The following is a 72,089-nucleotide window of genomic DNA, read 5'->3' as shown; positions in this document are numbered from 1 at the left end:
TTTTGTCCGGCGAACCACAAAAGGCCTACTATGACCTCAGGGAGCAGGATGTCCGGGACTATGTCAAATTAAAAATGGAGATCCTGCCTCGTTTGGGCGTTACACCGGTGGTTCGTGCCCGGAGGGTCCACACGTGGAGCTACACCATGGACAAACCTGCCCGATCTCAGATGTTTGACCTCCTCCATCTTGTACGGAAGTGGCTGGAACCTGAGTCTTCTACACCGGACCAGATCGTGGAGAAAGTAGTAGTGGATCACTACTTCAGAGCCCTCCCAGCGGAGCTACAACGGTGGGTCAGACATGGTGACCCCAAAACTGCGGATCAGCTCGTAAACCTGGTGGAAAGGTTCCTGGCGACTGAAGACTTCCTCCATGATTTCCCTACCGCACCAACACCTCCCCGGAGTACCTGACCCGTGTCATCTGTGGGTAAGAGAGTTCTGGCTGTTGGGGGTGTGTGGAAGGGTGCAAGAGGGAATAAGGCTCTAGAGGTTGGGCGTGGGCATAAGGCTGAGTCTCCCGGGCAGTCCGGACCCGGAGAGGTCTTCTCACCTTGAAGACCCGGGGCGCCCCAGTGCTGGAGGTGCCGTGAGTGGGGACACATTGCTGCCTATTGCCCTCTGACTTCAGAGCCCATGGAGTGTGCCGGGAGCCGGAGACAGTCGCTGTATGCGGTACCAGTGTGTGCGGCCTCCCCAGGACTAGAGACTGAGCCGCAGATGTGTACCCTGGTGATAAATGACTGCTCTGTCAGGGCTCTGTTGGACTCCGGTAGTCTGGTCACCTTAGTGCATGCCAGCTTCGTGGCTGGGAATTATGTGCCGGACAAAAGAGTAAATGTGCTGTGCATCCATGGGGATGCAAAATCATACCCGGTGGCTTGCATTAAGCTGGAGACTCCAACTGGAACTGTATCCTATGAAGTCGGGGTCGTAAAAAGACTTATGCATGATATGATATTGGGCCGGGACTTCCCCTTGTTTTGGAAGTTGTGGGAGAAGAGAAACATTCCTGCAGAATCTGTGCCTTCTCCTTTAAATAATCATTGCTATGAGGGGCCCGTTGAATCCAATGGTTTAAAGGAAGAGACCATTGAAAACAATGGTGCCGATAAGGTGCAAAAAGAAAGATGTCATGGTAACTGAAATGTCTGATGAAAATGTGGGGTTATGTGACGGGGAAATTCTCACGGACCAGGGTACCCCCTTTATGTCGAAGGTCATGAAAGAGTTGTGCAAGATGTTCAAAATCACCCAGATACATACCTCGGTGTACCACCCACAGACAGATGGGTTGGTCGAGAGGTTTAACAAGACGCTGAAACAGATGTTAAAAAAGTGGTAGAAAAGGATGGTCGTGACTGGGACTGCCTCCTACCATACCTTATGTTCTCTGTTAGGGTTCTCACCATTTGAGTTACTATATGGCCATCACCCAAGGGGTTTACTTGATGTAGCTAAAGAAACCTGGGAGGCTGAGGCTACTCCCTATAAAAGCGTCATTAAACATGTGGCTGATATGCAAGACAGGATAGCGACAGTGATGCCCATCGTTAAAGAACAACTGCAAAGAGCTCAGGAGGCTCAAAGCAGAATTTATAACAGGTCTGCCAAGGTAAGGGACTTCAATCCTGGGGACAGGGTCCTGATACTAGTTCCCACTGTAGAAAGTAAGTTTCTGGCAAAGTGGCAGGGTCCTTACGAGGTTGTGGAAAAAGTGGGCGAGGTGAACTATAAGGTGCACCAACCAGGAAGGAGAAGACCATACCAGATTTACCACGTAAATCTGATCAAGCCATGGAAAGACCGGGAGTCATTGGTGGCCGCACAGACCATGAGTAAGGAGGTGTCACCACCAATTCCTCAGTACCCCAGAAACAAGAAGTAAAGGAGTTTCTACAGAAAAATAGAGAGAGGTTTTCTGACCTACCAGGCCGTACCCACCTGATAAAAGATCACATGAGAACTGAGCCCCACAGTAAGGTGAATCTAAAGCCCTACAGGATACCAGAAGCACGCAGAAAAGCGGTATCCTCTGAGATCAGGCACATGCTTGAGTTAGGGGTCATTGAGGAATCTACCAGTGAGTGGTCAAGCCCTATTGTCTTAATCCCGAAGCCTAATGGGACTTGGAGATTTTGTAATGATTTCCGGAAGCTAAATGAGGTGTCAAAATTCGATGCGTACCCTATGCCCAGAGTAGATGAACTAATTGAGAGGCTCGGGAAAGCAAGGTACATCACGACCCTTTACCTTACAAAAGGGTATTGGCAGATACCATTATCAGATGATGCAAAAGAAAAGACTGCATTCTCCACTCCAGAGGGGCTGTTCCAGTACACAGTGATGCCGTTCGGGTTACATGGAGCCCCTGCTACATTTCAGAGGTTGATGGACCTGAACCTGAAGCCACATCGTGACTATGCTGCCGCTTACGCTGATGATGTGGTCATTTTTTCATCTGATTGCAGAAGTTACCTCTGGAAGGTACAGGTCGTTATAGACTCCATTAGTGATGCTGGCGTAACCATAAACCCTGAGAAGTGTGCAGTGGGTCTAGAGGAAGCAAAATATCTGGGCTACATTATTGGTAAAGGGCTGGTTAAACCCCAGATCAATAAAGTAGAGGCAATACAAGACTGGCCTAGGCCCTTAACAAAGAAACGAGTCAGGGCCTTCCTTGGCATAAAAGGGTACTACCGCCGGTTTGTACCCAATTTTACCTCGATGGCAGCACCATTGACTGACTTAACGAAAGGCCCTAAGTCAGTAATGGTGAAGTGGACCCCAGAGGCAGAAAAGGCCTTTCAAAACCTAACGTCCACTCTCTGTCAACAGCCAGTGCTCATTTCTCCAGATTTCAGAAAATAGTTTCTGGTTCAGATTTATGCATCTGAGACAGGCTTGGGAGCGGTCCTGTCATAGGTGATAAATGGGGAGGAGCACCCAGTGATGTACCTAAGTAGGAAGTTGACCCCGACAGAAAAAAAATTATGCCATAGTGGAACGAGAGTGTCTAGCCATTAAATGGGATCTGGAGTAACTTAAATATTACCTACTGGGTAGGAAATTTCAGTTGGTAACAGATCACGCTCCTTTAACTTGGATAAAACAAAACAGGGAGAAAAACAGTGACCAGGTGGTTTCTCTCCCTGCAAAATTTTAATTTCAAGGTTGAACATAGGCCAGAGAAATTACAGGGGAACGCAGATGCTTTGTCCAGGATACACTGCTTGTTGGCTAAGAGTATCCAGACCTCCGGTCTGGAGAAGAGGGGGGGGGGATATGTGGTAAGGTGAACAGAAAAGTGTATGGTAAAGTCCTGGAAGGGGTGTATATCCCACCCTTCTTCCTCAACTGGGTGAGGTAAATAAAATCCAGAAGGTTAAAATGGTCTCAGCAATGTGTAGGTTGCTGAGACAGTTTTGCTAAGTTTATGGGCTGGATTTTATTGGACTGGGAGAAGGTTGGATTGGTAGAGGGACCTCCACAGTCCACCCCATTTCAGGACAGGTTTTCCCCTAGCCTGAGGGATCCCCAGCTGAAGCCAGCTGGGATAGTCAAGGGGAAATAAAGCACAGTCCAGGCTGTCAGTCTGGGGAGAGTAATGCCTGGAGAAAGTCTGGGAAGCTGGCTGCCCCGCTGGCTAGAGAAGCTATGTTCAATAGGTGAGTTAGGAACTTCACTGTATTAGCCAGAGCCCAGACGGGCAGGTGTTTATTTTGTTTTGGTTTATGTTTTGTGGTGCTGGTCCTTCACCTTACCCAGTGAATTATAACTGGGGTTGCCTGTATTGCCCGAGTGTGATAAATAAAGCAACATTTGGACTTTAACCCTGTGGTCTGCAAGAGAATCTGTCATCGCCGCCCTACCTGAGAGTGTAACCCCTTACACTAGATTTCCGGCGCCTCTACACTCAAATATATCTGCGGCCTGATAATTGAGCAGTATATTTAGGGCCAGCTATGCAGAGAAAATACAAGGTGGAGAAGGACCTGGGTGATATCATCATCATGTGACCAGTGCAGGAAGAGACAGCTCAGCAGTGCAGAAGGACCTGTGTGTTGTCATGATGTGAGGGGGCTGAGCTCTATGCTGTGTGTGGAGGAGAAGTTAGTGGTTTCTATTCCATTATAAGTTGTCAACTACTAGGAGTTGTAAGTTCCATCCTATATTATATCTGCAACGGACCTACTATCAGGGCGTCTGGGGTATCCCTTGCCCCTTAGAAGGTTTTTACGAAATATGTCCCTCTTATAGAGCAAGTAAACGTGACGCCAGTTGCAGTTAAGCAACGAGGACATGGAGTCCCCTTTCTAGATGGTAATGTTGGTACCCAGGGTAGGATTGCCAGAGTGGTCTATAGTGGCTTACAGTCTCTGTAGATGTTGTATACACATTTCACGGTGTTCCTACCTGGATCCCAGATGTGATGTGGTCCGAAGCAGTGCAAAAAGGGTAGTTGAACTTGGATGATGAATAAGTAGAATAAATGGAGTCCAGACTTTGTAGTAACGTTGAACACAGCTTTACTTGGCATAAACTTCATCAAGGGAACAACCTTTCAACTTGATCTTGGTCATCAGCAGGTATTGGCTTATCTGTGGCAGGCAAACAGTTCTCTGCAACAATCTCAGCCTGCTATGCGGTAGCTCTCTGTCATGGTCTTACCTGCTTGCTGCTCTCCTTCGTTTGACATGTGCTGGCGGCCATCTTGGGTCCTGGGTTTCTTGTAGCCTTCCACCCTGCGGCTCCTCCTTCCCCTGGGAGGAGCTGGATGCCTAGCTCATATATATAGGAGGTCTGTGGCTTCAGTTCCTTGCTTGGTCCTCTTGTGTTCACATGCTTCTAAGACTGCTGCTGCTTCTGGTTCCTGATCCTGGCTTCGTCTGACTACCCTTCTGGTTCCTGACCTCTGGCTTCGCAAAGACTCTGCTCGGTTTCACCATCCGTTTGGACTTTTGCTTTACAGCTTTATTTTCAATAAAGCCTTCTATTTTCACTTATCTCTTGTTGTACGTCTGGTTCATGGTTCCGTGACATTAGGACCAAGCCATGAATTCTGACGGTACAGGGCCATCCTCGCTACCCACGCTGGTTGCCAGACTTGATCAGCAGGATCACCTGTTGGGTCGGTTCGCTGTGGCGTTGCAAACCCTGCTTGAACGCACGGCTCATTTCGCTCCCGTTGCCGATGGGTCGGTTGTCGCTCCTGGGCTCGCTCCTACTGCCGCTCCGGTTGTTGCGCCAGAGTCTACCCCGACACCTGTTGTTGCGCCTGCGGTGTTTCGGGGTATGACCGGTTCTGCCCCTCTTCCACAGCGCTTTGGGGGAGAGCCAACTCAGTGCCGAGGTTTCCTTAACCAGGTGGGCATTTATTTCGAGTTGCTGCCACATGCCTTTCCTACTGAGAGATCAAAGGTGGGCTTCTTGATCTCGCTGCTCTCGGACAAGGCCTTGGCCTGGGCCAGCCCTTTATGGGAGAACAACAATCCGGTGGTTGCCGAGTTTTCCGGTTTTGTTGCTTCTCTTCGGAAGGTATTCGATGTGCCGGCTCGTGCTGCCTCTGCTGCGAAGCTCCTTATGTCCATCAGACAGGGTTCACGATCCGTAGCTGAATACGCCATTGAGTTTCGTACCCTGGCAGCAGAGGTGGGCTGGAATAATGAGGCTCTGGTCGCTGCTTTCTCTCATGGTCTCTCGGATGCCTTGAAGGATGAGGTTGCAGCTAAGGACCTACCAGTTGAGCTCGAGTCTCTTATTTCTTTCCTGATTTTGATTGACACCAGACTCAGGGAGAGACCTTCCTTTAAGGAGAACCGGCGGAGGTCTTCTAACAGATTGGTGCCTACGTTTGCTGTCCCACCCGTGCCTCCCTCTCCTCCCACGCCTCCTGGGGATGACTTGTCTGGGGGTGAACCCATGCAGCTGGGGTTTGCTCGCCTGTCCGAGGGGGAGAGGGCACTCCGGAGACGCGAGGGCCGATGCATGTACTGTGGTCTCGGTGGGCATTTTCGGTTGGCATGTCCGAACCGTCCGGGAAACGCTCGTACCCTGAGATCCTGTCGGGGGCAGATCTTGGGTGGAGTCTCCTCGTCCCCGGTTTCCCGTGTTGACAAACCACTGATCACTGTTGTCCTCTCCTGGGTCGGGGGCTCGGTGACGACCCAGGCGTTGGTGGACTCTGGTGCTGGTGGTTTGTTCATTGATAGTGTGTTCGCTGCCGCCAATTCCATTCCTCTGCAGGCTCGAGGTTCCCCACTGGCTCTTGAGGCGATAGACGGCAGACCCCTTCTGCCGCCACACGTGACTCATGAGACCCTTCCAGTGGGGATAGCCATTGGTGCCATTCACAGAGAGTCGGTCTGCCTCCAGGTTATTTCGTCTCCACACTACTCGGTGGTCTTGGGGTACCCCTGGCTCCAGAAGCATAATCCGACTTTCGATTGGAGATCGGTCGAGATCCTCTCGTGGTCACCGCAGTGTGGGGCTAGTTGCATCCATGGGTCTGTCAAGTTGCTGTGTACTTCCTCGGACTCTCTGTTGCCTCCTGAATACGAGGAGTACCGGGATGTATTCGATAAGGTGCGCGCGGTTGCCCTACCTCCGCACCGTCCATACGATTGTGCCATAGAGTTACAATCTGGTGCCGTTCCTCCTCGTGGCAAAGTCTATCCACTGTCCGTAGCGGAGAATGAGGCCATGGAGGAGTACGTGAGGGAGGCGCTTTCACGCGGACACATTCGCAAATCTTCGTCCCCGGCAGGGGCTGGATTTTTCTTTGTGAAAAAGAAGGGCGGTGAGTTGAGGCCTTGCATCGATTACAGGGGTCTCAATCGCATCACGATCAAGAACGCTTACCCGATACCCTTGATTTCCGAGCTGTTCGATCGCCTTAAAGGGGCCACGGTCTTTACCAAACTCGACCTGAGGGCGGCATATAACCTGGTAAGGATCAAGGCGGGCGATGAGTGGAAGACCGCGTTTAACACCAGGACCGGTCATTACGAATCCTTGGTTATGCCCTTTGGGTTGTGCAATGCGCCCGCAGTCTTTCAGGAATTCATCAACGATGTTTTCCGTGACCTGTTGCAGCAGTGTGTGGTAGTCTATTTGGATGACATCTTGGTATATTCTGAATCCATGGAGGCCCACATTCTGGATGTCAGACGAGTGTTGCAACGGTTACGAGAGAACAAGCTGTTCGGTAAGCTTGAGAAATGCGAATTTCACCGATCCCAGGTAACCTTCTTAGGTTACATCATTTCCGCTGAGGGGTTCTTCATGGATCCTGAGAAGGTTTCGGCTGTCTTACAGTGGCCCCAGCCCAGTGGTCTTCGTTCCCTGCAGCGCTTTTTGGGCTTCGCCAATTATTATCGGAAGTTCATCAGGGACTTTTCCATGCTGGCCAAGCCTCTCACGGATCTGACCAGGAAGGGCAGTAATTCCCAGGTCTGGCCGCTCGAGGCCATCCGAGCTTTTGAGGCCCTAAAGTCCGCCTTTGTGTCGGCTCCGATTCTGTCGCATCCCAACCCTGGGTTGCCCTTTGTCCTCGAGGTGGACGCGTCTGAGACGGGAGTAGGCGCCCTTCTGTCTCAGCGTAGAACACCAGAGGGTCCTCTGCTTCCTTGTGGGTTTTACTCCCGGAAACTGTCTTCCGCGGAGTGCAACTATCAGATTGGTGACAGGGAGTTATTGGCCATCGTGCAGGCCCTTAAAGAATGGAGGCACTTGCTCGAGGGTTCGGTGGTTCCGGTTCTCATCCTGACGGACCACAAGAATCTGACCTACCTTTCTGAGGCCAAGAGATTGACACCACGTCAGGCCAGATGGGCTCTGTTCTTGTCACGTTTTAATTACGTGGTCTCCTACCTACCCGGTTCCAAGAACATCAGGGCGGATGCCTTATCACGGCAGTACTCCGAGCTGTCCAGGGAGGAGTCGATTCCGACTTCGGTCATACCTCCGAATCAGATCCTGGCCGCCATTCGCATCAGCCTGACCTCTCCCCTGGGTGAGCAGATTTTGGCGGCTCAATCTGGTGCTCCCTCTGGGAGACCCAACGGCAGATGTTTTGTGCCTGAGGAGTTGCGCACTCGGTTGTTGCGAACCTACCATAACTCCAAGACCGCGGGGCATCCTGGAAAGAATCAGCTGTCCTGGGCTGTTTCACGTCTGTTCTGGTGGCCTTCCCTACGTTCCGACATCGCCGCATATGTAGCGGCATGCTCCGTTTGTGCCCAGAGTAAGTCCCCTCGGCACCTTCCGTTGGGCCTTCTGCAACCCATAGCCACCGGGGAGCGCCCATGGTCACACCTGGGGATGGATTTCATTGTGGACCTCCCTGCATCCCGAGGCCATACGGTCATTCTCATGATTGTGGATCGGTTTTCCAAAATGTGCCACTGTGTTCCTCTCAAGAAGTTACCCTCTGCACAAGAGTTGGCCACGATTTTTGCCAGGGAGGTCTTCCGGTTGCACGGTTTGCCTAAGGAGATTGTGTCGGATCGGGGGAGTCAGTTTGTGTCCAGGTTCTGGCGCGCCTTTTGCTCCCAGTTGGGGATTCATCTCTCCTTCTCCTCGGCCTACCACCCTCAGTCCAATGGGGCCGCAGAACGATCCAATCAGGCCTTGGAGCAATTCCTTCGTTGCTATGTCTCCGATCACCAAGACAATTGGGTTGACCTCCTGCCTTGGGCTGAGTTTGCCAGGAACACGGCGGTGAACTCTTCCTCTGGGACGTCTCCCTTCATGGCCAATTATGGGTTCCAACCTGCCGTGTTACCGGAGGTATTCTCTCCCCAGGATATTCCGGCTGTGGAGGATCACCTTTCTGTCCTACGTGCTTCTTGGGTACAGATCCAGAAGTCCCTTGAGGTCTCTGCGCAGCGCCAGAGATTCCAGGCTGATCGCAGACGAGCGCCTGCTCCTTCCTACCAGGTCGGAGACCGTGTATGGTTGTCCACCCGCAACCTCAACCTTCGAGTGCCCACTCCCAAGCTGGCGCCTCGCTTTGTTGGTCCCTTCCGAGTGCTTCGCAGGGTAAACCCGGTAGCCTATGCCCTTGCGCTTCCTCCTGGCATGCGGATCTCCAACGTGTTTCATGTCTCCCTGTTGAAGCCACTGGTGTGTAATCGTTTCACTTCCTCGGTTCCTCGGCCTCGTCCGGTCCAAGTGGGCAATCGTGAGGAATATGAGGTGAGCAATATCCTGGACTCACGCCTGGTCCGCGGTCGGTTGCAGTTTTTGGTCCATTGGCGTGGTTATGGTCCAGAGGAGCGTTCCTGGGTTCCCTCCGCAGATGTCCATGCTCCTGCCTTGCTCCGAGCCTTCCACGCACGCTTCCCTCAGAAACCGTTTTGTGCTCCGCGGAGGAGGGGCCCTTGAGGGGGAGGTACTGTCATGGTCTTACCTGCTTGCTGCTCTCCTTCGTTTGACATGTGCTGGCGGCCATCTTGGGTCCTGGGTTTCTTGTAGCCTTCCACCCTGCGGCTCCTCCTTCCCCTGGGAGGAGCTGGATGCCTAGCTCATATATATAGGAGGTCTGTGGCTTCAGTTCCTTGCTTGGTCCTCTTGTGTTCACATGCTTCTAAGACTGCTGCTGCTTCTGGTTCCTGATCCTGGCTTCGTCTGACTACCCTTCTGGTTCCTGACCTCTGGCTTCGCAAAGACTCTGCTCGGTTTCACCATCCGTTTGGACTTTTGCTTTACAGCTTTATTTTCAATAAAGCCTTCTATTTTCACTTATCTCTTGTTGTACGTCTGGTTCATGGTTCCGTGACACTCTCTCAGCTCTGCTATGCTTGGCTTGTTTAAATAGGAACTTTTCTTCTTCTGTTGGAACTTAGGTTAGCTGTAGTCTGTCTCTTACTTTAATCCTAGGAATCTCTCTTCCTAGCATCAAGCTCTGTTAGCTTGGGAGGCATTGCAAGCCCAGGAGGGGACAAGCAACCAACTCCCTAAGGAGGGTGGACTAGACAGACTTTCTGCAGGCTCGTCCAGGAGGGACGAGAGCCTGCTGCTTCCCCATACAGGGACTAAGCTAAACTGCTTCACACTAGCTAAACTCCTCCCTCTCTAGAGAGAGCTGGGAGGAACTAAAATGTTCCTCTCCAGGGAAACTATCTCTGCCTTAGATGCCGCCATCTGCTGGTGAAACCAGGCACATTACATGTAAACATAACATTTGCAAGGAAATGCATATACACATTGCAGGATATGGTAATAAATATATGAAATGACACACAATACAGATAGTGGGGGTGCAAAAGGAGGTGGTAATGGCACTCTGGGCAAGCCAGCCTCGGCTTGTGCTTAGGGTATACATAAATATAAATACCAACAATATATGCTCTCAGGGTACTGAATAAATATAAAGTGCTGCATTACAAAGACTGTCATTTGTTACCATCCAATATAGCAACGGCAATGGCTACCAAAAGGTCTCTCTGCCCTTGCGAGTAAGGTGTCTGTTAACAGTTTCCCTCTCAGGTATAACCAGAGAACCAAACATTGTGCACAAAGCGCTCACTACTGACTTTTTCTGTGTATTCTAGCCATGAACACCAAAGAAAGCGTGGGGGTGTCTTTACTCTGTAGTCCCACCACTATGCAATGAATCGCCCGCAAACAGAAGGGTGGCTTTATCCTGTACTCCCTTCTAACAACAAGGTCTAATTATGCTTTACGCTTCGTCACCTTGATGAATGAAACAGGTAGCAAAATATTTTTCCTAAGCAGGTGCACTAGGTCTTAGGACATTAAGGATTAGTCATACTAGAAACATTCCAATAATTCAGGAGGAGTAACATTTTCTCCTACAACTCCGGACATAGTAGCAGTAGGTCACCCTTAACGGTATTAGATCTGCTTGGCACGTAACCACTTGTCTAGAATCATTGGTTTTACATGTACTCAGCATTAGCACATAACCACTTGGTTTAGAACCATTAGTTTTGATTGTACTCAGAGGGGATCCATAATAAGGCGATGTTAGAGCTGCTTAGAACGTACCAGACGCCCTCAGGGGCAGTCCATAAAGACTAAGCAATACATAAAGTGCATACTATCTAAAATAAAGTGCAATCATAATCCATACAATAGTGCATATAGAATCACATTGTTGTACCTGTAAGAAAATACACAATGGGCAATATACTTGAACATTGCTGAAAATATAAAACGTCAGTGCAAATTTTAATAAGGCACATTTTAATGCAATTAAATCAAGAACATTACATTAGAGTCTCTATCTTGAATGCTTGAAGGTAAAGTGCACGGAACTGTCACTTTAAGTGCAACAAAAGTCTTTTGTAATCCATGGGAACAGTAATGTCACTTTTTGTAATCCAAATGAGGTAGCAAAGGTAATTGTAAACCACATAAAGCACAAAGTCATTTGTAATCCACATGGGTAAGAAAGTCATTTGTAATCCACAAGGGTATAAATGTAGCAGCACAGGTCATGAGAACCGTTAGCAAAGAGGCTCCCAAATAACCTGAAGAGGGGGAAAAAAGAAAGGAAATAGGTACTATCCAGTGCAACTTGGATTTTGGTAGTTAGGGGGAGTCCTGACTCACATGATCATCCGGGTGAAGACATAAAGGGACAACCTGCGAAATAAAAACATGTTAAAATAATGCTAACAGTTCCTCACCCTTCAGGAGTAGTCCCCGCTGTGGCTCCCAGAGTCAATGTTCTTTGGAAATGTAGAGATAGTCCAGCTGTTTTGGATGGTTCCGAGCTCCATTGGGACCATCACCGGATTCCTGCAGAGGGGAGTCCTGGTCCATTGGAAGATCTTCAGATGATCTGGCTGGGTTAGGCACGCCTTGGTCGGGGCTTCGACTCAGCTCCGCGAGGATCTCCTCAGGTATTGGAGGTGGGGTCTGAGGCCAATAAGCGCTCTGGCGTGCAACATGTTCCTTCCAGGCCTCCCAGACGAGGCCGTCATTCTCCTCCATCCTCAAGGGAGCCATAGGTAAACTTCCAGCTCCCATTTGGGTATCGCGATCTGTGTCCGGACGCTGCAGATTCTGTCCTTCAGCGACATCTTCTGGCACTGGGGTCTTCAGCTGAGTCAGCCTGCTAGCAGAGCCCCATGGAACAAGCTGCATGGTGTCCGAGAGGCGTATCGGTGCACCACCCTTACCAGGCGAGGGCACATCACAGGACGAGGGTCCATATAGCAGAAGACACCTTGTATCCCGTTCCTCCTGATCAACGGAGGGGGAGCTCCAGATGCCTCCGCCGTACCAGCCGGCACAGGGTTGGCCTGTGGCTCCTTCCTCCGGTATCGCTTGCGCTGCAGCTTAGGTGCCAGCGTAGCATTCTCTGTATCTCTAGCAAGCACTGGAGACGATGGAGGGGCTCTTGTTTCAGGGAGCTTGTTCACCCCGCTTGGATAAGGCGTTGCCATGTTGCCTTCGGTGGTGCAGACAGGACATGAAGAAGGGCTACTTGGGATTTTTTGCGCTTCTCAGCATGAAGAAGATGCTGCGTCATAGCAAGTAAAATGGTGGATTAATTCTTTGGGCGCGCAGCGTTTTGCGCCGGTCACTTTGCAGCAAAGTCAACAAAGTCACTTTCAAAATCCAATAGGTTAATAAAGTTTGTAGGCACACAGTTTTGTTGTTTGAATCCTGTTCTTTAGTATAATGGTATAAGGCACACAGTATGGTATTGCCCTTATCCTTAATGGCCCACAGTTTTGGACAAGAATAGGCATTTATATTGCTGGCGCCCGTTCCGCAAATTGCAGAAGGCAACACGGGCGCCTTCCGTTTTTTGCGGATCTGCGGTTTGCGGACCGCAAAAAAACGGCACGGTCATGTGCATGAGGCCTTAAAGGGGTTGTCCGAGTTATTTTTTTGTTCTTTCTATGTTCCTAACTAGGCAAATGTAACAGCTTTCAAATTAACTCACTTTATCTCCAATGGCTGGTTTCTCAGATTTCACTGAGGGTCACATGACCTGTGATGTCAGCTTCTCTCCCTGCGCTGATAAAGGTCGTTTACAAGCCTGTAAACGAGACGTCACTGTGCTGGCCACGCCCCCTTCACTGCCAGCTGTGTGCTCTATCCTAGGAATCCTAACCCCTTCAGGTGCACAGACTCAGGGCTGAAGTGTTTACTGTGTAGCTGCAGGCAGTGAGGAGACAAATGCTGGGCACAGGAGCAGAAAGAGAAGTTTTGCAAAGCATTACAGGTAGGGGGAAGATCCTGTGTGTATCAGCAGTGTCATTATATAAGTGGAACTTGTAGTTCTACACTTACAAGTTGCTGTTTTCTCCCAGCACTCAGGGCAGCTCTTGTATCCACTCCCTTAGCAGTGTCATTATACAGCTGGGACTTGTAGTCCTACACATACAACAAGCTGCAGAGTCTCCCAGCAGGCAGACATGTCACTCAGGGCAGCTCTTGTATCCACTCCCTTAGCAGTGTCATTATACAGCTGGGACTTGTAGTTCTACACATACAACATGCTGCTGAGTCTCCCAGCAGGCAGACATGTCGCTCAGGGCAGCACTTGTATTCACTCCCTTAGCAGTGTCATTATACAGCTGGGACTTGTAGTCCTACACATACAACAAGCTGCAGAGTCTCCCAGCAGGCAGACATATCACTTAGGGCAGCTCTTGTATTCACTCCCTTAGCAGTGTCATTATACAGCTGGGACTTGTAGTCCTACACATACAACATTCTGCTGATTCTCCCAGCAGGCAGACATGTCACTCAGGGAAGCTCTTGTATTCACTCCCTTTGCAGAGCAGGGGGAGGGGCAGAGATTGTTTTTATTGCATGTAAACAAAGGGCCAGAAAAGAACCAGGGAAATGAGGAAATATATATATATTTTTTGCATAAAACTTGCTTAGCTCAGTTATATATCAGATTTTCAGTGCTATATTATTTTTTTTCATAACTCGGACAACCCCTTTAAGCTGTCAACCCAGAAACTGCAGAGCTGCCTCCTATTGAAAACGATACTGAAATTCCGCCGTCAAATTCTTCTGTAAGAGTAGCCCGTAAGCATGCCCCTGGCCTCACACACATTAGTGTGGCTATGGTAATATTCCAGCAATATATGGTGTGGTAAAGTTACTCTATCTGTGCAGTGAGCTTACTTCTGTTATGATATCTGTGTTGTAGACTTGGTTCTGGTATCATATCTGTGTAGTATTATTTGTACTGGTATTGTATATACATAGTAATCTTGGTTCTGATATCGTATCTGTGTAGTAATCTTGATTCTGGTATCATATCTATGTAGGAATCTTGATTCTGGTATTGTATCCGTGTAGTAATCTTGGTTCTGGTATCATATCTGTGTAGTAACATAGTTCTGGTATTGTATCTGTGTAGTAATCTTGGTTTTGGCACCATATCTATACAGTCAGCTTAGTTCTGGTATCATATTTTAGTAGTAATTTTAGTTCAGGTATCTATGTAGTAATCTTGGTTCCGTTATTTTGTCGTTGTAGTATTCTTGGTTCTGGTATTGTATCTTGTAGTATTCTTGGTTCTGGTATCGTGCCTGAGTCATAAGTTTGGTTCTGTTGTCATATCTATGCATTGTTAGACGGTGGCTCACATTCTACATACAGCCCAGGACCCATGGTAGCCTTAATCTGCCCCTTTGTGTGCATGTAACCAAAGTTTTCTGCGGGAATCTGCACGATAGAAAAGTATAGTGTACGACACTTTTGTATCTTTTTGTTTCCCCAAAATATATGTTAAAACGTGGGAAAAATATGTGATATGAAAACAGCCTAATAGAATAAAAGTGTTTTTCATGCCCATAGCCACAAATCACAGCACAGCTTTAATTTCTTATAGAACTCCTGAAAAATAAAAGCTGTCCTGTGATTGTTTGCTATGGGGATTAAAGGCAGTTTTTCGTTTTGTTTTCATCAATCTACCCATTGTGTCAATGCAGCTTATAAAATTGACCAAAAGTGACAAATGTCAATTGGGCAGATTTGCTAATGAAAATGTGCCAGTTTTTGGCGCAATTTGCACCAAAAAACTGCAGTGAATGCTTTGCCTCACATTTACTAACCATCTTACACACTTTTCTATGCTTTTTCCACCTTCTCCGACAAAGGGCCATGAAAGGTCACTAGAAAGGAACGTGGCTTTGCTAGAAAGGGAAGGTGGCCTAAATGTGCCGCCCCATGCCAAAATTTTGGTGTTTTTGGAGTAATGCTACACCAACTTAAATGTGGTGTAAACTTAGACTAGACAGTTTTTGGAGCTCAGACAGAATTTTTGGCACATGGACAACATTCTAGCATAAATATAGTACAGGATTTATGACACTCCAAATTCACAAAGGTCCATGCACCAGAATAGCTTAAATTTGTTCTTACCTGTAATTTTGCTTTCCTCGAGTCCATAGGCAGCACAGAATGGGATATTCTGTCCCCAGTCTCCATATTAGGACCAGCCCAACTAGATAAACTACAAGAATTAGCATATTTATTTAGCATAATTAATTCACCTTTATAAAATCTCCTCCTCCCTGACAACACGCGTATAAGAAATAGAGACGAATTGCTGCAAAACACACATTTATTGGGAGGGATATAGTTGCGCTGCCTATGGACTCGAGGAAAGCAAAATTACTGGTTAGAACTAATTTCAGCTTTCCTTATCATCCTACGGCAGCACAGAATGGGATTTAAATAGCTTAAATTAAATAAGGATAAAGGGGGGGGGGGGGGTAGTTACGATTGCAAAACAGCACTCAGGACTCCTGCGCCAAAAGCCGCCTCCCTTGAAGCCTCGATGTCCAACCGATAATGGTTTATAAAGATAAAAGGTGTTGACCATGAAGCTGCTGTGCAAATATCCTGCAAAGACACTTGTGCCCTTTCAGCCCAAGAGGTGGAATCTGCACGAGTGGAATGGGCCCATACCGTAAAAGGAGGTGATAATCCATCAGCTAAATAGGCATAAGTAATAGTGTCTTACCCACTTGGATAAGTAACAAAGGGGGGGGATTGGGTATGAGGACACTCCCAATCTCCCTCCGAAAAGACCCTGGAAAAGCGCCAATCAATAGGGTGGGAAGGCCACTGGGACAAATAGAAAAAAAAAAAAAGGTGGGGGGGCGTTGGGCTGAGGAACAAAATAATTGCAAGACAATGTGTGGATAATATAAGGCAATATAAAAGCAATGGTATGGATAAAAGTCAATGGGTATATAAGAAAATGGAAAAATAGAAAATAAAAAAATATATATAGTATCACTTTAAAAATGGTGTAACTTTCAAAATCGCCACTGTTCGTGGCAAATAAATGATATGTACATTTATTCGCCACGAACTGTGGCGATTTTTAAAGTTACACCATTTTTCAAGTGATACTATATATATAAATATATATATATTTTTTTCTATTTTTCCATTTTCTTCTATACCCATTGATTTTTATCCATACTATTGCTTTTATATTGCCTTATATTATCCACACATTGTCTTGCAATTATTCTGTTCCTCAGCCCAAAGCCCCCCCCCCAACCCCCTTCTTTTATTTTATTTTTCTATTTGTCCCAGCGGCCTTCCCACCCTATTGATTGGCGCTTTTCCAGGGTCTTTTCGGAGGGAGATTGGGAGTGTCCTCATTTCCCCTTTGTTACTTATCCTCATTTACCTGCAGACTCTTCTCGGTAGAAATGACTCCTTTTTAACATTCTTCATGGAGGGAACCTTAGGGTGAAAAGTAGGTATTGTACGCAAGACGATACTATCAGGCAAAACTCTCAAATAAGGATATCTTGAGGATAACGCTTGTACTTCTCCTAGTCTCCTTGCTGACGTGATTGTCACTAAGAAGAGAACTTTCCAAGATAACCACTTGAAGTCCACCTCCTCTAGAGGCTCAAAAGGAAAATGAACCAAACTCTTCAAGACTAACCCTAAGTCCCAAGCAGGTAAAGGCTGCTTAATTTCAGGTTTTATTCTCTTGATGGCTTTAAAATACCTCGTTAACAAGGGGTGATTAAAAAATTTACCATCCGTCTAAAAAAATTTATAGATAAAAAAATAAAAAACACAGCAACTACTCACCTTATCCCGTTCCTGAAGCTCACATACCTCTCTACCCTGCAGGCACAGATCGCTCTGCAGCACTATGTGGGGGGGGGGGCTTATGCAGATTTCTGGGCTGCAGGCTCCGCCCACACAGGCTGGCAGCGCGATCCGTGCCTGTAGGCTGAATGGTGAAGCGGAGAGAAGTCTTCCTGCTTCACCATTCAGAGCGCCGCCCGCCTGAAGGAGGGGAGGAGAGCTGAGTGGTGAGTGACTGTATTGATGTAAGCGCTCATTGCTTCTGGCACCCCCCTGAGAGCCGGCACCGGGGGCGACCCGCGTCTCCCCACGCCCCATCTCCTTAGTACGCCACTGATGCTCCCTTCCTCTGCTGCTGTGTAAACCGGCTTTGGTAAAACTAGAAAGTGAGGGGGCGGGGGCATTCAGCCCTGCCGGGCCCCCCAACCTCACGGGCCCCATAGCGATTGCGTTGTCTGCTGCCATTGGCGGTACACCACTGGAAACAGGGCTAGGGCCTAGGCTTGAACTGGCCCACAAGGGAACAGGTGAATTCCCCGGTGGGTTCCTGAGAAAGGTGGGCCCTTAGTCCCCCATCCCCTGCACAAGTGGCGCATGGCACAGTAGACTAACAGCACTACAAACAAATACCAGCCTATACTTGTATAAAAACTGGGTATTATATTTAACAAATTACCTAGTTTATCATTATACACACATCGGGTGGTGGAGAAGACTTTTAGGTGCAGAGGCAAGCCAGCCAGTATCCTCTTTCCTCAGGAACCTGTCCTCTCAAATGCACTACAGGGACCCCCATAATACATCATCTTGAGTGGTCTTGCTACTGCTGCCGCTTTGTGAGCATATTTTTACATGTAGGTTTACAGTGGGCCCCAGAAATGAATTTTACTGGTGGGCCCTAGGCACCTCAATCCAACACTGCTAGGGCCTAGTAACTGAATCTTTACTCATATTGAAGGAAAACCTAGCTATGAACTGTTACATATGGTGAGAAACATTTCTCTTTGCTGGATCTGTGGAATGTCCACTCCAGACTCTCCAGAGGCTCTTCACATCACATTTAGGTTGCATCAGATGACTGCATTGCCTGGAGTCACTTTTAACACTTTCTTTAAAAAGTTTCAGTGTGTTATAAGAAAAAATATCTTCTAAGCCGGCTAAGAACATTATCAAAGAGGTCAGAGAGAGGCTTATGCAACATGTGATAAGCTTATAAAACATGAATAGTCCAGAGCTGGAGTAGTGGGGCTGAACAATAGAGTCTTTGAAGCTAAGAAACCTTTTAAGAAAGCTCCAGTTCCAACCAGTATACAGATGTAATGGGAGTAAAACTGTAGGTGCGCACATAGCACACGTCAAGAGCCGCATTCAGACAACTATTCCTCCGTTGTTAGGAATGAAGTCCGGTCCTGAAAACATAAAGTAGGGAAACGGTTTTGATTCTGTTCTTAGAAATAAGTATACAGCTCCTGTATGCAGACATATATGGTTGGGTTCATAAAGGGTTTTTTCTTTGTCTATAGCAGCCAATCTGTGGATCGCCTGTCTTTAGAAAATGAGCCCCTTTATGTTCAGATATTGTTATATTTATATACACTTTAAGGGTTTGTCCCATATTACCGTTTCCATGTAACTCCTATTTCAACAGCTTGATCCTTTTGTTCTGGGGGATATAAGTCGCCAGACTTGCCACCAAAGGAGTCTGGCAATGACTTTCTGGTCGAGTCGAGCAGGCATGTGTATTAGGGATCAGTAGTGATAGATGTCGGCCAAAGAAGTATTCTGCTAACAGATAGAGATGGCCTTGCGGTTCGCCCGGCGGTCGTTTCGAGGCGAACTTTGCTCGTTCACGATTCGCCGAACATGCGAACATATGGCGACATTCGCACGCGCCATATTTTTTTGCATAGCGCCGAACTTTAACACATGAAACATCCATCAGGTGGGACAGGACAGCCAATTGAGACGTTTCAGCACATGGACACACCCCCAACCCTATCACAGAACCCAATCTGGCAGCCATTTTATATTATATGTTTTGCCAGTGTAGGGAGAGGTTGCATTTTGGAGCAGGGACAGTTAGGGACACCAAACGCTAGCTAATAGGGCCACAAAAGTCCTTTTAAGGACTGGTATAGGTGTGCTATCGATAGGTGTGACATACTGAGGGGTGTGATATACTTATAATATACTTTCTAACAGAAATTATATTATAGTGTATTTGTATTGTGCAGCAGTTGTCTGCGGTTCTGCTGCGATACCGCAGCTAGATAGACATGGAAATCACTGCAGCTCTCACCTCTCACCCACTGATAGAGCACGGATGTACAGACCTGGACTCAGTCTGGAGCAAAATATGAAAAAGAACAAAGATTCCAGCTCTTCACAATAAAAGGCTTCTTTATTCCACTTCTTTAAAAACAGACATCAAAAGCAGAACAGTATGCTGTTCTGCTTTTGATGTCTGTTTTTAAAGACGTGGAATAAAGAAGCCTTTTATTGTGAAGAGCTGGAATCTTTGTTCTTTTTCGCAGCTAGATAGAGGAACAAACGATATTGGAGTAACTAATTGCAACGGGTGTAATATACCTGTTGTCCCAAAAAAACTGCTGGAGGGCTGCTATATACCTTCTTCCATAAAATCCTGATTGAGGGGTGCTATATACCTGTTTCTGCCAAATACTGATTAAGGGGTGCTACATACCAGTTTCCGCCAAATACTGATTGAGGGGTGCCATATACCTTCTTCAACAAAATACTGATTAAGGGGGTGCTATTGCTGTATACCTTCTTCCACCAAATACTGATTGAGGGCTGCGATACACCTGGTTCCACCAAAAAATTATTGAGGGGTGCCATATACCTGTTTCCGCCAAATATTGATTGAGGGGTGCTATATACCTGTTTCCGCCAAATACTGATTGAGGGGTGCCATATACCTGTTTCCACCAAATACTGATTGAGGGGTGCTATATACCTGTTTCCGCCAAATATTGATTGAGGGGTGCCATATACCTTCTTCCACTAAATACTGATTGAGGGGTGCTATTGCTATATACCTTCTTTCACCAAATACTGATTGAGGGCTGCGATACACCTGCTTCCACAAAATATTGATTGAGGGGTGCCATAGACCTGTTTCCGCCAAATATTGATTGAGGGGTGCTATATACCTGTTTCTGCCAAATACTGAATGAGGGGTGCCATATCCCTTCTTCCACAAAATACTGATTGAGAGGGGCTATTGCTATATACCTTATTCCACCAAATACTGATTGAGGGCTGTGATATACCTTCTTCCACAAATACTGCTCTTCTCTACGGACTTAGGCAGAGGGTCATTTAGAAAATGACAGGCAGAGGAAGAGGCAGACCGTTCCGCAGGGATGGTAGGGGTCGGGCAGGTGCACCAGGCCGGAGCCTAAGTGGGAAGTTGGAGAAGGCGCGTGCAATAACTTCAAAGGGTGCACCAGAGTTGGTTGAGTGTCTCACTCAGCCTTCCACTTCTGCACCATCCTCACTCTCTGCTGTGCGCACCCCCAAAGACACCACCACCACCATAGCCCCTCCACTCGAGTCAGAGGAATTATTTTCCCATCCATTCCCAGACCTTACCGATGCACAGCCATTCTTGGCATCGGATGAGGAAGAGGCGGTAACTACGGCCGCCACCTAACGGTCTGACGACAGTACCCAGATCAGCCCAAGGAGGGTGGTCCCCGCTGTTGCTGCCTACTCCGAGATCTCTGTCAGTAGTGGTGAAGGTGACGATGATGACGTGTCGATGGATGTCACGTGGGTGCCCACAAGAGAGGAAGAGGAGGGGAGTTCAGAGAGAGAGAGACGGAGCAGCAGATAGGGAGGAGAAGGAGGAGAGGCAGGCAGAACTCACAGTGCACAGGAGGCAAAAAGCAGACTGCAAATGTATCTGGAACGAGCCGTCCACCATGCACGGTCACATCTTGCGCTCCCAGGACACCGGCACATGATTCCGCAGTGTGGGCTTTTTTTAACGTGTCAGCTGCTGATAATAGTGTTGCCATCTGCAGGCTGTGCTGTCAACGCATAAGTCGCGGTAAGCCCAACACTCACCTAAGGACAACCGCCTTAAGAAGGCACCTGGCCTCCCATCAACGAGCCCAGTGGGAGCAACGGCGTCAGAACCCACAAAGCCACACAACCGGTGCTCCACGTCCTGCCTCTTCTCCTTCTCCTCTCTCCTCCCATTTGTCCTCCACTCCACGGTGCCATCGTCACATTCATCTGGCACAAGGCAGGCTTCCGTGGCCCAAATGTTTGAGCGTAAAAAAGCGTAAAAAACGCTGGATAATCCTCTTGCCCAACGGCTGACCGATGGCTTGTCGGAACTGCTAGCCCGCCAATTACTGCCATATAAATTTGTGGACTCGGAGGCCTTTAGAAAATTTGTGGCCATTGGCACACCGCAATAGAAGGTCCCCGGAAGAAAATATTTTTCCCAGAATGGCATCCCTGAACTATATGGCCACGTTCAGCTGCAAGTTAATATATCTCTGGCACACAGTGTCAGTGCCAAGATACATCTGACCACAGACACGTGGTCTAGCAAACACGGGCAGGGAAGGTACATAACTTTTACTGCCCACTGGGTGAACCTTCTGACGGCCATCAAGCATGTAACCTGTGGCACTCGTGTGGATTTTACTGTTACCGCCACGGATTGCATTAAGGCCTGCCTCTTCTTCTCCACCTCCTCCTACATCCTCCGTCTCCTCCTCGGCTGACTCCTCCTTTTCCACTGCTACCGCCTCTTATGCTGCACTCCCCAAGCTCCCCAGAACCTATTCGACGTCCCAGGTGAGACGTTGCCATGCTGTGCTGCAGCTGTTGTGCCTGGAAGCCAAGAGCCACATCAGTCCTGCACTGCTTTCAGCTCTGCGGTCACAGGCCGATCAGTGGCTAACCCCGTTAAATTTGACAGTTGGTAAAGTGGTGTGCGAAAACGGTGACAATCTGCTGAGCGCTCTGAAACAGGGCAAAATGACACACGTGCCGTGCATGGCACACGTCCTGAACTTAGTCATGCAGCGATTTGTTGCCAAATACCCCGGGATTCAGGACGTCTTGCGGCAGGCCAGGAAAATCTCTGGCCATTTTAGAAGATCTGCCATGGCTCGCCTTGCTGACGTTCAGCGGCGACACCACTTGCCCATTAGACGTCTGATTTGTGACTACCCGACGCACTGGAACTCCACTTTGTATATGCTTGATAGGCTGCTCCAGCAGAAACGTGCCATTAACGACTACCTGTACGAACTCTGCGGCAGGACAGGTTCTGGGGAGATAGTTTTTTTCATCGCGCTAGTGGCTGCTCATGCGCGACGCATGCAGACTTCTGCGGCCATTAGTTGAGATCACCAAACTGGTCAGTTGCAGCCAGGGCGCCATCAGTGACATCGTACCTTACGCCTTCTTTCTGGAGCGTGCATTGCGTCATGTCTTTGATCAAGCCGTCGAGGAGCAGGAGCTGGAAGATGAGGAAGTCGCAATGCTAAATGAATTTCCAGGGGAGCCTACTCCATCTGAGACAAGTCAGCAGGAGTCTGAAGAGGAGGAGGATGGTGGCTGTGGGGAGGAGGAGGAGTAACAAGAAGAGCAGGCTTTAAACTTTTCGGGGATCCATGGTGTTGTCCGTGGCTGGGGAGAGGAGACCGTTGGACTAGATTCTCCTGGGCGATGAGCAGGAGCCGGGGCGCTCCACCGCTTCCAATTTTGTGCAAATGGGGGTCTTCATGCTCCAGTGTTTGAAGAGAAACCCTGTATAAAAAGCATAAAGGTCAAGGACCTGTACTGGGTGGCAATGTACTTAGACCCCCGGGACAATCACAAAATGGTGGACATGTTACCAGCATCACAGAGGGCTGTCAGAATGCAGCTTTTCCAGGCCTTGCTGCAAGAGATGCTGCATTCTGCTGTTGCGGGTGCTGGCAGAGGAATTTCCACCCACAGCGAAACAGGTGCGGGTACCAATCCTACCGCGCCTGCAAGAATAGGGCGGTTTGAAGATGTGTTAGTCACTTTGGATATGAGATGATTCCCATCGACAGCCGTCCTCCGGATCCAGCCTCAGGGAACGCCTAGACCGACAGGTGTCCGACATCGGGTTAACGGCCGTTGTGGACGCTCTCAGAAGCGAGGAACCCCTTGACTACTGGGTGTGCAGGCTTGACCTGTGACCAGAGCTGGCACAATTTGCCATGGAACTCTTGGCTTGCCCCTCGTCGAGTGTCCTGTTCGAAAGGACGTTCAGCACAGCAGGGGGGATCGTGACTGATAAGCGCACTCGCCTAGCTCATGACAGTGTCGGCGACCTCACATTTTTAAAATGAATGAGGCATGGATCTCGGAGAAATTCAACACCTGTGATGACCACATGTAATTGAATTTCCTCATGCCAGCCCACACATATCCGCCACAGCACAGAACAATTTCCAGGCCTTGCTGCAAGAGATGCTGTATTCTGCTGTTGCGGGCACTGGCAGAGTAATTTCAATCCACCGCGAAACAGGTGCGGGTACCAATCCTACCGAGACTGCAAAAAAAAGGGCGGTTTGAAGATGTGTTGGTCACTTCGGGTATGAGATCATTCTTGCAGCCAACCCATCGACAGCTGCCCTCCGGATCCACCCTCAGGGAACGCCTAGACCAGGCATGCTCAACCTGCGGCCCTCCAGCTGTTGTAAAACTACAACTCCTACGATGCCCTGCTGTAGGCTGATAGCTGTAGGCTGTTCGGGCATGCTGGGAGTTGTAGTTTTGCAACAGCTGGAGGGCCGCAGGATGAGCATGCCTGGCCTAGACCGACAGGTGTCTGACTACATCTGGTTAACGGCCGAAGTGGACGCTCTGAGAAGCGAGGAAACCCTTGACTACTGGGTGTGCAGGCTTGACCTGTGGCCAGAGCTGGCACAATTTGCCATGGAACTCTTGGCTTGCCCCTCGTTGAGTGTCCTGTCCGAAAGGACGTTCAGCGCAGCAGGGGAGATCATGACCGATAAGCGCACTCGCCTTGCTCACGACAGTGTGGACTACCTCACATTTTTAAAAATGAATGAAGCATGGATCTCGGAGGTATTCAACACCTGTGATGACCACGTGTAATTGAATTTCCTCATGCCAGCCCACACATATCTGCCACCACCCAGAACAAAGAATGATCCTTGCCTTATGTATATACAGCGGCATAAAAGGCCTTTTATGTCAGGTGAATGCCTAATTTTTGGGGCCTGAACTGGCCGACAGTTACATATTTATCCTGTGACCGCCTAAGAGTACTTTCACACTTGCGGCAGAGGAATCTGGCAGGCAGTTCCGTCCCCAGAACTGCCTGCCGGATCCATCAAAACGTATGCCAACTGATGGCATTTTAAGACTGATCAGGATCCTGATCCGTCTTACAAATGCATTGAAATGCTGGATCCGTCGTTCTGGTGTCATCCGGAAAAACAGATCCGGCATTTATTATTTTTACATTTTTTTCCTCCGAATGGATCCAGTATTCCAGTATTTTGAATGCAGGATCCGGCACTAATACATTCCTATGTAAAAAAAAAAAATGACAGATCCGGCATTCCGGCAAGTGTTCATTTTTTTGGGCTGGAGATAAAACCTGAAGACATCCTGATGCATCCTGAACGGAATGCTCTCCATTCAGAATGCATGGGGATAAAACTGATCAATTATTTTCCGGTATAGAGCCCCTAGGACAGAACAGTACCTCCAGCCACAGAATCCAAAGTTCTTTGCTGTCAGGTGAATGCCTATTGCCTAATTTTTGGGGCCTATACTGGCTGACAGTTAAATTTTTTATCTCTAGCCACATAATCACACCCCTGTCTCACTCCTCTGCCTCTTATTATGGTGGCGTATGAACCACATTCATGAAAAGGACCTTCTAATGTCACAGGGTCATGTCACTGTGCCCCCTTATACCCTGCATTGTTCCCTCTTACCATACCCTGTTCAGTGCCCCTAGTCATTCCCTGTACTGTGCCCTCTTATACCCTTTTATCTGGTCACAGTATAGCGGTGTTATCCGGTCACTGTACAGAGGTGTTATCTGGTTAATGTATGGCGGTGGTATCCAATAACTGGATGGCCATAACTGTATCCCTTTCCCTGCCCACGCCATCCTTTTTTTAGACCTGGCATGAGCGGGAAAAATATGCAGATTGCGGTGCTAAGGACCTTTGCGCCACAATCTGTATCAGAAATACACCTAACATAGATGTATTTCTATATAATAAATGACCACCTAATTGTATTATTATTCAGGGGTACTGCTAATATCTTTATATTATATAGATTCTAGTGTATTATACTGTGCCCTGTATTTTCCAGTAGAAAATGATCCTTGGGAAACAAAGTCCTCATCCCTGACCACCAGGACCAGGTAGCGCTCTGTCAGTACATGGCGGCCTCCCCTCTCCGCCACGCTTCTCCGCTGTGTACTGGTGCTTATTCTGACACTAGGGCTGGGTTCACATCCTATTTTTGCCATCCATTTAATGCATACCAAAAATGTATTTGTTAACAGATGCCTCAGATTGATGCCGTACAGTGGCATCCGTTCACCATACAGTTCCATGGTAGAAAAAAAAATTACGTTAACGTATGCATTTTTTTAAATGGACTCTGCAGGATACAAAAACGTGGAGTTCTGCACATTTGGATACATCAAACCGATAGGAAATAAAAAATTTCTACGCTTCAGCAGGGCACATTTATGAGTTTCCCTTAAAGACGCATAAATATGGCCCCTAATTAAAATACATATTTTTTGTGGGAATTTTTGCCAATGATCCCCCTCTGGTATATCACTGTCCATGTTGTGGGACTATTTGTGTACTCATAGTTTGTATTTGGTGGCTGCAAATATGACCTGAAGGTTTTTCAGGTTCGCCTGCTATTAAAGTCAATGGGCGCGATGCAAACGCGCGGTTCGCGAACATCACTTCTAACAGATATCTTATGTCTATGTCCAGCTAGGGGTTATTCAGACAGAGTATTTTGGCAGCACATTACCGCTGAAGCCAGTCCTTGGCTGCAGTGGCGCAGGTGACTATGTCCATAGCCGACCGGAAGAAAACAAGCAGGGGACCAGAAGACAGATGAGTGTGAGCCAGTGCGCAGAACTAGAACAGGTAAATATGAATCTTTCAATAGGTTATGCAGGCTACAGGTCATATGAAAAAAAAAAAAAAAAAACTTCACCGCTCTATAGGGGCTAGAGAACCTACCAGTGTACCTCAGAAAACCCCGTATGTAGCTCAGAAAAAAGGTTTAGTAAAATTTCTTCTGAAGTGTCCACTGGTCATTTCTTTAGCAGGCAAGTGTCCTGCAATCTCAGAGCCAACCTCTTCTACTTAGGCTTGACTGACTTCCTTGACGCCTCCTGGATCATACACTGCTGCTTGCAAAGGCATCAATGTGCAACAAGTCTGGCAAGCAGGTTGGTAAATTTAATGGATGCACTTGAATAAACAAATGGGCAGAGCTGTGGAGTCGGTAAGCCAAAGGTCTGAGTCCGACTCCTGCTTTTTATCACACTCCGACTCCTGCTTTTTATCACACTCCGACTCCGGCTCTGACTCCTTCATAAATGGGCAACAATTTAGTAATAACCAATTTTCTGTAGGAAAATAGTGACGTTGGACTTCTTCTTGCTGCCATGTAAGTAATCAGGCTACTTAAATAGATCTTAAACCATATTTATTGGAATACAATTTCTGATATTCCTGAAATTTTCTAAAATCCTGTAAGTAAATATGCAATGCACAATGCATTTAATAACAGGAAAACACTGTTATACACTTAATAGTTGTAAGAAATCTATGAATTTGTCCTCAGAAAGTCAGAAAAGCTCTATAAAAAAGGTCCTGGAAATGCAGAGACTGGGAATAAAAGAAACATGTAAAAAGTGTAGCTGCTGTATCCAGTACTTGTCATGAAAGGGTTTTCCAGGAATAAATAACTCTTCACAGAAGCTGCAGCCTCCCTCTGCTATGGGAAGATTCATACTTACCTGTTATCCATCTTCTGGTTCATGCACACCGGCTCCCATGTGTCCATTTTCTGGCCTGAAGCTTGTTTACTTCCTCTCCTGCATGATCTCCTGCACCGCTGCAGCCAATGACTGGATTCAGCGGTGACTTGTCCATAGGAGACACATCACCTCTGAAGCCAGTTATTGGCTGCAGCAGTGCAGGTGACCATGCCCATTCTGGGGACAAATTAAACAAGCTGTGGACCAGAAGATGGACATGGGAGATGGCACACAGGACCAGAACAGAGAGGAGGAGGTATGATTCTTTCCATTGCAAAGCAGCGGCGGGCTCCAGTGAAAAGTTACTTATTCCTGGACAGCCCCTTTCATGCTGTTTTCCTGTTCTGTCTAGCAGTTCTGAGATGACAGCTGGCATGCCCAGTAGTGAATCTCCTCCTTTGGTCTTTAGAGGAGGAACTTACTAATCAGTATCTGCAGCACAGGTTCAGGGCTCATACACACAAATGTATTTTCTTTCCGTATCCGTTCCATTTTTTTAGTGGGTCCACCAAAAAACGTTTCTGTATGTCCACATGTCCATTCTGCAAAAAAATCGAACATGTCCAATTATTGTCCATATAACGGACAACGATAGGACTGTTCTATTATTGCCAAGCTGTTCCGTCCTGCAAAATGCAGAATGTACACGGACATCATCTTTATTTTTTGAGGATCCATGTTTTGCTGACAGCATAATACATACGGTTGTGTGCATGAGTCCTCAGGAAGATTAAGGCATTGTAATTAAGGGCCTTGGAGCAGCATAACGATACTTCGTATAAGGCTAGATTCACACGAACGTATTTTGTTTTCCGCGTCCATTCCGTTTTTTTTTGCAGATTGGATGAGGACCCATTATTTTAATGGGTCCCCAGAAAATGCGGACAGCACACCGTGTGCTGTCCACATCCGTATGTCTGTTCTGTAGCAGCACAAAAAAATTGAGCATATCCTATGCTTGTCCAAGGATAGGCATGGTTGCAATGGATCCGCAAAAAAACAAAAAAAACAAAGGCAATACGGATGCCAAAAGGACATCATCCGTATTGTTTGCTGATCAGTGTTTTGCGGACCGCAAAACACATATGGTTGTGTTACTGTAGCCTAAGGGACAGGGCACAGGAGAGGTGAGAACTGATTATCACCACTAGGACACCCTACTTATCACTGATGTTGATAAATAAGGGGCTTAGATAGAACATAAAATATATTTATGATTAACATTTTTCAACTTTTCTAAATTGTTATGAAAGTAAATAAATTCATTTCACAATATTAACCCCTTGGATACTGAAGGTTGTTTTATTTTTCTTCTCTGTCTTCCCGGAGCTATACCTTTTTTTTATTTTCTGTTTTACATACCTGTATGAGGGCTTGTTTTGTGCGGGACAAGTTGTACTTTCTAATGCCACCATTTAATATGGCATACAATGTAGTGGTAAGTAGGGAAAAAAAATTCCAAATGGGATGTAATTCGAGAAAAACGCTATTCCGCCACAGTTTTACGGGTTTTATCCCTACGGCTGTCACGGCGGGGAGTGAGGGAAACCCTGCACTGTGCGGTGTCAAAGGGTAAAAGGGCATCAGCCTGGCCAAAAGGAGTAATACGGGAGCAGGTCACCTCCTACAACATCCCTAATCCTCTCCCTGACTCATCACCGTATGAGCAGACCCCGATAGTAGGACGAGTCATACTCAGGAGTCCTAGAGACCCTAAGTCGCCCTGGTAATCCCTCACCAAGGAGCAGGGAAGAGACGAGCTGCTCATGCCAGTCATGGAGGAACAGGAGTCTCTATCTGAGGCCAGGCTGCAAGGAGAGGGGAACACATACAGCATATGGAGATGGCAGGTAAGCAACACCCATAACACACTTACCTGCCACAGACACACTTACTGGAACCCGTGCACTAGTGCTGGTGTCCACACCAACATTAAAGGACACAGTACACACCACAAACCACACAGGGACCCAGGACACCCATAGCTGCAATAAACATAAGACAGGGGAATGTCTAGCAAACATGACACCAAACACCACCAGCCATGTAACACCAAACTAGACATACAAACACCCTGAACTTAACCCACTCCATACAAATAGGGACAGGAAGGGAAGGAGACACTGGGATAACATTGATGACCACAAGGGTGGCCCTCACTGGACAGATGGTAAAAGCCAGGAACAGTGAACCACCAGCATACACCAAGGCTTGAGGAACACTAAGCTTCAGGCATCCAGCAGATAAACCCTGTGTTCACAAAACACTAGGAAGGGAGTTAACTCTTCCAACACCAGACAGTGGAAGGAAGCCACTTAAAGGGGAAGTGCACACACAAGCATACCAAACCACGTAACCACCGGCAACAGCATGCGTGGCAACCATGTCACGGCAATCACCCAGAAGGCCGAGACACTGCCACCGCATGCTCTCACAGCCTTTCAGTCTTTAGGTCACTACGATTACAATGTACCGCATTATACTGTGTGTAGGTTGTTTTTGTGTTTTCATATTGAAAAAAGAAATACTTTGTAAAAAAAAATATTCTGACCCCTGATAACTTTTTTATAGTTATGTCTACTGAGCTCTATGGGGCTAATTTTTACCATTATGTAGTGTGTATTACTCAGTATAACTACAGCCTGTGAAGGCCTCAGAGGTTTGTTAGTGAACATTAGAGATCAAACAACACCATGAAAACCAAGGAACACACCAGACAGGTCATGGATAAAGTTGTGGAGAAGTGTAAAGCACAGTTACATTCTAAAAAAATATCCCAGGCTCTGAACATCTCATGGAGCACTGTTTAATCAATCATCTGAAAATGGAGTGTGGCACAACCTACCAAGACATGGCCACCCACCTAAACTGACAACCCAGGCAAGGAGAGCACTAATTAGGGAAGTAGCCAAGAGGACCATGGTCACTCTGCAGGAGCTGCAGAGATCCACAGTTCAGGTGATAGAATATGTCCACAGGGCAACTATTAGTAATGGAAGAGTGGAAAGAAGAAAGCCATTTTTGAAAGCAAGCCATAAGAAGTCTTGTTTGCAGTTTGCCACAAGCTACGTAGGAGACACAGCAAACACGTGGAAGAAGATGCTGTGGTCAGATGAGACCAAAGTTGCAAAATGCTATGTGTGGCGGAAAACTAACACTGCACATCACCCTGAACACACCATCCCCACCATTAAACATGGTGGTGGCAGCATCATGCTGTAGTGATGCTTTTGTTCAGCAGGGACAGGAAAGCTGGTCAGAGTTGATGGGAAAATGATGGAGCTAAATACAGAGCAATCCTTGAGGAAAACCTGTTAGAGGCTGCAAAAGACTTGAGACTGGGGCAGAGGTTCACCTTCCAGCAGGACAAGGTTCCCTAGACATACAGCCAGAGCTGCAATAGAATGGTTTAGATCAAAGCATATTCATGTGTTAGAATAGTTCAGACCTAAATCCTATTGAGAATCTGTGGCAACAGTGGCATAGGGATCGCCATAGCAACCATAGCAGTGGCTATGGGGCCCTACGCCACTGGGGGCCCGTCCGACCGCATTCAGTTTTTTTTTTTATTAACACACACAGACACTACACTTAGGCAGCCAGGAGGTGGCGTAACTACCTGGGAAGCAGCTGCTTCGGGGCCGACAGTTTATTTTCAAGTTAGTTAAATATCGTTTCTTGTCTTAATGTTCAGGGCCCCCTTCACAGCAGCAGTCTTAATGTTCAGGCCCCCTCGCTAATGTGATCTAATCTTACTGTATTCTAAAGGCTCCTGATGTGTCTGGGATTCAAACCCACAACCTCCAATGTATCAGTGTATCAGAGGCAAAGCATTTACCCTCACAACCATAAAGGAAGCATTGCAACCATAAGAGATGCCTTGCTGCTGATTGAAAAAATATGAGACTTCTACTGTTATAGCTGGCTAAGTGTACATCTATACACATGACAGCTTCCCCAACACACCCAGCACTGCTATATCTCTATATGACAGGTGTCCCAGCACACTCAGCTCTGCTATATCTCTATATATGAGCAGCTGTCATGTGTATAGATGTACACTTAGCCAGCTATAACAGTAGAAGTCTCATATTTTTTCAATCAGCAGCAAGGCATCTCTTATGGTCTTGTGGTTAGATGCTTTGCCTCTGATACAGAAGGTCGTGGGTTCGAATCCGAGCAGAAACCTTTTCTGAAATACAAGCACTGACTCCATATATGGACATACAGGGCGGGACACAGGAAGAGGCTGCATCGCATCGCTGACATGGAGGTAAGTAGAAGTGTTTATTTAATTTTTTTTTAATACCCGACTGTTACTGCCATGGGGGGAGCGGGGGGGCACTTGATACTGGCACATGGGGGGAGGGGGGTTGGCACCTGACCTGATACTGGCACCTGGGGGGGGGGGGGGTTGGCACCTGATACTGGCACATGGGGGGGGAGAGAGGCACCTGATACTGTGGATGGCACTGTTTAGGGGAGGGGGATCTGTGTATGGCACTATTTAGGGGAGGGGGAATCTGTTGATGGCACTATTTAGGGGAGGGGGATCTGTGGATGGCACTATTTAGGGGAAGGGGATCTGTGGATGGCACTATTTAGGGGAGGGGGATCTGTGGATGGCACTATTTAGGGGAGGGGGATCTGTGGATGGCACTGTTTAGGGGAGAGGGATCTGTGGATGGCACTATTTAGGGGAGGGGGATCTGTGGATGGCACTATTTAGGGGAGGGGGATCTGTGGATGGCACTATTTAGGGGAGGGGGATCTGTGGATGGCACTATTTAGGGGAGGGGGATCTGTGGATGGCACTGTTTAGGGGAGAGGGATCTGTGGATGGCACTATTTAGGGGAGGGGGATCTGTGGATGGCACTATTTAGGGGAGGGGGATCTGTGGATGGCACTATTTAGGGGAGGGGGATCTGTTGATGGCACTATTTAGGGGAGGGGGATCTGTGGATGGCACTATTTAGGGGAGGGGGATCTGCGAGGGCACTATTTAGGGGAGGGGGATCTGTGGACGGCACTGTTTAGGGGAGAGGGATCTGTGGATGGCCCTATTTAGGGGAGGGGGATCTGTGGACGGCACTGTTTAGGGGAGAGGGATCTGTTGATGGCACTGTTTAGGGGAGGGGGATCTGTGTATGGCACTATTTAGGGGAGGGGGATCTGTTGATGGCACTGTTTAGGGGAGGAGGATCTGTGGATGGCACTATTTAGGGGAGGGGGATCTGTGGATGGCACTGTTTAGGGGAGGGGGATCTGTGGATGGCACTATTTAGGGGAGGGGGATCTGTTGATGGCACTATTTAGGGGAGGGAGATCTGTGGGTGGCACTATTTAGGGGAGGGGGATCTGTGGATGGCACTGTTTAGGGGAGGGGGATCTGTGGATGGCACTATTTAGGGGAGGGGGATCTGTTGATGGCACTATTTAGGGGAGGGAGATCTGTGGGTGGCATTATTTAGGGGAGGGGGATCTGTTGATGGCACTATTTAGGGGAGGGGGATCTGTGGATGGCACTATTTAGGGGAGGGGGATCTGTTGATGGCACTATTTAGGGGAGGGAGATCTGTGGGTGGCACTATTTAGGGGAGGGGGATCTGTGGATGGCACTGTTTAGGGGAGGGGGATCTGTGGATGGCACTATTTAGGGGAGGGGGATCTGTTGATGGCACTATTTAGGGGAGGGAGATCTGTGGGTGGCACTATTTAGGGGAGGGGGATCTGTTGATGGCACTATTTAGGGGAGGGGGATCTGTGGATGGCACTATTTAGGGGAGGGGGATCTGTGGATGGCACTATTTAGGGGAGGGGGATCTGTGGATGGCACAGGGGGGGGCCATAATTTTTTTTTGCTATGGGGCCCATGCATTTCTAGCTACGCCCCTGTGTGGCAAGACTTAAAAATTGCTGTTGTGGGTTAGCAAACCCATCCACTTGGTTGGACCTGTAAAGGGAAGCTTACTTACCTGCTTTCTGGTGCTGACTCCCTGCTCCTTCTCCTCACGGCCTGCGATGCTCCACAGGGCTTCTTCGATGTCAACATCCTGTTTGACATCGCCTACAGCCAGTCACCAGCTGCGGCGGTGATTGGCTCTCCTTATATCATGACAAATGGTCACATGACCCAAGGGGATCCAGTCTCTGCAGTGGCTAGTGACTGGCTGTGGAGCCAGCGCCAAGAAGCACGTAAGTAAGCTTCCCTTTAAGCATGTAAGTAAGCTAGCCAAGTGTGGAGGAGGGGGGGGTTGACAAAACCCCCAATTCTTGCACAACCTCTTTAAAGGGGTTGTCCGGGTTAAGAGCTGAATCCGGACATACCCATTTGTTCACCCAAGCAGCCCCACTGATTTAGCATTTCATGCTCCAATGCGCTACCTTGCCCTGCGCTGGATCGCATAGGACAAGGGCTTTTTTATTTACAATGCACTGCTGTTCGGTGACGTCACCAGCTCTGATGGGCTGACTTTAGTGCTGCCCTAGCCATTTTACGTCACCCGATCTCCTGAAAATGGAAGAGCCCCGGACATTATGGAGCTGTTCACATGGCAATACTGTCATTGCCTATTAGCCATTATCTTGTCTCTGGGTGGAATAGGTTTTCTGCCCAGTGATAAGATAGACATTTTGAGCTTAAGGTTATGGAGGGAAAAGATTTCCCGCTCTTTCTGGAGTCACTGGGCAGAAGTTTTATTCTGCCCAGTGATTTATCCTTAATTGGTCAATGTAAATGACCTAGTCTCCCAGGGCTCTGGGTAGGGTTACCCGGACCCTGGTAACAAGGGTCTAATTGGTGGAGAGGTTTTGAAGCAGGCTATAAGTATCCGAGATTAGCGGATTGCATTTGATCTGCGCCTGACTGTGGAGCCGGATCCTGCGTGCCCCCTCCCACCCACTCCATTCTGTTGGTTGTGGCCATGGTTTTGCAATGGGTGGTTTAACGATAGTCATCCCGTGATGAGATGGACTCTGATGTATATATATTTATGGTTAATTGAGTCTGAGTTTTTTTTGACTAGGCTCATATGTGGTTTGGTAAAGTTTGTTTAATAAACCTACCTTTCTCTTCTCCCAACCATTAAAGTTTGTTTAATAAACATGCCATGTCCTATTTTTTACCTCCACATTCTGTGTTTTTATTTATGTTTAGTTATCTTGTGTTAAATGGTGTTTATGTGGGGGGCATATATGACATGTATTGCCATGCCTTTGCTCTGCGCTATTCTGCACAGGGCAAAGGAGAGCATCGGAGCATGAAATGGCAATGGGTGAAAATATGGGTATGTCCGGGTTCAGCTCTGAACACGGATAACCCCTTTAAGAGGGGATTTATGTTAAACTACCAAAGCAATATATGGTAGGATGTGATTAATCTGTAACTTCCACATGCTCAGAGTGGGAGTATTAGGACTATACCATCTTAAAGCACTATCATTTACTTTAGTCACCATTTCCCAGAACTGAGCAATGGGAGTGCAAGTCCAAATTATGTGCCAGCAGTCCGCATCCAGTACCTGACATCCAGAGTATGCTGTAGTCATGGGCATAACTATAGTCATAGCAGCTATAGCACTTGTTATGGAGCCCAGAGGTTGAGGGGGTCAAGTCAGTTCCAAGAACATTGTACCTTTTTGTGGGGAATAACAAAGTAGAGTCTTTTTGCTATAATGTGGGTTTTCTTGATATTTGGAGCTATTATACATACCTTCAATTACTGGTACTTATGGAGCGGTTTTAATTTTTTTACACTAGTTGATGGGGGCCCTATGAATTATAATTAGGCCTCTGGCAATAGTAGACACCCTGCCCATCCTATACAGTCTGATTGGAGTGAGGTATGTTTGATGAATATAATTTATAATTCAGTGCGCCTGTTGTTAACTGATGGTAACTGTAATGAATCATTTATTAATGAATCAGTGAGTGTTCGGATTTGTAATTTCAATTTATCGAGTGGTGTACTGGTGGGCTCATTTTGTAGTAAGTCCATGTAGAGAACTGATACTAGTCCTCTTGGTCCCCAAGTTTTAAAGACAGCGATTAGAGGATAGTGTGAAAAAGACTCATGCGGGGCCAGAAACTGAGTAGCTAGGTCAGATCCTAGAGGCAAATAAGGGAAAAATGCAGTGCAAGGGATTCCGTATTTAGTCATCAAGTCAGTAAAAAGTAATGACGCATTCTGTACAAAGAGATTACCCAGGAGCCAAAATCCCACTGCTTGCTATGATATCTGTTCCAAGAACACTACACAGTTGTGATAAACACTGGTTTTGCCATCACGGCATATCTGCTATTACATCAGAAAAATTGGCAAGTTTTTTAGCCTCTCTTCAAACCGTCTGAGCGACCTGGTGCAGAGGAATCAGGGGTTTAAAGGGTTTCTGTCACCAGAAATACCTAAATTAAACTGGCTGACAGCAATGTGCTAATTTCAGCTGAACCTAACTAGCCTATTTCTTGTTTTATCTATGCCCCCGTTACTCCATAAATGTAACTTTTATAATAAGCAAATTAGCTGCTTTGAGCAGGGGGGGGGGGGGGGTTGCTCCTGATCCTAGAGGCTCCGTTCTCCCACCTGTCACCGCCCTCCAAGTCTTGATTGACAGAGCCAGGCAGGGTTCGCATCCTCCTGCTGGCCCTGGGTGCATGTAAAATCTCGCGCCTGCGCCATTTAGTATTCAGCACAGGCTCAGTAAGGAAGTTGTCAGCCAGTGAGTGTCCTTCCTTCACTATGCCTGCGCCGTACTGAACGGCGCGGCGCAAGATTAAACATTCACTCAGGGCCTGTGCCCCTGACGAAGCTCAAGGAGCGAAACCTGGGTCGGGCAAGGAAAAAGACGCTGGGATTTTTTAAAGCGATTTTAAAGTGCATGTTTGTAAGTATGTACTGAATAAACCTTTTAAATAGTTATCAGAGCTTCACTATGGTGGGAGCCACTTGTATCCACAGAAATTTCTGAATCAAAAGAAGTTGGGAACATTAGCAGACCCATCTGGTGTGTGCTGTAATTAAGTCAGTGGTTGAGCCCTGTGTACTTGCGTGTGAACGTGGACCTTCGCCACGAAGAATTAAACAAGCTGCGGAGGATACCTTTGATACGCCTGTTGGTGGAGTGCCGTGTAAGTACAATCTGTGCATTACAGGGCAGCACAACCATACGGATTTACACTATTGTATTCTTTTACAAGTTGCAGGATATCCACAAATAGGAGATCTGCAGACCTCTGTACCTTTTTGAAGGGAGAAAGAGAAAAAAACTGTTTTATACCGTCTATTTACGATACGCACGGTCCGAACCCTCTTTGTACATTCACTCAGGGCCGGCATCTGTACAGATTAAGAGGTGGAGTCTATTGTTAGTGGCCAAAGCTAAAACTGTAGGATTTATGTTTTTTTGTTTAAATATAGATAGTGACATGGAAAATGACAAATAACATTATCAAAAATTCCTTGCACGCACCGGAACACTCGCTCCTCACTTGACGCAGCAGGACCTGCACTCCAAGCGAGATGATGTCACATGAGCACAGGTCCTTAAATACATTCATTTTTAACGCAAATCAGATATTAAAACTGGTACATGGGCAGAAAATGAGTGCACACATTGATGCAAAATGGCCATAAAATTAAGTGTGTTCGATCATGTCGTGTGGACGTAGTCTTACATGGTGACCTTCTTTTCATCTTTTTAGCTGCAGATCTGTTAACTCTTAGATTCCTCTTCTGCCATCCAAGATGGCAGCATCGTTTCTCAGACTGCCTGATGTATACCGTGCATTGGGTAGCCCAAGACACTTCCTGCAGGTCCAGCCCTGCTCTTGGATTGGCTAGCACTGTTTACATGCTATCAAACGCACAGTGTGCATCGGGTAGTCTGAAGACTGGTGTAACCATCTTGGATGGCAAAAGAGGAGCCGAAAATTAGAGGATTTGCAACTAAAAAGATGAAAAAGGAGAGTATCATATGTGACTTCCCGACCAGCACCTTAGTACTATGGCGCACTGATCGGGCGGGGGCAGAAGCTGCTCCCACCCGATCAGCTGCCGGACCCCTGCTGTATGCGCCGACATCGGTGAGAACACCAATGCCAGAGCATTAACCCTCACTTGTAGAGTTATTCTCTACGGGTGTCTCTTGTGATTACACTGGGTGGGCATTGTCCTTCCCTTTCTCTCGGACACCCGGGGTCCCTCCCCTTTCTTCTAAGTATACATATTAGGTATTGTCGCATCCGTATCGACCGACTCTATAAAAATATCACATGATCCACACTGTCAGGTGAATGCAGTAAAAAAAAAAAAAACATTTGTGGTCACCTTCCCTCACAAAAAGGCGTATTTAGCCCAAAATGGTACCAATAAAACAGTCATCTTATCCCGCAAAAAATAAGATCCTACCTAAGACAATTGGCCAAAAAATAAAAATAATATGGCTCTTTAATTCTGCAAAAAAATGCATTTACTGTGTAAAACGTAACAAAAAAAAAAATTATATACATTTTAGGTATCGTCACATCCGTAACAACCTGTTCTATAAAAAATCACATAAGATGCCCCCTCAGGTGAATGCTTTAAATTTTTTTTAAAGAAACTGCCAAAACAGCCATTTTTTGTCACCTTGCCTCACAAAAAGTGTAATACTAAGCGATCAAAAAGTCTTATGTATCCTGAAATGGTACCAATGAAAAGGTCACCTCATCCCGCAAAAAATGAGCCCTCACATAAGACAATCACTCCAAAAAAAAAAAAAAACAATAGCGCCCATAAACCAATCCATCAAAATCTGCGCTGCAAAAGCCATATGGTGCTCCTTCCACTCTGAGTCCTGCCATGTGCCCCCACAGCAGTTTACCACCACATATGGGGTGTTGCCATATTCAAAAGAAAATGGGTAAAAAAATTTGGATGCTTTTTCTCCTGTTACCCCTTGAAAAAATGAAAAATTTGGGGTTAAAGCAACATTTTATTGGAAGAAAGTAAACTTTTCATTTTCACAGCCAAGTGTTTTCAAATTCCGTAAAATGCTTAGGGGGTCTAAGTGCTCAGTACCCCCCTTAATATATTCTTTGAAGGGTGTAGTTTCCAAAATGGGGTCACTTTTTGAGGGTTTCCACTGTAGGAGGTACGTCAGTGTCTCTTCAAATACTAGCAAAACCCATATGGCGCTCCTTTCCTTCCGACCACTGCCACGTGCCCATAGAACAGTTTTACCACCACGTATGGGGTATTTCTGTAAACTGCAGAATCCGAGTAATGCATATTGATGTTTAGTTTGCTGTTGACACTTGCTGTGTTGCAAGAAAAAAATTATTAACATGAAAAATCTGCATAACAAATGAAATTTTTAAATTTCACTTCCATTTTCCTTTAATTCTTGATGAACACCTAAAGGGTTAACAAAGTTTATAACATCAGTTTTGAATAATTTGAGGGGTGTAGTTTCTAAAATGGGGTCATTTATGGTTGGTTTCCATTATGTAAGCCCTCAAAATCACTTTATAACTGAATTGGAGCTTAAAAAAATGGTTTGGGAAATTTTGTTGAAAATTAGAAAAATGGCTTCTAAACTTCTAAAAAAATTAAATGACATTTAACAAAATGATGCCAACATAAAGCAGAAATAGAGAAATTCAAATTAAAAAAAATTGTGAATTTTTCCAAATTATTTAGATTTTTTTTTTTTTATAAATAAAGGAAAAATATATTGACTCAAATTTAGCACTGTCCTGAAGTACAATGTGTCACGAGAAAATTGTTTTAAAATGGCTTGGATAAGTAAAAGGGTTCCAAAGTTATTACCACAAAGTGACATGTCTAATTTGCAAAAAATGGCCTGGGCAGGAAGTAGAAAACTGGCCCGGGGTAGAAAGGGTTAATAATTACCAGAGTGTATGCACACGGATGTCATCTGTACTTTGTGCAGATCAGTTTTTTGCGGAATTCAAAATGCATACAGTCATGTGCATGAGGCCTTAGGGTTATCCAAAAAATTACAATAAATTTTTGTACTTTGTTCACAGATTTGTGCTAGACTGTACAGAAAAAACATCAATAATGCACATTATCGTCAGTCAGCAAGAAAGTCTTACTATTCCAAGATGGCAGAGCAGCTCTCAGACAGATGGTCAGGGCACGTACTAACACAATGCTGGCATTAACGTTTAACATCTATCCCTAGTGGAGGACAAAACAGGAGGCATAAAACAAGCTTTACAATCATACTGAGGGAAAACAGCAGGTGTTCGGAGTATATCAGTTTGTGATGTCCTCGCCTTCACATTGTAAAAGAAAGACTGGTTACGAGGCAAAGAGTCAACATCCACCAGCTGCCCCTGGTAAATAGCAGGTGAGAGCATAAAATGACAGGTCTCCTGCTCTAGAAATAGAGCAGCCTCGGGCAGTCGCTCCTCAGTCAAGTCCTCAGTTGGCACTTTAGGTGTTCTTCTAGCATATCCGAGCATCCTGGGCCCAGAGATCCAAATGCAAATGTCATGTAAAAGACTTTATTAGACAGGTGTGGATATTGCTTGTCATGGAGATTTAAAATACCTTTATTTTCACAATCCAGTGACAATTGTTTGATGAGCTTAATTCAATAAGCCATGCCTTAATTTACTTTTATTAGTTGTCTAAATATCAAGAGCAGCCATAAAACTTTGAGCAGATACTTGTGTCCGTGTCCACCATCTTTGATAAACATGCTCCACCCTGCGATATCATAAGAAGTCAGGAGACAATGCAGCATTGCAATAGGCTTTCTAGTGTAGTAGGCACTGACCTAAAAGGGGTTGTCTGGTTTAAATACTCTATTAGGCTGCGTTCACACGGGCGAGATTTCCGCGCTGGTGCAATGCGGTAGGTGAACGCATTGCACCCACACTGAATCCCGACCCATTCATTTCAATGGGGCTGTTCAGATGAGCGGTGATTTTCACGCATCACTTGTGCGTTGCGTGAAAATCGCAGCATGCTCTACATTCTGCATTTTTAACGCAACGCAGGCCCCATAGAAGTGAATGGGCTTGCGTGAAAATCGCAAGCAAGTGCGGATGCGGTGCGATTTTCACGCACGGTTGCTAGGAGATGATCGGGATGGAGACCCGATCATTATTATTTTCAGAATGCATAGTAAACTAGCGCTGGAGGGGTTAAAAAAATATAAAAAAATAATTTAACTCACCTTAGTCCACTTGATCGCGGCCCGGCCTCTCCTTCTGTCTCCTTTGCTGAATAGGACCCGTGGTGAGCATTAATTACAGGTAAAGGACCTTTGGTGACGTCACTCCGGTCATCACATGATCTTTTACCATGGTGATGGATCATGTGATGACCGGAGTGACGTCACCAAAGGTCCTTTACCTGTAATTAATGCTCACCACAGGTCCTGTTCAGCAAAGGAGACAGAAGGAGATGCCGGGCTACGCGATCAAGTGGACTAAGGTGAGTTAAATAATTTATTTTTATTTTTTTTAACCCCTCCAGCGCTAGTTTACTATGCATTCTGTATTCAGAATGCTATTATTTTCCCTTATAACTATGTTATAAGGGGAAATAATACAATCTACAGAACACCGATCCCAAGCCCGAACTTCTGTGAAGAAGTTTGGGTACCAAACATGCGCGATTTTTCTCACGCGAGTGCAAAACGCATTACAATGTTTTGCACTCACGCGGAAAAATCGTGGGTGTTCCCGCAACGCGCCCACACATTTTCCCGCAACGCCCGTGTGAACCCAGCCTCAGGGATTTTGAGCTAACAGAAGGGTAGTATACTGTTCAGCAATCTATTAGGCAAAGACCATTTCTTGCTATGGACAGCCCTTAGATTTCAACATTAAACATGCAATTCTTTATTTCTCCTGTGGGCAACTGAATGATTTCTGCCGCAGAATTGAGTTGTTCACTAATTGTCTATTCATCAGGATACCCTGTTTCAGCTTAGGCGACCCTTTTAACAAGACAGACAGCCTCTTTCCAGCGCACCTAGTTTTCAATAAGCTTTTCATTAGTCAATAGTACAATGTGTGTTTATGAGGAATAACACTATATGACCTGTTTCTGGCATTTGTAGCAGTTCTCTCCTCTATAATAGATCTCTAGTTAGCCGTTCTCTCACAACTGGTGGATGGAGACTCTTACCCGGGCAGAAGCAGCACCAGGATTATGGAGGATATATACAGACTTGTATGGATGTAAATAAAGCACTTGGGCTAAGATGGAAACCGTCTATTAAGCTGGCTGAATTTTGCTGTCCTGTCTCACTCAGTTCTTGCTCACTCCTACTCCTCCCCTCTCCACAGACTTCTGTTGGGCCTCTTTCACACGAAGGATGCAGATTGTGTCAGGATGCGTTTAGTGAAACTTGCACCATTTCACAAGTTCAGTCAGTTTTGTCTGCAATTACGTTCAGTGTTTCAGTTTTTTTCCAAGCTGGTGCATTCAGTTTTGATGCATTTTTCGAGCACATGAAAAAATAAATAAAATAAATAAATGAAGATTTACAAACATCTCCTAGCAACCATCAGGGAAAAATGCATTGCATCCAGGTTATATCCGGATGCAATACGTTTTTCACTGAAGCCCATTCACTTCTATGGGGCCAGGGCTGCGTGAAAAACGCAGAATATAGAACATGCAGCGATTCTCACGCAATGCAGAAATAATGTAAAAAACACAACACACATGTGCACAGACCCATTTAAAATGAATGGGTCATGATTCAGTGTGGGTGCTATATGTTCACTTCATGCATCGCACCTGAGCAGAAAACTCGCTCCTATGAAAGGGGCCTTACATGTGTAATCTGATACCTTTATGAGCCGGTCCGATTTAGCAGCTGGTACAGGCAACAAACCATATTTCTCTGGTAAGATATATTACAAAGTTTCTTATAATCACTTATACTACTGATTTATGTAAAGCTTTGTGAACAGTTAGCGATCATTTAACAGGAACCAGTCATGTTGTACATGGTGTCTGAGCTGCAGGCAGCAGGTTATAGAGCAGGAGAAGCTAAGCAGATTGATATATAGTTTTGAGGGGAAATGTTCAGTAAAACTTATTTATTCATTTATATCTGTGCTTCCTCTGGACTTTGTAGTCAAGGAGGCAGAATTGAAAAGAGTAAATTAGAAGTTTTACTTAGTCTTTCCCACTCCCAAAACTATATATCAAATCGGCTCAGCATCTCCTGCTCTATATCATGCTAGCTGCAAATTATTTAGCATTTTCATGGTGACAGGTTCCCTTAAATTTTTTTTTTTCTTTTAGCATTCTCAAGACACTGGCACATGAACACAGGCAGTCTACAGTAGCTAAGCTGCTTGCTGACTTTCTCCACTTAGCAATAAAGATGTTTCAAAATCTTCAATACACAGCACGAAGAAGAAAACAAAGTTCAGAAAAACAGTCATCTGAGGGAATAAAACTGGGTAGGCATATGTTAAACACATTTATAAAACCCGGACATCTTGTATAAGTTGATAGAGCATGTAATATGTAATATTTTTCCTGACTTAACAGTAAAGATACTTTCAGACTCGCGTTTTGGGCGGATCAGTCATGGATCTGCAAAAACAGATCCGTTACAATAATACAACCACATGCATCCGTCATGAATGGATCCGTTTGTATTATCTGTTACATAGCCAAGACGGATCAGTCATGAACTCCATTGAAAGTCAATAGGGGACGGATCAGTTTTCTATTGTGCCAATTTGTTGCAGAGAAAACGGATCCGTCCCCATTGACTTACATTGTGCGCCAGGACGGATCAGTTTGGCTCAGTTTCGTTTTTCGCCAAGCAGCCAGCATTCTGGTGTCCGCCTCCAGAGCAGAATGGTGACTGATCGGAGGCAAACTGATGCATTCTGAGCGGATCCTTTTCCAATCAGAATGCATTAGGGCAAAACTGATCCGTTTTGGACCGCTTGTGAGAGCCCATGGCGGATCTCACAAACGGAAAGCCAAAACGCGAGTGTGAAAGTAGTCTAAGCTATTCATTGCTAAATATTCTATTTCCCATAAGATGTAGTATAATACTTCCATGTTAGTCCTCTCTTACAAGATATTATTGCAAAATGAAATCATTATGCAACCTTGGTAGGATGGCACAATAAACCGTTCAGCATATCAAAAAGCCAAAGCTAAGCCACAAGAACTAGAGATTCCTTCTTCAAAGTCATCCCAAGAGATTGTGGCATAGAAGTCATTAGGCTGCGGGAGTCCCTATTGTGCTGCAGCTCAGGAGGCAGAAGGCTGGAGTTGGCCTTTATACACATATTCCAAAGCACTGGCGATTATGCGCATGTCCTTTTCAATACTTCTGGCCCAGTTCTCCACGTCGCCAATCTCCTGTATAAAAAGAAAAAAAAATTATGGAAATAATCTAAACAGTGTGCAAATGCATTCACGCATGGGGACATAAAGTTTAGCGTTAGTAGGAGGACAGTTTTTATTGCAACTTCCCAATATGCTTGAATTAACGAGTATGTGGTTTCAGAAAGGCTAAGTGGCACCCCGGTGTAAGCAGCACAGGATTCACAATTTCATAGGCTACCCCTCACTACTCATATTTCATAGCTGCTCATAGGAGGCTGATGGTCAACTGACTGATCCAGGCAGATCAAGCTTTTGGAAAATCAACGGTTTAAAAACCAAGATCAATCTGCCCTTTCTACATACAAGGGTAAGATGTGCTTGCCTCGCCAAAGTCTAGAAGGAGGCAGCTCCTAAGATTTAACAAGAACCTGTGGGAAGATGATGGTTATGCTTGGGAGTTAGCTTCTTGTTCAGCAAAGCCTCCTAAGGTGTTTTTATTTCTCAAGTTCAGGCTTGTAACCGTATAATATAGTACTGTATATAATGCAACAGTATAATATGGGCCTATATACACAACTGGTTACACCCAGCTAGATAGACATAATATATACTTGATTACCCAATAGTAATAATGTCCCTCATTGTGCCCCCAGTAGTAATAATTCCCCCTATGTGTGCCTGTACAAAAAATAAAAATAAATACCCTCTTATAATGTGTGCCAGTACAAAAAAATTACCCCGTATAATGTTTGCCAGTAAAATAATTCCCCCTTGCAACGTGTGCCAGTACAAAAATGCTTCCTTATAATACCAGTATCCACAATATGCCGCAATATAAAAAAACGGTGATATGGCGATATCACCGTTTCCTAATAACCACAGTATTTAATGAAGTCATAGGAGCAGTCGCATGTGTGCTGACCGCTTCCAAAATGTCCGCTTCCTGCCACCTGCTTACGTTCCCCGGTTACGGGCCTCTGTCTCCTGCAATTACTACTAGCGCGCAGAGGGCTGAACATGGATGCAGGAGCGAGCAGACTGACTCTCCCCCCCACTTTATATAAACCTGTCAAACTGCCGCACAAGTCCGGTGCTTCGCAGCCGCCGCCTTTCACCTTGCTCTGCTCCACCTCCGCCGCCTCTCGTCTTGCTCTGCTCCACCTCCGCCGCCTCTCGTCTTGCTCTGCTCCACCTCCGCCGCCTCTCGTCTTGCTCTGCTCCACCTCCGCCGCCTCTCGTCTTGCTCTGCTCCTCCGCCTCTTGTCAGTGCAGTAGTTTGAGTGACATATGACTAGAACTCGGTGGGACCTAACAAATAGACTTTTCTCTGACCCATGGGGCAGCTAACATATAAAGCAGTAAGTGATCTTGCTGCCATCTGCTGAAACATTACCAAGACTTTGTACAAACATTAATATGTGTCACCAACACATGTCTTCACTCCAGTGTGACAGGTTGTCCACCTGTGATGTGATACGCATATAAATAGAGACATCACTGTGTACATACATGACGTGTATATCTGTATATACCGGTAGACTGATGGTTTACATTGATAGTGTTTTCAGCTGCGTCGTCCTTTGTGACCGACAGCCCACTACTGAATGCTAACATAACCCCTGGCTATTTCACTACTCCTTCAGGTAATGACTGCAGTCACTATCCATGGGGGTGATTCATAGGGGTAGGAGAACTTCATATTTTAAGTCAGCTTTCTCATGTACTGCTATTTTGGGGGTGGAGAGTGACAGCACCACAGAATGACCTCCCCCCCCCCCTCCCCCCATACCAGTTGTCACTTCTAGCCCATGTGGAGCCCTGTCCTCTTTAAAATCTCCCAAAGAAGATTTCCTCCACAAATTATCCTAATAGGATCTTATCCCAGTTACATGGATAGTAAGAGGCGTCCTTACACTACCACACACCGCCCCATACAGTATAACGTCTCCTTGTGGCTACCCCAGTGCCCCATACAGTATAACGTCTCCTTGTGGCTGCCCCCATACAGTGTAACGTCTCCTTGTGGCTGCCCCCATACAGTATAACGTCTCCTTGTGGCTGCCCCCATACAGTATAACGTCTCCTTGTGGCTGCCCCCATACAGTATAACATCTCCTTGTGGCTGCCCCCATACAGTATAACGTCTCCTTGTGGCTGCCCCCATACAGTATAACGTCTCTTTGTGGCTGCCCCCATACAGTATAACGTCTCTTTGTGGCTGCCCCCATACAGTATAACGTCTCTTTGTGGCTGCCCCCATACAGTATAACGTCTCCTTGTGGCTGCCCCCATACAGTATAACGTCTCCTTGTGGCTGCCCCCATACAGTATAACGTCTCCTTGTGGCTGCCCCCATACAGTATAACGTCTCCTTGTGGCTGCCCCCATACAGTATAACGTCTCCTTGTGGCTGCCCCCCATACAGTATAACATCTCCTTGTGGCCGCCCCCATACAGTATAACGTCTCCTTGTGGCTGCCCCCATACAGTATAACGTCTCCTTGTGGCTGCCCCCATACAGTATAACGTCTCTTTGTGGCTGCCCCCATACAGTATAACGTCTCCTTGTGGCTGCCCCCATACAGTATAACGTCTCCTTGTGGCTGCCCCCATACAGTATAATGTCTTCTTGTGGTTGCCCCAGTGCCCCATACAGTATAACATCTCCTTGGGGCCCCAAGTGTTGTTGTTTTTTTTCTTCTAAATGGGTATTTATCGCAATATATATAGTTATCGCGATACATTTCTTAATATCGAGGGAATATTTTTGATATCGCCCAACCCTACTCCGGACAGACTGTCGCATATAGCCCCGAACTACTCTTCCCTCTGTTGGCGCAAGTGTGGCTCAAGGGGCTCCCCCTCCCATATGTGGTGGTTCTGCCCAGCAGTTTCACTATTGTGGAGAGACACAGAAAAGGTGTTGGAAGAGGTCTTGGACACCCACACTCCCTTGTCTCCAGAACTGGCGATTCTGAGCAATAGTCTAGATGGCATTCAGCCGTCCTTCCGATGGTTAGTGTCACATATTCTCACGGCTACATGAAAGGTGATAGTGAGACTTCGGAAAGAACCTGTCACCCCTAACATATCAGAGGTTTCCAGGATAAGAGCACACAACCAATGGCTGATGTGGCTCTCTAGCACACATGCCACTGCGCTGCCGACCGCCTTACTATAAAAGAATGTCTACGGGCCCACTAGCCCAGGTGCAGGTCTCTCTGGCTGCTGGCTATGAAAATTCTCTTACAATTGTATATGCAAAGTATTCCGGTCTCATGTCTTATACTGTATATGTAAATGTGATAATACCATGTATCATGTTCATCTCTATTGTTATTTTAGATCTTCCCTTTTTTTTGGTTACTGTTTACTTCTCAACATGTATAATATGCTTGAAAATCAATAAAAAGAATGCTGTGCCAATACCAAAAAAAAAAAAACCTTTAGTGTCCCGTGTAGAACAAATGTCCCCATAGTGGCCACCTTAGAATGTGTGCCAGTACAAAAATGCTTCCTTACAATGTGCACCAAGTACAAAAAATGCCCCGTTCTAATGTGTGCCAGTACAAAAATGCTCTTTTTTACAGCCACAATGCCCACATAGTGCTTTCTCCAGTTACAAAATAATGACCCCCACCCCATTGTGGCCACCAAATAAAAATAATAAACTCAAATAAATACTTACCTTACATTCTGCTGTCAGCGATGCGGTATAAGACACAGACACAGCATTCAACTGTATTGCTGTACCGAATACAGCGATGCAGTTGAATATGTAGAGATGAGTGTTTCCGGAATGGAAATGCTCATTGCCCATGGCCCTTCCGCTGCCCCCTATTGCCCCTACCTGGTGCTGCCTGAGGCAATCGCCTCATCTCATTGGCCAGAGTGTAACACCCCAGAGTGTAACCTGTGGAATTACCGTATAAGGCTCAGAATGCAGTATTTGCCACAAAACACATGGACGCACCCCAGCATACACATCAACTCGGATAAATACCTTATTTGCAATGGCAAAACGGGCAGGGGTGTCTTCTTTTTTGGTCCCATGCACACAACCGTATTTTTGCAGATTGAAATGAGTCAATCAGCATCCAATTAGGCCGGAGAAAAATGCAGACGGCACATAATACTGTCTGCATGTCTGTTCCACCGTCCCTGGGACTACCAGCAATCACACTTTGGGCCCTAGAGGGAGGCCCATTACACATGTCCAGTTGGAATACATATACATTGGGATAAAGGAACGCTAGAATGAAGAGACACCCCAGCCTGGGTAGCCTTTGGAGAGAGAGGAGTATTTACTAGTTATATACCAGAATTTATGTGTTTGTACTGCATTCTGGGCCACAGCTTCTATTAGAACCCAGCACAAGCAGTTTGTCATAGTTTTAAGCACTGCAGCATTTATATAGTGGATGTCAGAGAACGTTACCTGCTCACTGCCGTACTAGGAATTTAAGTGACAGCGTCAAGGGTTTTGTTTCTGAATTTACATTTGTAATGGTTTACATGTTGTACGTGGAGAAAGATAAAATTAAAAGCACACAGAAAGGGGGAGTCTGGATGGATATGTCAGTCCTCACTATGTATTATAAGAACTCCTCCTTATGGGCAGGGAATATTCCAGTAAGAAAATGGGAGATGTGAAGCAGTCAACTTGTGCAATCTCCCTTCAGATAGTCAGCAGGCACAGAGGGGGTCATTTACAAAGACTGGCTTCTTACCTCGGTCTTTGTTTCCCCCCTGCGCTAGGGTTGGGCAATAAACCGGTATTAACGATATACCACGGTATTAAGAAACGGCGATATCGCCATTTCTTAATTACCGCTGTATTTTAGTGACGTCATAGGGGGCAGACACACGTCACAGTGCTGAATGCTTCTAAAACGTCCGGTGCACATTACAGCCGACACAGTGGAGAAGGAGAGAGTCCCTCCCCACTGTGATCCAGCTGCCGCTTCGCCATTGAGAATTGCCCTCAATACAAATATAGACTGCGGGTGCTGCCGCATCACATACCCGGCCTCAATGACAGGAAGCGGCGATCCTGCGAACAGAGGCAATTTACCCCTCAAGTGTGGCACCTGAGGGGTTAATCCCTGTCATTGAGGCAGAGTGCCGGCTGTGTGATATGGCTGGCACCCGCAGTCTATATTTGTATTATGGGGTTAATTACATTCATTGGTGGCGCAGTGCGCCCCCCCCCCATTATTATAAATAATAATCATTGGTGGCGCAATGCACCCAAGCCCCACCAGTATTATAATCATTGGTGGCAGTGGCCACAGGGTCCCCTCCCCTCTTCATTGGTGGTGCAGTGGTAGCGTCTGATCGGAGCCCTAGCAGTGAAATCTCAGGGCTCCGATCGGTTACCATGGCAGCCAGGACGCTACTGAAGCCATCCATGGCTGCCATGGTAATCTCACAGGGCAGCAGGGACAATGTGAGATCCTATGCACCCTAATAGATGTCTATTAGGGTGCATAAGACAAGGGATGAAAAGATCTCAGGTACTAGCCCTATAAGGGGGCTAATAGTTATTTAAAGTAAATCACCTTTCCCAATTTACAACAATAAAAAAAACAAATTAGGCATCGCCACGTCCGAAAAAGTGCAAACTATTAAAGTATTGAAAAATCTCTCTTATGTGGTGAACGCTGTAACAGAAAAAAATAAAAATAAAAATAAATTTAAAAAATTTAAAAACACACGATTCTCAATTTTTTTTTGTCTCCTCCCCTAAAAAAAAAAAAAATATAGGATAGGACTGTTCTATTATGGGCCGCACGTTCCATAATTCGAGGAATGCACACTTTTTTTTTGGCATTTAATTTTTCTTCTGAGTGGTATCGAGTATTGCATTACTTTTTTATGGGACCAAAATTGAATAAAAATTTTGGTATTGTGACAACCCCAGTCATGGGGGTATAAGTCCTTTAGGTCACAAAGAAATGGCATCTAGTGGCTGTAAAGTCGCTGCACTCTGGGGGCTGCTGCACAGAGACACCGGCTCTGGATAACAGTCACTGCAGTCTGGGGGCTGCTGCACAGAGAGGCCGGGGCTGAGAACAGTCGCTGCACTCCGGGGGCTGCGGTAATATGGCTGTAGTGTGTAGGGACTAAGACCCATATGGGAAGCGCCAGTCTTTAGTAAATGAAGTCCAATGTTTTATTTGAATGAAAGGCATCTTTATGATGCCAAGGTTCCCTTCCTGACAATGTGCACCTATTATGGGCACACTCTGAACAACCCACTTATCAGGGTTTTCGGCTAGGATGTCCCATTTTCTGTGGGAGCAGTGAAGATGGCTGATCGCTGCTATCTCCAGCACTCCCATAGAGAATGAATGGAGCAGCAGGGGGGCACGGCCGCTCCATCAGATTTGGGACGGACAGACGGACGACGACAGTGACCCACGTTTGGGAGCATCAAGGAGACATTATAATGTATGGGGGCAACAAGGAAACACGACTACATGTTTTGAGTGTTTTTTTTTTTTATAAAATGGGCATTTAGCACAGTATATATCATTATCGCGATAAATTTCTTAATATCGTTATCATGGGAATATTTTTGATATCGCCCAACCCTACCCTGCGCTGCCGATGGATTGCCGGTCATCAATTAAGTGCACCTTCGGCAGCCTGTGCACCTGGAGTACAAACAACTCCAGCCCCTGACTGGAGTAGTCTTTACTCCTCTGACACCTGACGGAATTAAGTTTGCCAGAGCTGAAGTCCTGACCCCAGCCTGGCCCAGTCGTGCCTCTGCCACTCCCATGTGGCGATGACAGCGTAAAAATGCTTGTGCAACAAAATGTTGTCACACGGGTGTTTAAGTAGCAAAAAGTGGCCTTACAACTTTTTTTATGCTAAAAACGTAGCACTAGTCATAAATGACCCCTAGAGTATTTTACAACAGCCTTTGACTACTACAGGCTGATGGATTTGCAGGATAATGTTGGAAAATTTGAGATACCCGCTACTGCCCTGGTCAATTATCACAAAATCCAACCTTTTATCTGTTTTATCCAAGTAGGGTTTAGGCTAGGGCTACATTCATGTTGCACCAATGTCGCACAACATTTATTGTAATGGTAGTCTATAGCAGGGGTACTCAACTGGCGGATTCGGACCGCAGTTGACAGCTCTCCGGACCCCTGAGCAGTGGCGTGCTAAGGGAGGGGCGGTGCGCCCCGTGTGCCCGCTCTTAGGGGCTGCCAGAGTCGAGAAGCAATGAGTGCTTCCATCAATACAGATGGAAGCGCTCATTGCTGGAGCGCTGGGAGCTGCGGTCCTGTCCCTCAATGCTCAGCTCCCAGCGCTCCTCCCCTCCTTCAGGCAGGCGGCGCTCTGAATGGTGAAGCAGGAAGACTTCTCCCTGCTCACCATTCAGCCTGCAGTCATGGATTGCGCTGCCAGCCTTTGTGGGCGGAGCATGCAGCCCAAAATCTGTGTCTGCAGGGGAGAGAGGACTGTGAGCTGAGGGGCCACAACTACCGTGAGGGGGGCACAGAGGGGCCACAACTACCGTGAGGGGGGCACAGAGGGGCCACAACTACCGTGAGGGGGGCACAGAGGGGCCACAACTACCGTGAGGGGGGCACACATCTGTACAAAACTACTGTGAAGGTTGTACAATGAGGGCAATACTACTATGAGGGGGAACGATTTTTTTAAAGTATTGGGGGGGTGCCAGAGAAAGGACCCGCCCCGGGTGCCAAACAACCTAGGCACGCCACTGCCTGCATGTCCCACTTATTGAATAGAATGGTGAAGTAGAGAGCAGACCGCTTCCTGCTTCACCATTCCCGTGCTGCTCGTAGTCCAGTGCATGCAGGCGCGATGTATTGACATCATCACGCCTGCTGCGCTCTGCCACAAACAGTAGAGCGGCTCTGTTGGTCAGGGAAATATACGATAGGTGAGTTTTTACACCGGAGGCACTAGTCTGTGAGGGGGGAGCATAACTGTGTGTGTATGGGGAGGGGCATATAAGGCGGCATAATCCTTTGAAGGAGGACATCTAAGTGGCAAAACTCAGGGGGAAAGTTTACGTGAAAACGTGCGTCGGGGCTCTCTGGTTCACCACTCAGGTATCTATGCCTTGGCTTCTTAATAACTGTTAACTATATTATCCATATACGCTGTACTTTGCACTTTATATATCTATGTACTGTATTTGGTTTTACTATTGTGCGGACGGTCCTGGCTGGGTCCATTTACTATACGCCCATACTGGGTCACTCATGTATTATGTTATATCTTTATGACCTTGCCAGCATTGGTGTGCACATTGCCTAGTGGTGTCCCGTTTTTTATCCTGTGTGTTCTCTATCTATCATTGTATTGTCCTTCATTGTGTTTTTTTATCGGATTCTCAGTCTCTTTTTGAGACTATAATAAACTTAAATTTTTTTGCTATTTGTGCTAGTCTCTCTCTCTTTTGGTGTCGTACTTGGTGTGCAGGCTTAGCACTGGTACTCACGTCTGTGAGTCATTTACTATTGGCGTATATTTCTTTCTTTCTTGTAGCATGTAACTCACATTGACACAAACTAGGGATCGACCGATATTGATTTTTTAGAGCCGATACCGATAATTCGTGAACTTTCAGGCCGATAGTTTATACCGATATTTTATATATTATAATATATAATTATATTAGTTGGTAGTCACTGAGGTGGTGGAAATTTGCATTTGGCACTAGTATATTATAAATGTAAATTATAAATTAATAAAGCACTTAGTTGGTAGTCATTTTATAATTTACATTTATAATATACTAGTGCCAAATGCCAATTTCCACACCATTCCTCCCCCTTCTAACTGACTTTATTAACCCCTATCAGACATCAGATGAATAAAATAAAAAAAACTCACCTCTCCTGTGTCGCGGATCCTCTTCATCTCTGGGTCCGGCATCTTGCTCCCCTGTGTTCTCTGGCCCGCGCTGCACTGTCACCTGACAGCATACAGCGTCAGGTCATAGTGCGCGCACTACGTTCCGACACTGTACGGAGTCAGGACAGTGCAGCGCGGGCCCCATCAAAGAAAACCAGGGAGGGAGAGTATTGGAAGTGCTTGCGACACTTCTTCCCTGCTCCAGACACCCGATGCATACTAGTGAGCGCTTCCATAAGCGCTCACTAGTATTCGCTTTATACGCAATATAGGCAAGGTTAGATGCCGATAATGTGCAAAATCCTTATTATCGGTACTTCCGATAATCCGTCGATCCCTAACACAAACTTTCATCCCAGCATGGTTGACGCGTTTCAAACACAGGTGTGTTCTTAGTCGTAAACTAATGAGGTTCACTGCAGGGCTGCAGATATACCAATCACTTCTGGGGGTGGGAATAGCCCAGTGCAGGTAATCTCTCATTAACTTCCCACACACCAACATATAATAATAATAATAATAATTAAAAACTAATATATATATATATATTATATATATATATATATATATATATACACACACACACACACACATACACTTGACAAATGACGAGGCAGCACTTCCAGCTTTAGGTGGCAGGGTGAAGACCCCAAAACTTTAATCCCAGCAATGTTTCGGCCTACTCAATGAGGCCTTTATCAAGCTACACAACAGTGCATACAACCAGGTATATATACCCACGATTCAATACAAACCAATTACAATCAGTGATTACACATGTCATCAATCAAGTCACATGATCTCTCACCACATCATCACGTGACATTTGTGCGTGGTAAACATTTACAAATGAATCATACAAAAAGTATAAAAATTACAAAAGGTCATACAGGAGAGCAGATAGCCCGAGGGACAAGTTAGTCAGAGCAGAGGTGGCTGGAGATAGGGCTAAGGTCCAGACATATATAGGTCGCAAAAAATACGGATGTTATTCGTGTTTGAGCTGTGTTAACTGCAGCTATATGCTAAAAGGTGAGAAATTTACACACCCCGTATTAAATACGCAGTTTGACATACGACACTTTTTAACCTGTGATAGTTCATATGTGGTCTCTCTCTTGTCTTGTCCCTGCAATCTTTTATATGTGGGGGAGACTATATGTGATGTGAAGACCAGAATGAACTATCACAGGTATTCTATTCGCCAAAAGAGGAGAGATCTCCCTGTGCCCAAACACTTCATTGAGGCTGGACACAGGGAGAAGGACCTCAAATTTAGGGTGATAGACCACATCCCCCCACTGAAAAGGGGAGGGAATAGGGAAAAGCTGCTTAAACAAAGTGAGATTATGTGGATACATAGGTTACACACATTGAAGCCTGATGGCCTCAATGCAGAATGTAGATGGGAACTATGTGGATAATGGATGTGCGGTTAGCTTGCTAGACATGGGGGGCCTTGTTCATCTTGTTGGGTGTGGGGGATATGTAACAGTGCTTGTTTCCTTTTGAAATTATCACATTGCTTGTATGTTGATACAATTTTCATCTATTTCAGATAAAGGGTCATTGGGCTCATCCAAAAGTTATCCGTTTCATGGATGGAGCCGCCTATGGACCCCTGAACACGCCAGTGAATGAAGTGACCATAGTGAGGAGACTTGATGGACGGTGGCGGATATGTGTCCAAGTGGGCTACTTGATGCGCAATATGTCTATAGACCTCGACACATTATTTTATCATTAGTGAACCTTATGAGTTGATATTTGTTATTACACTGGCCACAAACCAGATAGCGAGTGGATATACACTTATATTCCAGTTTGCGGTGCAGATTGATGGGAAGGGTTTGTCCCATTGTAATTGCACGCAAAGAATGAATACTTCAGTGGGGGACCCGGTGGAAAAGATGTGATCACCTTTGGCCAGTTGGCAGAGTTTGATTGCCGTTTTTCCCCCCCGTCCGCCCTCTACATATTGAGGTTGTAGATGTATTGTGACATGTAATGTTGTGCACCATTATCAATTCTGGCACTTCCGCGATCGTCCTCATGGAGATATGTATCTCACGTCTCCTTGGACACCGAATACGCCCCCTGGTGCTGTGTGACGTTTGCCGTGTCCCATGACCTGGCCCTCCTCCCCTCCTTGCTGTTGTTCCTGCGGTGCGCTCCATTGGATGACGCTGCGGTCCATGGAGCTGGCACGTAGGTGCGCGGCGACGTCGGGGGCGGGACCAGTGACGTCTGGCCCGGAGCATGCGCACTGCAGACTGAGGGACGCCAACGCTGGCTGGTTCTATGGGTCCATGGACGGTGAGCTTCATCATGTTGTTTTTAAGTCTAGATATGATGCAGCTGCATCATGGATAAAAGATTTTAACTCGTTATGCACTGAGCACATATGCACATTTTGGGGTTATGTACGCAAGGGACATAAACTCTGTATAAACTAGATGTATGTACATGTATTAATTTGAATGCACATATTCATTGTAATTATGGATGATCCCCTTTTGTAATTTTTATACTTTTTGTATGATTCATTTGTAAATGTTTACCACGCACAAATGTCACGTGATGATGAGTTTTGGGGGTCTTCACCCTGCCACCTAAAGCTGGAAGTGCTGCCTCGTCATTTGTCAAGTATATATCGTGGAGGAGGGGCCGGTCTCTGTGAGGAATTGCACCCAGTGCACAACGTCTGACTGTGCTGCTGCAATATTTGTGAGATTATATATATATATATATATATATATATATATATATATACACACACACATACACATACACACAAAGTACACCTATAAAATTACAGTAATGCATCTTATGTATTATGCTACGAGAACCCATATACAAATGTCATCATTAATTTGGCTCTGCTACACAAGAAAAACGCAACACATAATACAGGGTGGGCCATTTATATGGATACACCTTAATAAAATGGGAATGGTTGGTGATATTAACTTCCTGTTTGTGGCACATTAGTATATGTGAGGGGGAAAACTTTTCAAGATGGGTGGTGACCATGGCGGCCATTTTGAATCCAACTTTTGTTTTTTTAATAGGAAGAGGGTCATGTGACACATCAAACTTATTGGGAATTTCACAAGAAAAACAATGGTGTGCTTGGTTTTAATGTAACTTTATTCTTTCATGAGTTATTTACAAGTTTCTGACCACTTACAAAATGTGTTCAATGTGCTGCCCATTGTGTTGGATTGTCAATGCAACCCTCTTCTCCCACTCTTCACACACTGATAGCAACACCGCAGGAGAAATGCTAGCACAGGCTTCCAGTATCCGTAGTTTCAGGTGCTGCACATCTCGTATCTTCACAGCATAGACGATTGCCTTCAGATGACTCCAAAGATAAAAGTCTAAGAGGGTCAGATCGGGAGACCTTGGGAGCCATTTAACTAGCCCACGACGACCAATCGACTTTCCAGGAAACTGTTCATCTAGGAATGCTCGGACCTGACACCCATAATGTGTTGGTGTACCATCTTGCTGGAAAAACTCAGGGAACGTGCCAGTTTCAGTGCATAAAGAGGGAAACACATCATCATGTAGCAATTTCGCATATCCAGTGGCCTTGAGGTTTCCTTTGATGAAGAATGGCCCCACTATCTTTGTACCCCATATACCACACCATGCCATCAATTTTTTTGTTCCAACAGTCTTGGAGGGATCTATCCAATGGGGGTTAGTGTCAGACCAATAGCGGTGGTTTTGTTTGTTAACTTCACCATTCACATAAAAGTTTGCCTCATCACTGAACAAAATCTTCTGCGTAAACTGAGGGTCCTGTTCCAATTTTTGTTTTTCCCATTCTGCAAATTCAGTGCGCCGATCTGGGTCATCCTCGTAGAGATGCTGCAGTAGCTGGAGTTTGTGAGGGTGCCATTTGTGTGTAGCTAATATCCGCCGAAGGGATGTTCGACTAATGCCACTCTCCAGTGACATGCGGCGAGTGTTACGCTGTGGGCGCTTGCTGAATGAAGCTAGGATAGCCACTGATGTTTCTTCATTAGAGACAGATTTCATGCGTCCACATTTTGGCAAACCCAACACTGAACCAGTTTCACGAAACTTAGCAAGCAGTTTGCTAACTGTAGCATGGGAGATGGGTGGTCTCATAGGGTGTCTTGCATTGAAATCTGCTGCAATGACCCGGTTACTGCGTTCACCAGACATCAACACAATTTCTATCCGCTCCTCATGTGTTAACCTCGGCGACATGTCAATGGCTGTAAACAAAGAGAAACTTGTAAATAACTCATGAAATAATAAAGTTACGTTAAAACCAAGCACACTATTGTTTTTGTGAAATTCCCAATAAGTTTGATGTGTCATATGACCCTCTTCCTATTGAAAAAACAAAAGTTGGATTCAAAATGGCCAACTTCAAAATGGCCGCCATGGTCACGACCCATCTTGAAAAGTTTCCCCCCTCACATATACTAATGTGCCACAAACAGGAAGTTAATATCACCAACCATTCCCATTTTATTAAGGTGTATCCATATAAATGGCCCACCCTGTAGAATAAAAGGGTAGAGGTTTTTTCGTAGTTAGCATTGTCAAAAGCAAGATTCTATCCCCCTTGACAAAAGTGGCAGTGAACCTCTCATTAGGTTACAACTAAGGCTACTTTCACACCAGCGTTAAGTGCAGATCCGTCTGGTATCTGTACAGACGGATCCGCACCTATAATGCAAACGCTTGTATTCGTTCAGACTTACATTGAAAGTCAATGGGGGACGAATCCGTTTTTAACCCCTTAAGGACTCAGGGCGTACCGGTACGTCCTAACTTGAAATCAGTATTCCGGCGCCCCAGGGGTTAATCAGAACGGGATTTCGGCTGAAATCCTTCAGCCGGCATCCTGTGGCACCCTGGTATAAACGGCTGACATCTGTGCAACTGTCATCGGTCAGGGAGCTCCCTTTGCAGCCCCCCGATGGAGAGGGAGAGAGCCCCCAGAGAGCCCCCCTCAGCCCTGTGCTTACCCTTCCCCGTCTGCGAAGTTGTGGCAGACGGGGAAGGTTCCCATGGCAACAGGACGCCTGCTCAGGCGTCCTGCTGTCCATGGTGCTGAACAGATCTGTGCTAAAAGCATAGATCTGTTCAGTGTAAGTAAAATACAGTTCAGTACAATATATATTGTACTGTACTGTATTATACAGACATCAGACCCACTGGATCTTCCAGAACCAAGTGGGTCTGGGTCAAAAAAAAAGTTAAAAAAAAAGTGAAAAAAGTTAAGATAAAAAAAAAAAAAAAAAAACAACAACATTCATCACTGAATAAAAATTAAAAAAATAAAATACACTACACATATTAGGTATCGCCGCGTCCGTAACGACCTGATCTATAAAACGGTCATGTTACTTTCCCCGCACGGTGAACACCATAAAAATAAAAACTATGAGAAAATTGAAATTTTGCCCACCTTACTTCCCAAAAAAGGTAATAAAAGTGATCAAAAAAGTCACATGTACGCCAAAATAGTACCAATCAAACCGTCATCTCATCCCGCAAAAATCATACCCTACCCAAGATAATCGCCCAAAAACTGAAAAAACTATGGCTCTTAGACTATGGAGACACAAACTTTTTTTGGTTTTAAAAATGAAGTTATTGTATAAAACTTACATAAATAAAAAAAATTGTCCGCGACAACCTGCTCTATAAAATTACCACATGATCTAACCTGTCAGATGAATGTTGTAAATAACAAAAAAAAAAAAAAAAAAAAAAGTGCAAAAAAAGCTATTTCTTGTTACCTTGCCGCACAAAAAGTGTAATATAGAGCAACCAAAAATCATATGTACCCTAAACCAGTACCAACAAAGCTGCCAACTTATTCCGTACTTTCTAAAATGGGGTCACTTTTTTGGAGTTTCTATTCTAGGGGTGCATCAGGGGGGCTTCAAATGGGACATGGTGTCAAAAAAAACAGTCCAGCAAAATCTGCCTTCCAAAAACCATATGGCATTCCTTTCCTTCTGCGCCCTGCTGTGTGCCCGTACAGCGGTTTACGAACACATATGGGGTGTTTCTGTAAACTACAGAATCAGGGCCATAAATAATGAGTTTTGTTTGGCTGTTAACCCTTGCTTTGTAACTGGAAAAAAAATATTAAAATGGAAAATCTGCCAAAAAAGTGAAATTTAGAAATTGTATCTCTATTTTCCATTAAATCTTGTGCAACACCTAAAGGGTTAACAAAGTTTGTAAAATCAGTTTTGAATACCTTGAGGGGTGTAGTTTCTTAGATGGGGTCACTTTTATGGAGTTTCTACTCTAGGGGTGCATCAGGGGGCTTCAAATGGGACATGGTGTAAATAAACCAGTCCAGCAAAATCAGCCCTCCAAAAACCAAACGGCGCACCTTTCACTCTACACCCTACTGTGTGCCCGTACAGTAGTTTACGGCCACATATGGGGTGTTTCTGTAAACGGCAGAGTCAGGGCAATAAAGATACAGTCTTGTTTAGCTGTTAACCCTTGCTTTGTTAGTGGAAAAAATGGGTTAAAATGGAAAATTAGCCAAAAAAATGAAATTCTCAAATTTCATCCCCATTTGCCAATAACTCTTGTGCAATACCTAAAGGGTTAACGAAGCTTGTAAAATCAGTTTTGAATACCTTGAGGGGTGTAGTTTATAGAATGGGGTAATTTTTGGGCGGTTTCTATTATGCAAGCCTCGCAAAGTGACTTCAGACCTGTAGTGGTCCCTAAAAATTTGGTTTTTGTAAATTTCTGAAAAATTTCAAGATTTGCTTCTAAGCCTTGTAACATCCCCAAAAAATAAAATATCAATCCCAAAATGCTACAAACATGAAGTAGACATATGGGGAATGTAAAGTCATCAAAATTTTTGGGGGTATTACTATGTATTACAGAAGTAGAGAAACTGAAACTTTGAAATTTGCAAATTTTTCAAAGTTTTTGGTAAATATGGTATTTTTTATGCAAAAAAATTAACTTTTTTGACCCAATTTTAGCAGTGTCATGAAGTACAATATGTGACGAAAAAACAATCTCAGAACGGCCTGGATAAGTCAAAGCGTTTTAAAGTTTTCAGCACTTAAAGTGACACTGGTCAGATTTTTAAAAAAATGGCCAAGTCCTTAAGGTGAAATAGGGCTGAGTCCTTAAGGGGTTAATTGCACCATATTGTGTCAGTGAAAACAGATCCGTCCCCATTGACTTACATTGTAAGTCAGGACGGATCCGTTGGTCTCCGCATCGCCAGGCGGACATCAAAACGCTGCAGGCAGCGTTTTGTGTCTGCATCCAGAGTGGAATGGAGCCAAACTGATGCATTCTGAACGGATACTTATCCATCCAGAATGCATTGGGGCTGAACTGATCCGTTTTGAACTGTTTGTGAGATCCCTGAAACGGATCTCACAAACGGAATTCAAAACGGCAGTGTGAAAGTAGCCTAAGAACACACCTGTGTTCAAAACGCGTCAACCATGCTGAGGTGAAGGTTTGTGTCCATGTGAGTTACATGCTACAAAAAAAGAAATAAAGGCAACTGAGTTATTACAAGTGCTGGAACCATCTTTTCTTCTTATACTTAAAGTTACATCATACTGTGTGGGGGACATTTAAGGGGCATCACTCTGTGAGGGGAGCATTTAAGCGTACATCATACTGTGTGAGGGGGGCATGTAGAGAACATCACTGTTTTGGGGGCTTTTAAGTGGGGCTCATTCTGTGTGAGGGGCAGCTAAGGGATCATTCTACTGTAAGGGGGCACTTAGGGTATTCATACTCTGTGGGGAGGAACTAAGGAGGCATTGCAATGTGTCAGGGGCACTAAGGAGCATCATAATGTCTGGGGGCACAAAGGGATCACCCTGCTATGAGGGTACACTTAGGGGTATCATACTCTGTGGAGCACTAAAGGGATACCATACTGTCTGAGGGGCATTAAAGGGGCATCATTATTGTTAGGGGGCACTGAAAGGACATTGTTACTGTTTGGTCGGCAGAAACGAGATTAGGTGGGCTTGGAGGTGTGGATTATTGTAGGTGTTGTCCCTCCTTATATATTTTGGGGTTTTGCAGCTGGGACCTTCATCATACAGCAGACTCAGGTACGTGGACCTTTACAAAAAGTACTTGAGTACCCCTGGTCTAGAGTGTTGCACTGCGACGCGCCAAGTTGGATTTTTGTTCGACTGTCGTGTCTCAGTCATAGCATGTCGCAGTGCGGCGCCATTGACTATCATTACAGAAAATGTTGTGCGACACACGTTGCGGTGTAGTTGCTCCCTTTTAGTCAAGCGACACACGTGTAGCCCTAGCCTTATATTATAAATTCGATATATCGATTTGGGGCTCCGTCCTCCTTGCTATTGGTGATGTGTTATAGTCCAAAGAGAAAGAGTGGCGACTGGTCCTCACAGAGTAACAGTCATCGGGGAGACTCACTTTCAGCGCCTGATTGAAGTTTTCCACCAGACTGATCCACTGCGTCGTCTGCTTTGAAAACTGTGCGGCCTGAATCTGCAGTGTCTTCACTTCATGGTCCAACTTTCTCTGATTCACATAAGCCTGGGCCACACTGCATTGGAAGAAAAAAAAAAAAGGAAACAAGAATGACTCCTGTAATGACATTTTGGCTTGTCACAGATGTACAGCAATTCATTGCCCTAAATTTCCCAACACCGTGGAAGACAATCGAATTACACAATCAATGGCAAATAGATCCGGACGGAAAACAGAATCCATTACTGCTTGATGTGCTGGAAATGCTCATAATGATATGGGAGACTGCAATGTAGAAAAATCTCAGTATTCAGAAATGATTACACAGCGCCCCTTGGTGGCCACATTCTCCTCTACGCCGCCTTTACTGTACATTACAGTAGATGGCTTACTGAGGAAGACAATGGTAATAGATTTAGTATTCTGAGGCAGAGAAGTCAGAAAACACATACGTACATGGTGGACGATGAAGTCAAAAGAAGAGTAAATCATTTATTGTAGGACATTATTCCTTATAAATGCAGTCCTTAGCTGTTGCAGAACCTCTTTTTGGAAGGAACTTCATGACAATTACTTGCTGAATAACAAAACTTTATATACCCCATATACTGTACCAGCTGCATCGTTCCCAATGACCGTGCTGTCCTAATGTCTGCTAGAGCCTCCATGTTGTCATTGACTGCCGCAGTGCCAGTCACAGCCCTTACCACAGCCATTACCCAGCGCCACTCACTGCCAGCCAAAAGTGCCATGTATCGTTTTCTCCATTTCATCCACAGCCCTATCCCACAGATTTGCTACCTCCACCACCAAACAGCTACAGTTGCACCTCTCCCATCATGTCTGGTTTAATAACTACGTGCAATCTTCTCCTATTACCTTGTTGTGTTATCTCTCTATTATTCCTACTAGAAGTTTATGACTGAATTGCTAACTTGGAGTTGGGGGGTGTGTGTCCCTGCAAAGCCTCCCACTGGAAGAGTGTCGGACTGTACACGGGCACCCCCCAACTGGCAACACCCACTTGGCAATTCATTCATAACTTATAGAATGGGCGAACACAGTCATAAGAAAAGAAGCTAATAAATTGTAATTTCACATTTAAAAAAAATATTATTTACTAAAAACTGACGCGTCAGGAGAGGTGACAAGTCCCGTATAAATAATCACCTTCTCCTTGCCCTCTAAGGATGATCGTCCATTTCTTTAAGTTACGGTAACTACCGCGTCTTGTGGCAGATTTTGGTACAGGAGGAAAATCCTGGTAGGAAAGACCTAGAAGGGTAACGCCACATGTCACAAATCTGGAGGGAAACGCACGTGTGCTACATGCGGAGTTTGTTGCAAATTTACCAGAGATTTCACCCCTATAAACTAAGGGCCAGTTTACATCGTTTTTGGCGTTAATTTTGGCACGCTTCTGCCTCAAAGTCAGCTCAAAAAAAAACGCCTCAAATTAATTTCAATGGGAAGCAGCAAATGGAACAAGACATAGAACATGGAAAAAGAAGCGTGAAAAATAGAAGTAGAGTGCCCTATCCTGGGACGGAATTCACCCTGAATCTCCCATTGGAATGATTGGGAAACTGTTCCGTATGCGTCTGCGCTGATCTATGCGCAGAAACCACAAGGCGAGAAAATGCAGTTTTCTATTGAAATAAACACCCATTGGATAAAAATAAAATAAAAAAAAAAGCGCACGAAAGCACTTGCTAAAAAAATATTTAAAAAAATAAAATAAAAAACTCACTATGCCCAAAATCCTGTCTGAATTTTGCAGGTGGATTTTCAAAATCTGCCTTGTGAAGTTGTGAACAGACTCTAGAAGTGCTGAAATCCATAGTGTAAATCCACAGCACTCGTGAAACCCATGTTTTTCCCACTACATCTCAAAACCACATGTATTGTACTTTAATTTGCTGCAGATTTGTACTGCAAATCTTCAAAGTGTGAATGTGGCCCATATGCTGGAAATACTCATAAAATTACTACACGCATTTATAGCGGCATGCGCCACAGAAATCTGGGACTACTGCAGTGGATTTACAATTTGCAAGCCGTTTGCGTCAATTCAAGTCAACCAGCTACTGCCACTATTTCTGCACGTATTACAAGTCAAGAAGTGACATGTCCCTTCTTTTTTCCCTGTGATGTACAAGAAAATGACGCACTGTATGAACTGCAGCACATAATTCCCTTAGAAATTATTGCCAGTAGACTTCACATATATTTTGGCACGGAGTATGGACGTATTCTATGCCAAAATACATGTTGAAGGCTATGTACACCTTTGGGGTTAATTTTTTTCGTTTTTTCATTGTACTCATTTTGAGCTAAAAAGCATTTTTTTAATTGGTCTTTATTAAAAACTAGGAGCCCTTTTCTCTGTACAGGGCTAAGTTTCTCTAGTAGCAGGATCTGAATTTTTGCTCTGTTTCATCAGACTCAGCTGCCGGCTCCTTGTCTCAGACCTTAAACACTCATTATAGCTCAGTTCTTACCTTACTGATAAAAACATGGCTTAAATAAGTGTTTATGACCTCTTAATAGAATTAGAGATAAGGATTATTAGAGGTTTGGCACAAAGCGAAAGTGAGATTCTCACAGCTAGACAAACAGATGGTATTCCCATCTAGGATATGCCCCCAATGTCTGATAGGTGTGTGTCCCAGAGATGGGACTTACACCTATGCTTAAAATGGAGCTCGCAAAGTCCTGGAGGGCGCACTGCTCATGCGCGGCCGCATTCCATTCATTTCTATGAGAGCGCCAAAAATAGCCGAGTAATGGGCTATCGACCATTTCTGTCAGCCCTATAGAAGTGAATGGGGCGGTGGCTGCACTTGCACTGTGCGTCTCCCATTAATTTCCATGGGACCTGCGAAAATAGCCTAGTGTGTTGCTCGGCTATTTTTGGCACTCCCATAGGACTCGCACCTATCAGACATTGGGGGCACACCCTAGAGATATGCCGCCAATGTCTGAGGTGGGAATACCCCTTGAATCTTTTGTGACACACCGGCTTGATATTTTTAATGAAGACCAATTGAAAAAATTATTTTTAACCCAAAAAGGGTAAAATACAATGATAAAAAAAAGCGCCCCTGAAAGTGTACATAGCCTTTAAAATATGCCATATGAACAAACTCTTAGGCTGGGTTCACACGAGCGGATGCCGTGCGTGACATCCGCTTCGTGAAAGAGTGCCAAGACCCGATGCAGACTGCAGAGGCACGGAGCATTAACATGATTGATAATGCTCCGTGCCTCTCTGTGACCTCTTTACTACGAAATCACTATGAGATAAAGTTGTCACTGTGATTTCGTAGTAAAGAGATCACAGAGAGGCACGGAGCATTATCAGTCATGTTAATGCTCCGTGCCTCTGCAGTCTGCATCGGGTCTTGGCACTCTTTCACGCAGCGGATGCCACGCACGGCATCCGCTCGTGTGAATCCAGCCTTGGAATTCACTTCTGCCGGAAAAAAAAAAAAAAAAAGAAGCGCATTAGTCTTCCTACACCGCCCCAGTTATCTAGGTCTACCAAAATTTGGGTCAGACAACTGGTGATAAATAAGTGTTTGCAGTAATGATTTTGCAGTGCTTTAAAGAAAAAGGGACACCCCGGCGGCTGGGTTCATATCTGTAGATAATTCTACTTAAAGAAGTTTATATTAACATCTAAAAAGGAGGTCTTAAACCTGTAGCACCGCTCCCTTAAGTGCTGAATAAGACTCCGTATAAATGGCTGAAAAATATTACTACAAATAATTCTTAGGCCCCTTTCACACGAGCGTGGGGGATTGGCTCCAGATGCGTTCAGGAAAACTCGCACCATTTTGCAAGCAAGTTCAGTCAGTTCTGTCTGCGATTGCGTTCAGTTGTTTCCCGCGGGTGCAATGCGTTTTGATGCATTTTTCAGGCGCGTGATAAAAAACTGAAGGTTTACAAACAACATCTCTTAGCAACCATCAGTGGAAAATGCATTGCATCCGCACTTGCTTCCGGATGCAATACGTTTTTCCACTGAAGCCCCGTTCACTTTTATGTGACCAGGGCTGCGTGAAAAACGCAGAATATAGAACATGCAGCGATTCTCACCCAACGCAGAACTAAAAGAAAAAAAAAAAAACGCTCATGTACACAGACCCATCGAAATGAATGGGTCAGGATTCAGTGCGGGTGCTATGTGTTCGCACATTGCACCCGCGTGGAAAACTCGCTCGTGTGAAAGGGACCTAAGGATTTACCGCTTCTCTCACTGAATGATTATCCTGCCAGGATAAGCCATTAAAGGGGTTATCCCATCAAAAGGATCATAGTTTAATTTGTCCACACTGCGACAATGATCATTTGCCTAAATATAATGTTTAAGCCAATTCCTACCCTTCTCGCTAAAAACCTCCCCCTTTTACCTCATTGTTGTACTGTGTCCTCCCTTAGTTACGGCCACCTTTCGTCGGCCGAATGCAATGGCCGCGCATGCGCGGCGAGTGAAACCACCTTGATCCAGTGTGTGGCTGCATTTCTTCCATGAACGCGCAAGTCACCGGGCATGCGCGGTTCTTCATTCCCTTGTGCTGCTTCTGAAACAGAGCCGCGCATGCTCTGCTTTTAGCGCAACACAAGTGCGGTAGTAATTATTGCACCAGCAAGTCCGGAATGCAGGACGTGAGAGGGTAGAGAAAGCGCTGCGGCGTCTCCCGGAATGAAGTTCGGCTATAACGGGAGCGCACACACACAAGTAAGGGAGGCGGAGTCAACCGATCAGCAGAGCGCTGACGAGCTGCCCATCAATAGAAAGGACAACGCCCCAGGAAATAGGCGTTAGTACAGGGCGAACAGGAGACGCTGCGATGAAATTAGAAGGTGGGATAACCCCTTTAATGACAGTATACTGACCCACCCATGAGAGTGCAGTGCAATGATGAGCACACCCTGGAAACGTGGATCCGGCTGTACTGAGCGTAGGGCGTAACAAAACCAAGCAGGCACCAGTGGTCCAAAAAGCTAGCGCTACAAGATGACTGATATTTGCCTGTGACTAACTGCAAATGCAAACTTCTAACATTATGAGTCTATGCTGCCAAAGTCCTGCACTTGTGACCAAAAGTCCAGAGGATTTGCAATTTTCCGATCATTGTTTTGTGTATCGTAATCCCACTGACAATGAGTAATACACAGATATCATAAGGACCCATAACATGGACCTCCTGGCAATGCAGAATGCAGAGTTCAACGCCCTAAATTTCTGCCAAATATACATTTTTTTTTTATTTTTAAGTCAAGCATAAGAAATTTTAATTAAAAACAAACTAATAAAAAAAATATATAAATGTTGCCCTCTGCCTCACTTTATCTGACATTTATTTTGGAAAATGTGGATGCTTCAAAAATATGGCGCTCATTCTGGACACCATATTTCACAAAGTATTTACACCAAAAACTGGCATACCGTAAATACATTGAGAAATCTGCTTTCCTTCTATTACAAAGCAGCCACCACTAGGGGGAGCTCAGCGCATAGAATTTATACAACTAGGAAGCTGTATGAATCTCTGCATTGATCTCTCCCTAGTGGCAGCTGCCTAAAAATGCAATGTTTTCACTAGAGAGCGAGTCCAGTGCTGGGCCACCCCTCCCTCATAGTAGTCGTGTGGTCTGACTCCACTGTAAGTACATCACTAAGACCACCCAACTGTCAGGCAGATTATCAGGAAAGAATGTACCTCTATTAACTAAAAATGCCCTAATAGGACAGTAGAAATGTATTAGGCGCCCCCTAGCTGTGGCTGGGGAGGACATTATGACGTGTGCTGATGTACTGCACCCGCCTCTGGTGTAGACAGGATTTACATGTCTGTCTTCCTCGCATAGGTCACTTTATGGCCACAAGAAGGGGTCAGTTAAAGGGGTTGTCCGGTTTTAATACCAAGCTGGACAACTCCAGGGATCGACCTGCAATAAAGAATAGATGATTATTTTCCTGACAGATCCTGCGCCGTTACTCCGGTTTTTCTGACAATGCTCCGTTTTCCCAGCTGCAACAGCGATTGGCTGTAGTGGTCATGTGTTGTGGAAGTGACTTCACTGCAGCAGCCGGGAAAACACAGCCGCGGTGTAGAATCTGCCAGGTACTGCAAGTAACCATCTATTATTTACTACAGGTCCATCTCCCGAGTTGTCCATTTTTCTCTTGTAACTGGAAAACCCATATAAGGCCTCTTTCACACCACCATATGGCTTTATCAGTATTTTGCAGTCCGTTTTTCCGTTGCGTAATTACATAGGAAAAATTGCGCTGGGCATAAAATTTGCAATAGATCGTTCCGCAAAAACGGAACGAATACGGAAGACATACGGAGTACATTCCGTATGTGTTAAAAAAAATTTGCGGACCCATTGACTGGAATGGAGCCACGGAACGTGATTTGCGGGCAATAATAGGACATGTTCTATCTTTCAATGGAACGGAAAAATGGAAATACGGAAACGGAATGCATACGGTGTACATTCAGGTTTTTTTTGCGGAACCATTGAAATTAATGGTTCCATATACGGAACGCAAAAACCGGCCCGTATAGGAAACGCAAAAAATGGTCGTGTGAAAGAGGCGACTAGAGATGAGCGAACTTCTGTTTTAAGTTCGGCTTCCGGTTAGCGGAGGATCCCGATATGGATTCCGAATTCCGTTGTGGTCCGTGGTAGCGGAATCAATAATGTCCGATTATTGATTCCGCTACCACGGACCACAACGGAATTCGGAATCCATATCGGGATCCTCCGCTAACCGGAAGCCGAACTTTAGACGCCGAACTTAAAACAGAAGTTCGCTCATCTCTAGAGGCGACTCCTCCTCTGCATATCTTTATGGTATCTGTGTTCAGGAGATACACTAAGGCCCCATGCACACAACCGTGTACATTTTGCAGTCTGCAAATCCCAGGTTCGCAAAGGACGGATCCAGTCCATGTTGCAGCCGCGCTTTTTCGCAGACTCATTGACTTCAATGGTCCACATTTTGCGGACGAGCATAGAATATGTTCTATCACATATTATCAGTGTGCTTTCCGCATCCATATGTCTGTTCCGCAAAAAGATTAAATATTTCCGCAAAATGTGGACCACGGACCCATTGAAAACAACGGGTCCACAAATAAAATGTGGATGGGGCGCGGCCTGAATCTGTATTTCAGAGATACGCAATTTGTAGACCGCAAAACATATACGGTTGTGTGCATGAGGCCTTAGAAACATTTTTAATTTCTACAACCAGTAAGGTCCAAACATCACCATGTTCCAGGCTGGTGAGGACATCATGTGGACCCCTGCAGGTAGTCACTCACCCCACATTCAGATGATCTACTAGAGCCTCTGTCAGGGTGGTAGCCGCAGCAATGGCCTCCTTTCTTCTCTTCTCTGTCAAAAAGAAACAAAGATCCTTACTTATTACTGCAGCACTGCCCCCGGTATAACATTCTGAGCGTGCGCCATCGTCTGGGGAAGCGGAGCATCGGCAGGCTGGAGCGAGCAGACCAGGACGCTTCATGTCCACCACAGCCTGGCTCACTAGACGGATGAAGAAACAAGACTAGGGGCCGCTGCCGCTGCAGGGTAAAATATCGGTGTACATTTCTACTCACACATATTCTGTGCATTCCTGACACCGGAAACCAATGGTCAGGTGGCCGGGGATGGTGCAAAAGTATACATAGATACAAATCACCTCTCATGGCATTGACTGGCCGGCAGTGGTGATGTACATGTATCAGGAAAGGGGTTCTCTGGGCATGGCCGCCAGCAACCTGTCCTAGAACGTGAGCAGGAATGGTTGCCGCCACTTGCAGGGATGCGATAGTGAAACCTCACTATACACTGCTCTACAATAGATGGTAATGATATGATCCTGCCTATGATATGCCATCACGGCTGAGCAGCCTGACAGGAACACTCACCAATATGTAGTATATGCAGGTTGCTGGCAGCCATTTTAAATCATTCCTGGAGAACCCCTTGAGAACAGCAAGCTCAAATAAGTGAAACGGATTTTCAGTCATGGAAAATTCAGCAACAAAACCCATAATGGCACATTGGGGGTCGCAGCCAATAACAGGCCACGACAGGGAAGCATCGCGGGTGACACTAGGGAGGCTCGTCTCCATTGTGGGAAAAGTATCATCTATATGAGGTGCCGGGCATTGGGGGGGGGGGGGGTTGGATAACTCCTTTAAACTAGAATTACTGGCAGATCTTCTAACATACATGTCCATAGAGCAGGGGCAGACTGGGAACTTAGTGGCCCTGGAAAAAATATATACTAAAAGTGGCCCCATTTTGTAGTGGGGTCCCAATTGATGGAAGGCGGGGCCAACACAAGTAGGTGGGCCAGCAATACCATATTGTGGCACATTATACCACCCCAACAGAGGCAAATACCACAGTCCATCAAAAAATACTGCCGCCAGGAGCACAAAATACATCCCCAAAAACTTCCACTTGCCGGCAATGAGGAGGGCCCAGGCAGCCCCCTGGGCATCGGCCCCCCAGAAACTTTTCCTGTAAGATCTATGGCCAATCCGCCCCTGCCATAGACTGTACAGTGTCTCTCCATTTTGCTGACAGTTGTCATGGTAACCATACTCCAACCTGTACATTCTTCTTACATCCATTGTGGGGGGAGATTTATCAACACTGGTGTAAAGTAGAACTGTCTTAGTTGCCCGTAGCAACCAATCAGTTTGCACCTTTCATTTTTCAGAGCTCCTTTAGAAAATGAAAGGTGGACTCTGATTGGTTGCTATGGGCAACAGCCAGTTTTCCTTTACACCAGTGTTGAATAACTCTCCCCCTGTCTGTTCAGTGTCCCATCACAAGGGGTTAATAAACGCTTCACGTGACCTGCAGACAATCACCGGTGTCCCGTCCACAGCAGTGACTGGTAGCGGCCCCTCCTATCACTCCACACACGGAGGCCGGGTTACCATGGAGAATGCTCAAGCCGGAGGCTTCAGGCAGACGGCTAGGCCGCGGGCGGTTGTCGCTCACCTTGCAGCTCCTTCCTCTCGTTCTGTTTGGTCTGGTGCTCCTTGAGCAGCCGGGAGAGCATGGCGGGAGGGACGTGCGGGTCCACGAGCACTGAGCGGAAGTGGCGGCAGAGCTCGTGACTGCGGGGAGGGCCTGCTGCTCGGTCCTGTATGGCGGCTATTAGAAAGCCGTGTTCACACGTGACAGCTTTCAAGAACGCTTGACATGAAGACGTTTTCCCTAAACAGGCCCCGCCCTCAGATACTGACCCGTAATGTCTGCCATTAACCCCTTCAGGACCTGGCCAGTTTGCATTATTGCATTTTTATTTATTATGCATGATTTCCAAGACCCAGAACTTTTTTTTACTTTTCCGTTCCATATGAAGGTTTATTTTTGCAATACAAGTTGTATTTTTTAATGGCACCATTTGAAAAAAGTGTTGAGTAAAAAAAAAAACGCATTTAAGGCTACTTTCACACTAGTGTTTTAGTTTTCCGGTATTGAGATCCGTCATAGGGGCTCAATACCAAAAAAAAAAAAACGCTTCCATCTTTCATTGTCAATGGGGAGAAAGCTGAACTGAACAGAAGGGAATGCTCCAAGATGCATTCTGTTCCGTTTAGTTGCGTTCCCATAGCGGAGAGCAAACCGCAGCATGTTGTAGTTTGCTTTCCGTCCTGGGATGCGGAGCAAGTCAATGGGGACGGATCCGTTTTCTCTGCCGCAATAGAAAACGGATCCGTCCTCTGACTTTCAATGGAGTTCATGAAGGATTTTGGCAATGTTCAACCGGATCCGTTCATAACGGATAGTGTAAAAGTAGCCTAAGGCCTCATGCACACGACCTTTGTGTGCATCCGCGTCCGTTCCGTCATTTTTCACAGTTTAGCGGAGGTCCCATTCATTTCTATGGAGGTGTGAAAAAAAACGGATAGTCCTCCGTTTTTTTCTCCGCGTCCGTGATCCATGATTCTAGTCCGTCAAAAAAATATAACCTGTCCTATTCTTGTCAGTGGAAAACGGAGGACGGACCCATTCAAATCAATGGGTCCGTCAAAAAAAACAGATGCACAACTGGTATGTCATCCGTGTCCGTTTTTTTCTACAAGACCTTGGTGCAATAAAATTACACTTTTCATTAACCTTCCTTTTTTTCCCCTGTCAGACAAAAAAAAAGGAAGACACAAGGAAACGCAACTGAAGCAAAATCGGACACGGACCACTGAAGCCAAATCACTGACAGTGAAAAAACACTGTGCATGAGGCCTAAATCTAATTTTTTATATTTTTTTGTACTTTTGTTTTTAGAGCATTTATTGTGCTCTATGAATGACACGACCTTATTCTGGGAGTCCGTACACTTACAGCGGTACCAACTTTATATAGTTTTTATTATGTTTTACTGCCTTTGAAACAAAAAAAAATTACTTTCAAAATGAACCTCTTTCTTTTGCATTGCCATATTCTCACAGCCATTACTTTTTTATGGTTTCATCTACAGAGCTGTGAGGACTTGTTTTTTGCTGAGTGAGTTGTAATTTATATTGGTACTATTGTAGGGTACATACGTCTTTCTGAACGATTATTGTTCAAATTTTTTTTACTGTAATGTTTAATCCAATTAGGGGATCTGCGATCCTTTGATTGTTTGTACCATAAAGTGCAATATAATACTATTGCAGTCTTTGGGGGTTTTACTGGCTGCTTGTCAAGTCCTGCTCCAGGCACAGCTTAACAGGCAGCTTACTATGGCAGGCCTGGGAGCCTTCATAAGGCTCTAGGCTGCAATAGGAAGCAACTGGAGCACTGCAATTTCACCACCGGAGCTCCGATCAGAGGACCACTCAGATGCCGCAGTCAGTAGAGAATTATCTCTGATCTCAGTCGCTGTCAGCTGTATTAACCACTTCACATCCGGGCTATTTCCCCCTTCCTGACAGAGCCTAATTTAGCAAATCTGACATGTGTCACGTTATGTAGTAATAACTTTGGAACGCTTTTACTTACCCAAGCCATTCTGAAATTGTTTTCTTGTGACACATTGTACTTCATGACAGTGATAAATTTGAGTCGATATATTTCACCTTTATTTATAAAATAATCCCAAATTTACCAAATATTTAGAAAAATCGCAATTTTCAAAATTTCAATTTT

The 72,089-nt window shown here is 45.6% G+C and overlaps 1 protein-coding gene across 1 annotated transcript; it reads right to left on the bottom strand.

Moving 5' to 3' along the window:
* Positions 1 to 43,074: 43,074 nt before the first annotated feature.
* BLOC1S1 (biogenesis of lysosomal organelles complex 1 subunit 1) lies at positions 43,075 to 70,196 on the bottom strand. The gene is made up of 4 exons (XM_040422139.1): positions 69,954 to 70,196; positions 68,255 to 68,327; positions 60,852 to 60,984; positions 43,075 to 43,517 (listed from the first exon to the last, which is right to left on the bottom strand). Exons 1-4 carry the CDS (start codon positions 70,012 to 70,014, stop codon positions 43,407 to 43,409), a joined length of 378 nt encoding a protein of 125 aa, XP_040278073.1. The 5' UTR covers positions 70,015 to 70,196; the 3' UTR covers positions 43,075 to 43,406.
* Positions 70,197 to 72,089: the final 1,893 nt, after the last annotated feature.

The sequence above is a fragment of the Bufo bufo genome, chromosome 3 (genome assembly GCF_905171765.1).
Source record: "Bufo bufo chromosome 3, aBufBuf1.1, whole genome shotgun sequence".
Classification (NCBI taxonomy): domain Eukaryota; kingdom Metazoa; phylum Chordata; class Amphibia; order Anura; family Bufonidae; genus Bufo; species Bufo bufo.
The sequence above is the reverse complement of the archived record's forward strand: the minus strand, read 5'-3'. Positions and strand labels throughout refer to the sequence as shown.

Bases quoted from the DNA above. Each gene is read 5' to 3' on its own strand.
- BLOC1S1 (XM_040422139.1), bottom strand. From the start codon at position 70,014: ATGCTCTCCCGGCTGCTCAAGGAGCACCAGACCAAACAGAACGAGAGG. The intron at 68,328-69,953 runs GTGAGCGACAAC...TCTTTTTGACAG, and splicing joins CGAGAGGAAGGAGCTGCAAG to AGAAGAGAAGAAAGGAGGCC. The intron at 60,985-68,254 runs GTGAGTGACTAC...CTTCCAATGCAG, and splicing joins GTAGATCATCTGAATGTGGG to TGTGGCCCAGGCTTATGTGA.